Below are 53,999 nucleotides of genomic sequence, written 5' to 3'. Positions count from 1 at the left end.
CATCCTCCAGGACGCCGGGGTACCGCGGCAGCCCCAGTGGGCTCCGTGTGGGGCTCGGGGCGCCACGGGACCCCCGAAAGGGAGATCCTGGGCCTCCCCGCTGCTCCCCCTCCCTCCGGCCAGAGCGCCCCGCCGTCCCCTCCGACGGTGCGGAGCAGCACGGCCCCGCCGCACAAAGCCCCCGGCGACGCGGGCAGGGCGGCCCGTGCCCGGGCTCCTCCCTCGGCCCCTCCCCGGCGGCCGGGCCCGCGCCGAGGGAGCCGGAGCCGGAGCCGGCGCCGCGCAGCCCGCGGGGGGCGATGTGACCCGGGCGGCCGGGGTGCTGTGCGGTGCCGTGCGGGGCGGGCGGGCTCGGAGGGGGGAGAGAGCGGGACTTCGAGCCGGGGGAAGATGTGGCTGAAGCCCGAGGAGGTGCTGCTGAAGAACGCCCTCAAGCTGTGGGTCACGCAGAAGAGCAGCGGCTACTTTATCCTGCAGCGGCGTCGGGGCCACGGAGACGGTGGCGGCCGCTTCACGGGTACCTGGTGGCGCGGGGGTTCGGCGGGGCGCCGGGCCGGGCCGGGCCGGGCCGGGCCGGGCCGGGTCGGGTGGCAGATCCCCCCTGCGTCTGCCCCACGGGAACTTGGCCGCGCCGGGGCACCCGCCGGCGGGTCGGGCTGCGGGAAGCGGGAGCGGCCTCTTTGTTCGGGCCGTGCACGGCTGGCCCGGCTCGGCGGCAGCGCGGGGCGCCGCGGGTCCCCGCCGCGGGCGGTGCGGAGGCAGCCGCCGGCCGGGCGGTGGGGGCCGCCCCGGCTCCCCACGAGTTGCCGGGGGTGCAGCTTCGCGTTTCTGTAGCCTTGAGCACCGCTGAAACCACTTTTATTGTTACTTCCCCGCGCTCCCCTCCCGATGGGTTTCTCAGCGTGACTAAGGGCGGGCGCGGAGCCCCTCAGGAGGCGCGGAGCCGGTGCCCGTGGCCGGAGGATGCAGCTGGGGAGAGCCGCCGGGGGCTGCAGCCCGTGACACTCGGCGGAGGTCCCCGGGGCCGGCGGTGAGAGGTGGAGGGATGCCGGGGGCACCCAGTGGGGTGTGCTACCCGTGTCCCCCCGGAACCGCCCGCGACCTGTGGTTCGCCTCCGCTTTCTATAACGAGAGCTATAGAAGTACGGGACTCCTGGCTTTTGGACGATACACGACGTTGCGGAGCGGGAGTTGTCAATTCAGTGTTGTGGCAAAGTGCATTCTGTCTTATTTTTTGCATTAATTATACTACGGGTTATGGTGGGTGTAGATCCGGCACGTTATATCCATGTGGCACTCCAGATACGTGTAGTGAAGGATATGCACGGAGAAGGATCACACTCTACCCTCGCAACAGTGTGGATCCCTGAATAACTCCGGCGAGAATGATGTGTTAGGCTGCGCTGACGTTGTAGCGTAGGGAATTTGGGCCAAACTTTTGGTTCAAAGACAGCAGCAACTGAATTCAAATAAACAGTGCATTGGAGAATTAATATAGTTTAACAATGCAGTTCTTACTTAAAAGCAAACGAGGCTGTTTTGAATATTAGAAAGTGAGAATTTTTAATGGTAGCGTATATATTTGGAAGAATTGCCAAGTATTTTCAAAATCAGTATTTTCTACAGAGTTTAAGAAGCTGCATTACCATGTTCGGTGTTTATTTTATTACAACCTTTTTTTTTTTCCTGAACTATTGACCTTTGCCATTTGATAATACTGCTTTCTGCATTGCTGCCTTTTTTTTTTTTTTTTTTTAAATGTAAAATCCGAGCTTGTCCTATCTGTCCATAAAGTGCACAATACTGAACTGTGTCTTGGTAGATTGCATGCTATCAATGTATCACTAATGAAATGGAAGTTTTGCCAGCGAGTTAAAATGCTTAACCTCCTATTTTTTTCTGCCCCCCTGTGTGGAAGTCAGGCCGCTCTTTTGTGACAGTAAAGACGATGTGGATTAATTTTCAGAGTTAAAAATAGCCGTTTACAGCTGCTTGGTTTAGGTCCAGGACAATCATGAGGTTCAGTTTCACAAATGTTAATGCCATGTGCCTGAGCTTTTCACTACAGAAATTTGCAAGCTTAAACCAAACAAACTGCTTTTCTCCCTGGTTAAGTTTCAGGTGAATCATTTTGCTGAATCTACAGTGCACAGGCTTGCTCAAATCTCTTTTGGCTGGCAAAGGAAAGCCACTCCTGTCTTGCACATTTTCCAAGGGAACTGTAGGTTCTGACAGCCTCTTAAACCATTTGGAAACATTTGTATTTAAAAGGGCTTAGAAATTTGAGTCCTAAAACCAAAATGCAAGAGTTACGGCGCATTAGATATAGCTGGGGTTAGATAGTGTATTTTTTTTTACAGTTATTACTTGCGGTGAAGGAAAAGGAGATGGGTACTGAGAAACAGCAAGGCTTTGCTGGTAAGTGTTTGCTCTCAGTGCAAAACTTACCTCCTGATTCTTGCTTTACATGACTATAGAGACGCTTATTTAGTACCTGTCTTTTCCAAATTGGCAGAAAGGCAGTAAAGCTCTGTCATATTTCCGATTATGGTCTACCGAGTGGTAAAGCCAAAAGTTAGAAGTTTTTGTTTGTTTTACTGGAGAAGCAAAGCTTAAGTGAGAACAGTATCCAAATCTGTTTTCCCTTTAATACCTCGATCCCTGGCCAGTTGCAGTTACATTTTATGAAAAGGAAGAAGTTTCAAAGATGTGGAGATTCAGTACGTGAGAGCAGGTGCCACAGTAGAAGAGGATCTCACAGCTCCTGCAGGGAGGAGGAGGCTGCATATCCTGAGGCTGTGTTAGACCCATGTAGGATCAGCAGAACAAAACTCTCCGAATATTCGATTTCACACGAGTGTAGAAGGGGCAGCTGACCACCCGTGTCGTAGTTTGCTTTCAGCCGGGTGGAAGGGCGTGGTGCCTGAGTTGCCCTTGTGCATGTTGCCACAGCCTGCTATTTGCACTGAACCTGTGTGAGGACATCTGTTTTATGGCCCAGTTCTCGTCTTTGCCTGCCTTTCTTCTAGGACACTTCTTTGTTCTTACCAGGGCATTTTAACTGTTAGGTAAGAGTAAGTTAGCACAGCTGGAGGGTGTATTTTATGTGGATTTAATGCCTGAAGAATGGACTAAAGATGGTCTCTTGCACAAAAGTGCTTTTTTTTTCCATATCTGTGTTCCTTTGTGTACTGTGTTTTTGTCAGACGCTGAGCAGATGTTTGTAAGTGAGAGACCCTATTTCCTACTGTTATTTAATTTGTGTCCTAGGGCAGTTCCCAAATGCACACTGGGCTTGCAGGCAGAGGGTACAAACAATGATGGGGGTTGTATTTAACTCTTCATTACTTGACCAGTCTCATTCTGGTTTCTGTCTTCCTTAGGGATATGCTTTTTCAAGTAAATGTTTCCCTTGCCACTTTATCTAGATCTTTACTTGACAGCTCTGCTGGATCAGAGGCTCAATAAGGAAATTGAAAATGTTTGGAAATACTTTAAAAATCTGAATGACATTTTTTTAAACTAATAACTAATTTTAAGTTACAGATTTAAAAAATCATTTAGCTCATCAGGCGGTTGATTCTGGGGTTTTCTTTGCCTTAACTGGAGAGCACTGTAGTGATCCCTACAGAAAAGGTTTGTGATGTAGCCACAATTAACAGATCAAAGTTAGCTGGATTTAATACTTGCTGATGTCTTTGGTTCTGAGGTTACATATTAATAAGTTTGGTATGACAGTAGTAAAAAATACTGTCATATGCTTTGTGGTAAATACTGCAAGATGGTTCAGCCTTTAAGTGACTCACTTATTTTTAGGACAGGATGTTGAAACCTTCATGCACCCTCTTCTTTGATTAATTTTCTCCTCTTTGATTAATTTTCTGCATTTTGACAGCAAAACTGCTTGTTCTGGGATGTGTTGGGAAGGATTTCATTATGAGTGCTGGACTGAGAGTGGTCTTTCACTCTTCCCAAGCAGCTAGTGTTGCAGTTTTTGTTTATACAGTACTTCACATTGCACACTCTTAGCATATAAAAACCCATTTAGCAACACTTGTGAATATCTTTCCTTTTATAAATAAGGTTAAATAAGACCTTTAAATGAGCTTTTGTTTCAAGCAGCTTTTTGTATGATCGAGATACAGTGATTTTTTAACTTCTTGATTGAAATAGATCAATGAAAGATTGTTTTGTTCCTGATTTACTCATGTTTTTCATTTCGCTATGATATTTTTCCCTACTCTTCTTCCAGCATCCATTTTCAGCTCAGGGCAATTTCCAAGCTGGATATAGTTATTTGCAATTTGCAGAGGATGAACGTTTAAAAAGGAAATTAATCTATTTTTCAACTCTTACAAAGCTTTACAGTTCACAACTTTAAATATAATAGACTGGCAGAAAGAAGCATTTTCTGTACTTGAATCTAAACCTTATTATTGCTTTAATAAAAATAAATGTGGTGGGCATGGTAAATTCATTTCCAAGTTCCATCTTAGGATTTAATTTTTTCTTTTAAATAAAATCCTTGCAGGGCAATAGCTTTTGAACTCATCTACAAAGTACCTCTTGGCTGTGAATTGAAAATTGACTAGTTTGTGTGATAACACCTTTCTTCCTTGTTTTCCCTTTGCTTGGGTGTTAATTTTTTTTAAGGCATGCCAAGAAATGGTTATTGATAAGCTCTGGAAATTTTTCCTGGAAATTAAAAATTAAAAGATCTTGTGCTGCTCTTTCATACTCTACTGTCCAAACAGTCCTGTAATCATTGTCAATACCTCAGCTTTTAGTGGTGGCCCTGTGCATCTCCCAAGGTCTGAAGTAAATAATTACATAATGGAGTCTATTTCTGGGAAAGGCAACAAGAGGACCACAGTAGATGAAGATTCCTGCAACTCACATGGGGAATTAATTTAGATTGCCCCTCTTCATTACATTGTAGCAAAGGAGCGTCCAAAATACATGAAGACTTGGATTTTTACTAGGAAATGCAAATGAGAATCCCCATAGTATTTTTTACTTTCTGGAGGGGCAAAAGCCAAAACGAGTAGCATATTCATAGAATCATATTAAAAGGTCTATCCCAATGCAGTTTTCAAAAAAGCATTTATTTTTGTTATTAGATATGTTCAGGATACCAAAATAAATTAAGCTCAATCTGAGTGCTAATGAAAAAAAAAACCCACTTTCATTTTAAATTAAGCAGTTTGAGGAGAGGAAGGTGCCACAATACTGATGTTAATAAAGGATACTGGTAATGGTTACTATGAGTATTCATGGTTTTGTTTCCTTAAGGAACAGCTTGCTGAAGCCTTGCACAGGAGGAGAAATATGCATACTTTATTGAAATCTTGGACTCTTGTCAAAACATTATCTAGCCTTGCCCACAACTGGAATTCAGATCGGCAGGTTCTTTTCCCTTTTTTCTCTATTTTACTGTAACATTTTTTTAAGGAGAATGCATACTTACAAGTGCTTTCCCAAGAGAATGGCTTCTCCATTACAGTGTTTGGCCAAGAGGCATGAGCTGGAAGGAAGGAGCAGGGTGCCAGGCTGCTACCTGCAAAGCCAAGCCCCCCAGTTCCTGGCCCCTGAGCCCCTGAGCTGTGTGTGCCACTCTGGCCCCCTCCGCTTGCCTTTCTGGGGTGAGTTTCCTGCTCCTGAGCACTACTGTGGTGCTGAGATGGCTGAGGTGAGATGCAGGTGCTTCTGTTGAAATGTTAGCAGTGTGTTAAGTGCTAAGTGTTAAGGTGAGGAAGTACCAGTGCTTGGATAGGAGGGGCTGGGTTGTGTCTGCATAGGGACTGACCTTGCACCTTGTGCAAGATTAATCCAGTAAACACCTACAGTGGCTTTTTATTTTCATGCTGTGGAGGCCAAATGGCACAGAAAAAGGCAGGAAAATCCTAGAATGATTTGGGCTGGAAGGATCCTAATGACCATCTACTTCCAACCCCCAGCCATGGGCAGAGACTGCTCCCACTAAACCAGGTTGTTCAGAGCCCCATTCAGCCTGGCTATCAACAATTCCAGCATAGGGCATTGACAATTTCTCTGGGCAACCTGTTCTACTGTCACACCACTCTCATAGGAAAAAATGTCTTTCCTATAAAGTAATTGAGCATGTCAGTGGTGGCAGAGTTAATGTAGCACTAGTTTGGTCTATTCAGCATTATTTATAGCATCCACCAAAAAAGAGAGAGACTTTTATATTCCCCCGAGTAGTGGTGCATGTCTGAATAATTTACAGGGCTGCAGCAGCAGCTTGTGTATCCCATCTTCTTGTCCATTTTCAGGTGGAAAACAGTTTCAGGTATTTTTACTTGTAACATGAGAACCGAAGCATTTGGCTCAGCGGCCTTCAGGGCTATAAAAATAGGCTTGGCTTGAACTGGACTGATGGCAGAGGACTGAGATAAGCAGCTGTGAGTGCTTCACCATGGCAGCATGCCCACCTGGGGAAACAGCCCATGGGGAAGTGATGCTGGGGAGAAATAATTGGTGCTCCAGGGTGGGGATGCCATTTCCATCATTCCAGGAGAGACAGTGCATAATTCATCTCACTTCTTCCTCCTGTGTGGTGTCTCCTCCTGCATGTGCTGGTCTGACACAAGCACTCAGCATCACATCCAGGGATATGGGAGTCATGGGGACTATGGGACACCAATTCCCACAGTGAAATGCCCCACATTTCTCCTGTCTACCTTCCCCCCAGAGCACTGGGACCTAGACATCATGATTAAGTAATTTGTTACAATTTGTTTCTACATAACAGATTGAAAAAAGTCCCAATTCAACAGAAACCGATTTGCCCAGTGGCAGTGTTTGATCTGGCAAGGTCTGTGCTACAAGTAAGTAAGGGCTTGGATGCTGGGTGTTTTCCTGGGTGAGTGAATACTTGAAGCATTAGGTCTTCACGTTGAAATCTAATGTTGTCTGTGCTTATCTTTCAGTGTGGTGAGCACTTATCATTTCAAAGGAAACAGAGCCTTCCTCCAACCGTTGGAGGAGTCCTCCTTCATCCTTTTTTTTTATGTACTTACCCAAATAAGTTTTGAAACTCTTTTTTTTTCTGGTGGTAGAAGTGTAATAAATACTTTTGAATGGGTACTGTATTGTATCAAAACCTGTTTATATAATTTTGCAAAATTCAGCAGACAGTGTGGTTGCATTAAGCCGTTGTTTTTAGCAGCTTTGCATCACTGATGGTGTTATTATCCATCAAAAACATGGATTTTAGGATGGCCCAAGTGAAATCAGCAACCTGCTAAACATCTGAGTTCTGAACTTTTAGAGAAATCAATCAAGATGCTATGAAAGATCTAGAGATGTCTCCAAACATTTATGTTGGGGGCCACCACTGACCAACAGCTTCATGGCCACAGCCCTGGGCTGTATCCTACCTTGGTGCAGCTCAAAAACTTCCACCTTAGCCTGTAATGCCCAGGGCCTGGCAGTCTCTAGGTGGGCTGTAAGAGGTGAGGATCGAGGCTGCAGTGGTTGGTCCTCATTACATCTCATCCCTGGGTCTTGCCTTGGGCCACCCATGGGCTTGTGGTCACAAGTTAGGGCTCCTGCATGGTGGGGTGGTTGAGGCCTGATGAGAAGCAGCTTCCCAGTCCCCTCATCCCTCTCTCAGCAAGGACAATGGCCCTAGGGAGAGCTTCTGAGATGCCTTGCAGAGCCAAGCAAGCAATCTGTGCTATTTGGTGCCTGTCCCAGGAATGCCCTTGTGTCAGGCTGAGCTTATCCCAGTTAGTGTGAAAATCAGCTTTCTGTTCCAGCTGGAGCACAGGGAAGGCAGGGGGTAGGGAACAGGTACATCCACGTGTCCCTCCCTGTGTTCTCCCTGGTGTGGGCTGTTCCTTCAGCCAGTTTGCTTGCCTCCTCTAGCATGGCTAATTGCTGCCCGCCATGGCTCTTCTGAGACTCTAATTGTTTGCTAATCATTGCTGGATGGAGTAAGCTATGTGGAGAAGTGTAATTAGGATTCAGGGTATGAAGTGCTTTTCTGCCTCAAAGAGCCAAAATTAATTCTGCTTTATTGAAGCTGTTAGTTCAATTTCACTGTCCTTAAAAAATCATCTTTATTTTTATGATCATCTGAATTGTTTGATTTGTTCTTTTCTCCCAATTCACATGCCTAAACAGCTTAGAGTGATTCTAGCAGCTATTAACTCTCCTTGTAAAACTGCAGCCACTGGGAAGCAACCTGTACTGTCAGCTCCTTCCACTTCCTGGCAGAGCTTTCTCCTTTCCAGTAAAAGTACAGCTTTTTTCAGACAACTGGGCTTATTTTTCTTTCTGCCCCCAGCTTTCTCTGGTGGAGGCAGATGTAGTAAGCAGCAGTGAGCTCTCAAGGCTGAATTCGCAGGCATGCTTTTCACTTCATGGTTTTGCCCTGGAGCAATGCTGGGCATTGTAACTGTGACTGTCATTGTAAATACCCCAATTTGGTGGTTTTGTCTCACAAAAATAACCTAGTCTGACAAAAAAAGGGTGTGAGTACTTAAAACATGGCTTTGGCGTGATATGAGTGAGTGTAGCCACCAAGTGCTCTTTTTTCCATGTCCCTGCAGATCAGCCACTGCAGTCCCTAGAGACTGTGTGGTGCCATAATTTTCTTGACTTTGAAGGTGCTGGGTGTCTGCAGCGGAGCCAAACCTCAGCTTTGGAGTCACTGAGCATCTTGGCAGTCTGCTTTGGGTCCTTGTATGGTGGTGGTCCTGTGCCTGTTTTTTTGGCTAGATTTGGTGGGTGCTCTTAAGTCAGGCATTGTTGCACATCTGTCCAGCTGAGCTGGTCCCAGGTGCATTGGAAATCTCAAGTGGTTTTTTTTTTTTTTTTTTTTTTTTCAAAGTAGACTTAGGAGAAGTGGAACGACAGTTTTGTCTCTGCTTCAGATTTCTGTAGCAGTCGGTTTGTTTGTACAGTGACTAAAGGAGTTCCCTAGGATGCTGGAGACACAGGCTGGGGTCTGTCTTCTCTGTCACCCCTTTGACTTTGGTAGAGAGGGTGTAAATACTTGATTTGGAAAGTTCAGGGCTGTGTGGGAACAGGGGTCTCTGTGCATCTGACATGGTGTTCCCCAGATTTTAAAAGTGCCATCAGAATTTCTTACTGACCAATTGCAGGTACCGCATGTAATTGCCGCTTTGGACTACACTGGCTGTCATTCCCCACTTTGTAGTGGATGGATGAGTTCATGTTAGTCAAAAGATCCTGGCTGTGGTGACTGAATGTGTTACTTAAAAACCAAGTCGAACTGAAAGGGTAGCAACACTGAGTGCTGTGACACCACAGGCTTCCTTGTCACTTAGATTTAAATCTTTCTTTTCTTCTCCCCTCCCCTCTTCCCCCTGTGCTCCCCTCCCTCAAAAAAAAAAAAAAAAAAAGAAACAACCAACAAACCCCTTCCCCCCCCCAAAAAAAACCCAACCAAAAAACAGTGGCAGCTTTGGCCTTTTCACTTTTTGTTTTACTTTTTGGGAGACAAGAAGTTGGTGAAGTGGTTCATTAAAGGGGAAGAGCTACTCTGAATTTTAAGTTCCTCCCAAAAATCTTGTCTCATATAGGGTAAAAAGAAAAAAAAAAAAAAGGGAGTTTTGGGAAGAAAACCAGGGTAGCAGTTCTCTTTTCCTCTTCTGCTTCTCTTACCTTTTCATTTTTTGCTGTCCTGAAGTATAAGTTGTTTCACTGTTGTGTGTGATGTGGAAGAGGTCTGCATCACCCTGACTGAAAGCAAGATGATGCATCAATATGTGAGCCAGAGGCTCCTAATGTAATTTATCTTGCTAGCCAGATACCTGTCTGCTTTTTAAACAGATTCTGTTTTATAAGAGACCCTTCCCTGGAACCAACTGTTTGGACATGTTATGAGAAAGGTGTTTGCTCACAAGCTGGGTATTTTTCAAAGCAGGTTTCAGAATCAGTGTACTGATGTTTGTTTCTTCACTCAGGGAGCTTTAGGTTGGTTGTTTTTCAACGTTATGATGCAAAAGTTACCCCAAAGAATTATGAGGCAACTTACACTGGAAAATTTTTGCCTCTAGTTTTTGTAATTTTCTTATTTGCTTTTGTAATTTTCTTGCTACCACAGTTTCAACTAAATTATCATATTGGCCAGGGTGTATATATTAGTGTTGAATCCTTTTCATGCTTCTGCAAATGCACTCTTACTAATCTCTTTTCCCTGTTCTGTACCTCTCTAAGTTTCTCATCCAAAAAATAAAGGAGCCCCAAACGTGGGGATGGGACCCACTCTTTGTGCTTGCTCAACTTTAGCAGTACTTGCTCTTATTTTCCTTTGCTGCCCTTATGTCCCCCGTGCAGCAACCTCACTGCAGCCTCTCCTAGCAGAGGTGGGACAGGACAGGACAGGACTCCCTCTCAGCCGCAGTGGTGGCTCAGAGTGATTTATGTGTGGGGTTGCTATTCCCTTGCAAAGCCCTTGTAGAGGGGCCAGGCCACCTGGACTTTATTCTGGCAGGTATCCTGATGGCCACATGCTTTTTCTTCTCTTTTCATCTAAGTTCTGGCTCCTCTTTGACATCCTGAGTTAACATTTTAGCTATGGGTAGCTTCGAAAAGGGAGGTGATTATTTCTTTGTACAGTTGAAGGAGGAATGGGTTTCTTTTTAATAGTTTGTAAGCAAAATGGAAATTGTAAGCAGAAGTCAACAGTGAGAAGAGGAATTGGGTTTTCTGGTCTGTTGTTCAGGAAGAGAAAAAGGAATTAATTTTGAACAGGCTAAGAATTAGTAAAGCAAAACTTTGAAACTACTTCTGTGCTTTCCCAGGTTTTTTCATGGTTTCTGAAAGGAAAAAAAAAAAAGGTATTTCACAAATCAGATGTTCATTAAGCATTCTCTAGGGATTTTGGTAGCACTTGCTGTTAGTTGACTTTTTTCTATGATTTTGGTGAAACGAAAAATAATTCTTTCTCCTAGGCCTATCATCAGGGGAAAACATGCACAGCACAGAAATTTCTTATTTTTCTTTTGTGTGGTGTCTCAATTCTTCCAAAATTTGAAAGTTAAACTCTATTTTTGTTCTCTGCATTGTTTGATGCTCTCTTACTGGCTTTAATCCAACTGTTTTGAAGACTGCACACTAAAGTTTTCTACACAGTTTTCTGTGAGCACAGTTAATTTGCTACCTTTTATACTAGGATGAGTTTTTATGCTTTGTTCTTGTAGTTACAGGAGAGCATGTAGCGATTTCAGATCTTATACATGTCATCAGTCTGCAAATTCAGATCTCCATTTTAAATAGATGGGTGTAATATCTGGTCACATATTTAAGTGAGAAACTAACTGCTGTTGAAGAATGTTTCGCTGTACAGTTTTAAGATACATTGTGTCCAACTTCTGCTTGGCTTTGAAAGCATCCTCGATGTTGTCTGCATATGCAAGGAGGAAGTATTTAATGTAATTTTCTTTCCTCTCAGGTTATTACGGCTCTTCCATGTGAGCTTCTTAGAGCTTCTAGACCAGAAAGTGATTGAAATGCTGTTTGGTTGTGTTATACTCAAATTAATTAGCTGTCATTTGCTATCCAAGTGAGAAGGCAATTAGGACTTTGTAGGTCTCCACTATTTCCATTAATCACTTGGGTGATGGACTGGAGAATGCCATATTTAAAACAGCATGTGGTGCCAAAGGCTGGCAAACATTTTGGAGATGGAGATTAGTTCCTTTTGTGTTGGGTTAATGGTGAAGAAAAAAAAATACAACAGGTTGAAAAAGTTACATGTGCAAAGCAAAAAAGAAGTATTGCAGAAAACTTCCTCAATGCTCTAGGGATAAAACAAGCATGGTAAAGCTGTTCCTCACTTTCTGCCATCCCTCTTCTTAGGAGATTGTGTCTCTGCAGGATGCACAGGAAAATTGAGTATAAAGCTGCCCTGAATTGCTGTTTGTAAGCACCATAAACCAATTCTGAATTACTTTAATATGCCAGCTTGAATATGCAAATCATGGCATTGAGATAACTTTTTCATGGATAGCTTGGTTTTGCCTGCTCAGGGGAATGGGTAGCAAGAAACTCCAGGAACTCCAGGTGTCCTCCAGACTGGAAGGTCCTTCTTGGGGTCAGCAATTGCTGCAGCTCTTCAAAATAAGTTTGTTGAAATCAAGTGCTGATTTACAGTGGGATACTGCTGCAAGCTTTCTTGGATACAGTGGTTGGTACATATCCAAGATCCAGGAGGTGATCTTCCATTCTGCTCGTGGCTGAGACTTCAGTAGCTGTGAGCATCAGGTCCAGTTGAGAGTGTCATGCTTAAAGATAAGCTGGAGAGATTCCACTGTAAGTTCGAGAACAGTGAGCTGTTTGAAAAACATGACCCATAAGGAAGAGATGAGGTGATTTGAGTTTCTTTAGAAAAAGGGAAATCATTAAAGGCTGAGAAACCACGATGTTACTTTTTCATTATGTTGAACATTATTATCAGAAGTGCAGGTGGCCAATTACTCTGCATGTTCCAGGGAGCAAGATTAATTTCCAGCAAAAAAGTTTAAGATTGTGGTAACTGACTTGTTTGTTTGGGGTTAGGTTTTTTGTTTGGGTTTTTGTTTGGTTTTGTTTTGTGTTTTGGTTGGTCGGTTTTTGTTTGGCTTTTTGCTGGTTTGGTTTGTTTTTTGGTTTTTTTGGGGGGTGGGGTTGGTTTTTTGCTTTTTTTTGTGAGAATATTTAATGAAAATAGTGGAAAAAGCTACCTGGGGAAGTTGTTATATCTTGATTGTTGCAGGTTTTGAAGAACAGGTTAGACAAACACCACTTACAGCACAGGTTTATTTATCCAACTCCAGAGCAGGGCTGGAACAGTAACTTCTTAAGATGCCCTCAGGTCTTTCCACTTCAGTTCTGTGGTTATATACATATATATGAGGCAAAACCAGAAATGCAGAGAATTCTGTATGCTTTTGATCTTCTAATCTGGTTTGCCTTTTGCATTCTGAGCACCTGTAAATCACAGCATAAAACTGGCAAATAATCGTTATCGGTATATTCTGTATTTTAATTTTATGGCTTTAAATGTGAAACAACTTGCAGGCTACAGTAGTGAAAACTGGCATTAATCCTCTTTTCCCCCTTTGTTCTTTGCAGGTCGCTTGGTTGGTGCCCTGGATGCCGTGTTAGACTCTAATGCACGCGTTGCTCCTTTTCGAATTTTACTCCAAGTTCCAGGCTCACAGGTTTACTCTGCCATTGCATGTGGTGAGTTATTGAATGGATCAGAAGTTTACTGGGCCATAGCTATTGGTGAGTCACAGACAGAAAATCCCAAACCATTTCTGAGCATGGTCAGTGTCTGCATGTCCAGGAAGCTCAAGGTAACCCCAGCTAGTTGTGTGCGTGTGAAAAGCTTGTTTAACAACCAAATTAACCTCTGGTTAAAATCACTGAAAAAGTGTTACCTAGGAACATTAAGTTTCAATGCAAAACTTGTTTAGCTGAGGGTGGTTTGCTGTATTAATTTTCTCTGTTGCAAAGTAGTGTGGTTCTGTTCCTATGCATATCTTTTCTTACAGTAGTAGTAGTCCCTTACAGCAAGAAGCACCTTAGTCTAGGCTTTCACCATCCTAGTCTTTCACTTGCTTACTGTGAAGTGTCTTCACACACTTTGCTATAATTAAGTATAACTGGAACATTTGGAAGATTTAGGCGGTAAAGTTGTTGGGGAGGGATGGAATGTCAAAATCCTGATCTGTTGCACCAATCCCTTTTGCATTGTTTCTGCAAGTTCTGAAAGTCAAGCTCATCTTCAGGAACATGATATTGACGTGAATTGCACCAACCTTGCCATGACCCAGTAAAAGCCATCTGAAGTTCCATTCATCCCACTGTTGCTTGGCCAGTGTGTAGGGCTGTTCTTATCCCTTCTGCTCCCATCTAAAAACATCCTAGCATTGAAATTTACAGCAGTTTTTTCTTTAGGTATGGTTCAAAGCTGTGACTGGGGAGCATTAGCACTCTTTAATGACAGGGTGGCCAAATCCTGGAACAGGATTCCTTCTGAGAGGTGGTTGATGTCCCACCAAACCTGCCAGTGTTTAGAAGGCATTTGGGCAATGTACTTAATAACTTCAGCTTTTGGTCAGTCCTGAAGTGGTCAGGCAGTTGGACTAGATGATTCCCAGGATTTGAAGGAAAACAAGGACAGCTTCTTGAAATGCATCAATAACAAAAGGTGAACAAAGAATAATGTGGGCTTGTTACTAAATGAACAGATTGCCCAGAGAGTTGTGGAGTCTCCCTTACTGGGGACTTTCAAGAACCATCAACAGTCCTGTGCAATGTGTTCTGGGATCACCTTGCTTGACTAGGGAGTTTGAACCTGATGACCCATTGTGGCTCCTTCCAACCTTTCCCATTCTGTGACTGTTGTAGATCCCTTCCAGCTGAAAATATGCTATCCTATTCTATTCTTTCTTATACAGATCAAGTCATGAAATAGTTAGGTAATGTAAATGTTGACATGTCATTGATAGTGTTTGACATAGTAGTCCTTTAAATGGAAGAGTCAGTTTATATATTCATCCTAACCCTTTTCTCTGTACATGCTCATCCAGCAATTTTTCCTTGGTTCAGCAGAGATCCCTCTGCATGTTCCCCATTAATAGTGGGAATTTTTCCCTGGGCCAGATGCGTGTGTGAAGAAGCTTGCGTAAAGTCCCTTTGGGCTATTTTTGTTTTGGCTAGTTTTTCTTTGTTTTGCAATTGCTCTGTGCTTTCTATACTTCCTCCCTTCCTTTTTATATTTAAGTAATGCCATCTCATGGAGAAATTTAAGAGCTTCATGCTGTTAACGTCCTGTGATGAAATCAGGTAGCTTTCATTGGAAAAGCATTGCTTTCAAGGCTTCTTGCTGGGTTGGGATGGCTGAGGATTTTGCTGAGACAAACTTACATGATTAATGTTTTCTAAAATTCTCTTTGACTGTTCTGAATGGATGCTCATCCCTGAGAAAATGAGATTTAAACTAATAGAGCGGAAAGCAGAGGGGTCTGTTTTGTGTGCTGCATGGGTGGAACATACACAGTTGCCAGGGCTGCACAGAACTAAAGAACCATGGCAGCAGAAGCTGTTTTTGGGTAGTGTTGCTGCTGTGAAACCCTGCCTTGAGTGTCCAGGTGAGAGTTGGCAATAGGAGTCAGAGGAGCATCACCCTGACCCCTTCTTGGGAAGCTGGAGAAGGACATTCCCCACACAGAAGTGGCCATTGCTGCTCACCCAGCTCTGCCCTGTCTGAGTGAGGCATTCCATGCATGCAGACATGGTGTTAGGAGTTTCTTACTGGCTTTGGAAGGAGGAGGGAGTCAAATTAAAGTTCCTGCTGCTGTACAGCGAGGGCAAGGAGCAGCTCCAGCAACTCCTTCCAGTCTCCCAGTGTAACTTCATTGTGGATAGCCATCATGTCATTAGGCAGTTAATTAAAATGACATTTTGCGCTGTGTGTCGGCAGTCCTGTGTCCCCGGAGCTGTAGACTTAAATGATAATATATGCATAAGGGTCAGGTCTGTTACAGACATTTGCAAATCTCAGAGGAGGTCTAGGAAATCTGATCCCTGCGTGGCTGTTCTGGCAGAGATGTTTTAATCCAGGTGGTTAATCATGTTATACCAGTGCAGGAAAAAAAAGTCTAACCTCACCCCTTGTGTAGAGCCACTTGAAATTTTCCTTTCAGAAAGCTCATGGGCAGAACAGAAACTCAATTCCCAGTCAAGCAAAATAGGTTTTAGGAGAGGGAGAGCAAAGGATTTGGTGAGAAGTGGGTTTAAAGAAAAGATTCTGAGGAATGAGAATTGGCACACTTGGCATGAGCAGATGAAGAAGGTGGGTAAAAGGTGGAATAAAATGCTGCGCAGAACTTCAGCACAGGAAGAGGAATGAGGAATGGAAATAAGAGATTGGCAATGCTTGGGTCAAATCACAGGACAACTTTAAACTACAAAATAGAAATTAGAAATAAAGAAGGGACTCAAAAAGTTGAATTGGCTTGACCAAATGAAAGGGCCAAAATGATTTTTTGGTATTTGAACAGAAACCCTGGAGGCAGGCAGGAGAGATTGCCTGTGGGATATAGCTGCTGCCTAGGCTCAGAGGAGTCCCAGCAGTGTGGATGCTACTATGAAAGGGATCTTGCTCACAGCTTACTTCACAAAAGGCAGCCCGACAGCTTGCCCATATACTTGGTATCTTTTAGATTGCTCAGAAATAAAAATTCAACTCGGTATTTGCTTCGTGCAGCCATTTCAGTATAAAATTACTGTATTTCTGGTGTTCTTAAACATTTATATAGTTTGTTTTCTTTACCTAAAGAGCCTCTAAGTGTCTCTATTTTTATGAATTTTTTAAATTTAAATTTAACCTTAATTAATCATATTTAAAAAGTTCCATTACAAGACCTTCCTGTCAGGGAAGTTAAAGCTTGGAAGGTTTCTCTGCCAGTTGGCATTCTGCATGGAAAACAGAGCAGAGGGAAATGGAAAATCCTTACCTAAATTTATCATTTTTTGTTGTGAGGCAACATGATGCATCACTAATGTACAAAACAAAATCTTGAGATAATGGGTCTTCTATTTGAGATTAATTTTATTTTTATATTCATGTGTGATTTGTATCTTATACAGCTGTTTCTCTTCTTTCTTTCATGAGCAAGGCACTGGGAGGAGCAGCTATTACTGCCTTTACTTTATTTACCTGTAGTGTCTAATTACTGACCAGTAAGATCTGGAGGGGTCAGATTTTCCCTTGATGGCCCTGTATAGTGCCCATCTTGCTATGACTTCTCTGTCATCGTGTCATGCAGAGACAATTCAGTTTCAAGGAGAAAGAGCCAAAGCAAATCAGTAATGAGTGAAATATTATTTCTGGAGTTAAACACATTACATATAAGGAACCAGCAAACCCCTCAAATCTTTAGAGAAAGAAGTTTTAAAGATTTGAAAAGCTGTATTAGTCAAAGATTTTTGTTCACTTTATTTCTTCCCCAAACTATAGAAATGTGCTCTTGCAGAACCTTTAGGTGTTGCTGAACCAAACTCTTTTTTAGGAACTTTATTTGTTATAGAGGGCTTTGTATTCCTCTCAAAGGATGTTGCATGTGTTTGTGCCTGGGGTGTGTGTGCATGTATTGAGGGAGGGAGAGAGGAAGATCAGGGACTTTTGGGAACAGGGCATAAATCAAAGGTTTCCAGTCAATGACAGAACGTTGTGTCAGAATAAGCTGCAGTCCAGCAGCTCAGGATGAAGTTTTGCCGTTTTTTCTGCTTTGACTTTTAATGCAGCATTTGCTGGCTGAGAGCATTTGAGAAGATAAAACTAAAAGTACTAAAACTAATTCTCTAAAACAATGAGGTTTTTGTTTTTCTCTAACTATGCTGCTATGAACGAGACCTTTTTGACCTGTTTGGTACTAAGAATTCTGAGGTTGAAAGTTCAATTTCTCATACTGAATTTATGAAATAGTGCATTTTATTACTTTTTTCCTCTTACTTTTAATTTTAATTTGCAGGATTTGTTTCAATATACTGTTTTTTTTGCTTTTCTAGGTGCCACTGCAGAGGAAATAAACCAGCACTGGGAATGGCTGGAACAAAACTTGCTCCATACTTTGTCTGTGTTTGACAATAAAGAAGATATTGTTAGTTTTGTCAAAGGGAAAGTGAAGGTAAAGAAACTGTCTCACTTTCACCCTCCCATGCCCAATTATATATGGTTTATTAGAAGAATGTCATGAAGTTGTTGTCACTCATCCTAGGTTTTGACCATATAAACATTTCTTGTTTTCTGTGTGGCTCTTGCATCTGATGTGGCCAGCACATGAAGCTGCTGGCTCACCACAGGGTTGGAGAAATGAGCATCCTTTTAGAAGATTAAAGAATTTTAAAAGTAAAGACCATAAATCAAATTTAAAATCACAATGGCATGTGGGGATTAACGCAGAAAACCTGGTGTCCTGAGCTCTGCTTTTAGTAAAATACATACTCTAAGAGGAGCTTGGTGATGGCAGGTGGGGGTGTGGATTCAGTGGTGGCTGCTGTACCTCAGGTCCTGCTACAGGCTTTTCCTTGCCAAGAGTTTTAGTGGGATGCTCTTCCCCCCATAGCCTCTTTTCCAGTTTGGAAATTTTGTAAGAACATAATGCTTTTGGTGAATTTCAGCCTTGCTGCTGTAAGCTCTGTGAGCTCTGAATCTGGAGAAGAAGAGGACAAAACCAAAACATCACTGTACAAATCCTAGTTTTTATCCTGCTTTCTTTAAAAAAAGGCATATTGTCTTAAGTGCACTGAAATACCAAATACAATTAATCTCTCTTGATAACACAGTGACAGCCTGTTAGCTTGCACAGTACATATTTAGAATTCTTCAGGTTTCATTAGTTAATGTTAAATCCAGGTTTTGGACCCTCGCACCTGCTGTAGACTTTTAGCTTGTTAGGACTGCTTGGTAATTGCAAACTATACCAGGTGCTGTTACAAATGGCTTATTTGTCTGCATGGTGCAATGCATACTTAACTCCTTTGTTGTAATACCACTATTAACAATCTGAAGTCTTAATTATATTTATGTAGATGTTCTTGAAACCATGTTTGTAATGGTTCCAAGCATGTCTCAAGTTACTGACACATCTGACTGCTTTGCTTCTTCATAGGTAAATACTACTGCTTAGTAGCCACAACTGTTACTCTGCTTTTCCTCTGTATATGCAACATAAGAGAAATCATAAGCCATAGTGAAAGTGCAGACTCAAAGAAAAAAATATATATAAGGAAAAGAAGGCCCCCAAAGTCTTGCTTTGGGAGCATTCAAAATGTATGAGAGACGCGAGCACCAGAGAAATTTCTTCATTTGTGAAAATTGCAAATTGACTGGAATTCCTTTGTAAGAAAGTGTTGCACTATTAAATTTGAATGTGTAGCTTGTAGCAACTTGCCTGACTGTGAGTGCCATAGCTTTATGCTGATAGATGGTCTTGTTCCGGACTCAGGCACTGATTGCAGAGGAAACAAGCAGCAAGCTCGCTGAGCAGGAGGAAGACCCCGAGAAGTTCCGAGAAGCCCTGGTGAAATTTGAATCCAGATTTAATTTTCCTGAAGCAGAGAAGTTGATCACCTATTATTCCTGTTGCTGCTGGAAAGGAAAAGTTCCTCGGCAAGGCTGGCTTTATTTGAGCATCAATCATCTCTGTTTTTATTCCTTCTTCCTGGGCAAAGAATGTAAGTGTAAATGCATAAGAAATCATAGGCTGGGGAGAGATATAAATGTAACTACATTTAAAAACAAGAATACCCAGAGTTCTTATGAAATGCCTAGTTCACCTCTGAAGTTTAGTTTCTGAGTTTTTAGTTGTTCAGGTGACAAGTCCTGTTTAATTTAGTTTTCACTTCAGCCTTTGTGCTTTAATATGAATCCAGCAATAAAAATGACACTGCAAGAGCACACAGACAGAGTTGCTATCTGTTTTTTCTTTTTGGCATGGTGAAGCAACCGTAAGATGTAGCAGACCTCCTACAAATTCTAAAATTAGGAATTTTAGTGCTGAAAATGGTGAGTAAGGATGGGTCCCTCCCACAGGCAGGGAGGCAGAGTCACCACATCCCTGCAGGGTGGTGGGGCCAGGGATGCCTGAGTCAAGCTGCATGCCTGAAGACAGCCCAGGAAGCATAAAAGGAATGTGCCCTGGAGAACCAGGTGAAAATTCAGAGCTTTTAAGGAAAAACAACAGGGATTTAGGGATTTGTTTGTGTTTCTGAATAGCAGTGCAGTAAGGTCACAAGAAGTGTGTCCTGGGGCTTTTTAGACTTTCAGATGGTTCCGCAAGTTTAAGGATTTGGTTGTGGTGTTCCTCTACAGAGACAGAATTGTGTGAATGAAAAACCTCTCAGAATAGATACTAGAAGATAAAATGGAAAATAACAGACGTAAGATGGTGAAAATAAATTAAGCCATTTAAACTCTATAGCATTTCTCTGTTTAGTAAAATTGTGCATGAGTCTCTAGCCTTTTAAGGCCTGTTTATCCTGCTGGAACTTAAACAAAGTTAGCAATAGAAACTTATACTGCTGTAAATATAGCAATGTTTGTCAGTTATATCAATTAGGAAAACTTTGCCATATTGCATCTGGATTTAATATTGAGATATAGCTGTAGGTTTAAAAATGAAGTTCATCTTAAGAAAGACAGTAGTTCGTAATTTCTAAGACTGAAAACATACAAAGACATACTTAGAGTTGGAAGTCTTTTCTTGCCTTGTATTATTTCAAGCCAATTATTTTGTCATATCAGCAAAAGGTGGAAGAGTTATATTTGAAATGCAGCTAAGTTTGTTATTCACTATAAAAACAAAAGTTGAGTTTTGCTGGGAAGAGTAGAATGGAATTTCTTGATATATACTAGATATGTGAGTTCTTGTTTAAACTCCTTGTTCTCTGGTTAGTATTAAATAGTATCCTTTGTCAATCATTTCTTCTTATTATCATTGCAGGTTTTCTCTCATTAAATCTGAGATAGCCAGTCTGTCAAAGCACATGAAGAAAAAATATTTATTAATGATAGATAACAGTGGGAGGAGGAGGGAGAGTGAAAAGCCCTTTATATGGTTCCAAAACTTTTGTTTATGCAATACCACAGATTATTAAAAGATAATGAAAATACAATATCATGCTGTTTTGTTGAAGAAGAGATTTCTTCTCATATCTTTAATAATATTCATTATGAAAATCTGCTAAAAAAAACCAAACCACCCAACAAACAATTACATGTTTGCAACTTTTTATTTTGATTATGGAAAATGCACTGTTCAGTCACCAGTGCAGTCAGTTGTGTTGTCTTTGTGTTCCCATACACTTGCATGGAAATGTGAGAAAAACCCCTGAATTTTCTTTTGATTACACAAACTTCCCTAGCTCAGTGGAAAGCAGCATAAATGCTGAAATTATTCCCACTTCCTTGATTGTGATAAAGCAGATTACTTCTGTTTCTAGGCTAGTGTTTTGTCATGTTTATGGAATATTTGTGTTACACGGAATAATCCAGATTTAATACAGTTTGGGTTGTTACTATTTGAGAAGCTGATGCTGATTACATGCAGAACAAGTGATTCATTGCCTTTGTTTTTTTCAGGTAATAATCACAAATGAAATCTGGTTAAATCTGGTCTTGAAAATATTGCTAAAAAATCACATTTATTGCGTTTTTCAATACCACACAGAGAAAAACCCCAGTATATGAGTTGGAATAAAATTAGTTCTCAGTTGTGTTTTACCTTTATAAAAATCCCTCCAAATTGTAGACTGAAATCTCTTTATAGGCAAAGTGTTAAGTCTTCTACTTCTGGCAAGCCTTTTCCCTTCTTCTTGTTTAATTTTGTGTTGAAGTGACCTGGAATGCAATATTAGAACCTGTTTTCAACTTCTCATAAATTTAATTTACGGCTTATGTGAATATAAACTCCATGGAAAATTTTTTCAAGGACAAGTCCCCTTTTAGCTAAGCCTCCAAGTATTTGTAGGCTTTCAGAGGCTTAGATCGTCAGATAGCTTGAAGGGGTGTGCCAAGGTTTCTTCGCATTTTAAATTAAATTTGTGTTTTTCTGAAACTTTGAAGACTTTGTACCTTTTATCAGTGGCTTGGGTCCCATACAGGCTGTTGTGCTTTTTCTGTAACCAACACTGTAGAGTCTGTGTGGCTCTGACCTGCCTGAACAGCAGTGCTGTTGCTACGGCATTATTTAATCTTTCTTCCCTTGGCTGGGCTGGTACAAATGATTTTATGACCATTTGCAACAGTCTGTGCATGTTGATGCAGCTGTGCTTTATTTAAGTAAGAAAAAATGTAATCTGCAAATAATCTTGACAGCTGTGGTTCACGTAGTACAGAAAACTTGCTGAGGGTAGCTCCTTAGGTAATTAATGATCCTGGGTAAGTGTCGGATATATATGACAATGTTTGTTATTACTGCCTTTTTATTGCTTTATTGGCATCAGGAGACCAGCTAGGGATGTTAGGGGTGTAGTCTTGATGTTACTGGCACAGAGAAGTCTGGGAAGCTTCCAACAGTTGTTAAGAAATTGAATCTATTTTAAAGATCTTTGCAGCCTAGTTTCTACCCAGAGGTTCATGTGAGAGGCAAGTAACATCCTGCAGTAGTTATCTAAAGTAAGCTGATTCTGTTTGCCACTTGTATTTATATGATTCAGTAGCTTTCAGTATAGAGAACAGTGTTGTACACTTCTTGTTCTCTATAAACAAGTCTGACTATAGTTAATGTTTAGGGCAAGATGTGCCTGTGCATCTTTACAGCAAAAAGTAACCAAAATGGGAAGATCCCAATGCCTAGGCAGCTATTTTAGTGTTTTTGTTATAGTAGTAATTACACTTTATAGCAGTCTCCAAAGGAGCTTTCTTTTGGATGGGAGTTAGCTTTATTTTAAAAGCTAAAGTAGCTGTGCATGCAATTGGTTTTCCACCTGCCTACAGTTTTGTTTCTAAGAGATTACAAAGCCTTTCTCTCTTATCTTTATATTCTGGAGATGAACTGTTTCTTCTGGTGGCAAGGAAGCAGGCTGCAGAAATGACTTGTAAAGGAGTTGGGAGCACAGCATGTGGCAGATGTTCTGCAAAGGCATCATGCCCCAGTCTAGCATTTCTTGTAAAGATAGTTAAAATTCTGAGGGAGAGATTCTGAAAAATACATCTCTTTTGGAGTGGGTGAGATAGAATGCGGAGTCATAACAGACATTTCAGCATATGCTTGGTCTTGCCCATGAAAAGTTCTCTCTCTCCTCTTTGGTTTTAATTTCATTCTGAATTTGATTGTTTCCCAAATCTGAAAGATGTAAGCAAAGTTTCCAACCCATTTTTGCTCTTCTCTTGGATTGCAGTGAAACTTATCATTCCTTGGGTTGAAGTCCAGAAACTGGAAAGAACCTCCAATGTCTTCATGACGGACACAGTCCGTGTCACTACAGGGAATAAAGAGCGCGACTTCTCCACGTTCCTCAATATTGCTGAGGCTTTCAGAATCATGGAGCAGCTGGCAGATGTGACACTCCGAAGGCTACTGGATAATGAAATCTTTGAACTGGATCCAGGTCTGCAGGATCCTACTCAGATTACCAAGAGGTAATAAAAAGCTAAACTATTGTTTGAGCAGAGGTTCAATAGTGGGCTTCATGATTTGGTGTGTTAGCTGGGTAAGATTTCAAAGCTTTATTTGGTTGGATGCAAAAGAGACTTCATAATGTGTTATGGTGTATCCAAAAGGTCCATTTTGACTTGTATGCAAGATACATTTTTCGACTTTATATTCTTCCCTTAAACAACACAAAGTTTCAAAAGTACTGATCCCATAGAAGGGAAGATTGCAGCAAGGGATATTTTCCATCTTCCCTGAAGAGCAGCATTATTTTGCTTGAAATTTTGGTAATGTTTAGGCTTTCCTTGTGCCTTCAGTGCTCTGGAATTACTGCTTTTGATCATATCTGAAGCATGGCATTCCCACTAGTGTGATTGCCGTAGCCAATTTAGCAAGCAGTTACAGGACTTAAAAAATACACAGTTGTGGTATTGCTATTGTCAGCTCTACCCTTTGCATCCCTGAAATGCATCTCTGCATTCCTCTCCCACTACAGAAATGCATTTGGCTCTCAGGGGAAGATTGGTGGCTATTTCTCTGCTGGTAGCACAACACAAAACTCTGTGTTTTATTTGCTGCTTCGAGAAAGGGGGAGGGAAGCTGCCCTGAGGAATTTTAGGTGGGCAGGATGGAATAGCCCAAACTGGAATTTGCCTGGGGCATCAAGGTTAAGGTGCTGATTTAAAATACTTCTTTTCTGAATGGGATGTGAGTGGAGGTTATCTCCTCTTGAATCATGCCCTTTCCTGCTCTTCCTTCCTCTCCCTCTGCCTGGGTTATGAAGGGAATCACCCAGGTGTTGCTTCCTGACTAAAACATAAGGAATGCATGGTATCATTTCCCAAAAAAGAGAGACCAGTAGCCATTTTATTGTTTCTGAGGGACATTTTTACAGTGGTGGGCCTATATCTCAGCTAAATACTTCTGCAAAGTTTCATAATGGAGTTTAAAACAATAAAATGGACTTCCTCTGCAATTTCATATGTATACACAGTAAGGAAAATCTGTGATGTTATTGAAGAATTCACTTGAGGGGACAGTGCTAAGCAACCATAAACATCTTTGCAGGCTTTTTTTTTAATAGTCAGAGTTCCTTGGAATACAAGAGCTACCATTGTTTTTACGCTATGTGTGTAACTTGGTTTTTTTAACATTGTAGGCTTTTGGCTCAAGAGATGCAGGCATATGTACTTTAGTTAATGTAGAATATGGCTGTGATAGGTTCTATCTCAGCCCCTTTCCATGCTTTACCATTTTACCATCCTCCTGCTTTTGGGCTGAAAAGTTAGATGCAAGAAGAGAAATCCAGAGGAGGTGTAACAGAAACCTGGGGGGAGATATTTTTCAGCATTACCAATTTTTGTCATTGTCACTTCTCAAAATAGTCTTTGAATCAGGGGTACTAACTGAATGGAAAGAAAGTAAAATTACAGTTGTAAAGAAAAGTATAAGCTTAATAATATGCTATAAAAAGGGGCTCTCAGGGAATCAACTTGTAAGTACCTTGTGGCATTTTTGAAAAGTAGTGTGTCTATTAGCAGTCAAGCAAGAGAAACCATCCCACACACTTATTCAAACATGTTCTCTCTCTCTTTTCCTCCAACTAAAGAAGAAAAAAGAAAGTTAAAGAAACAGAGGGAGAAGGAAGGAAAAAAATACATTTACTGGCGATTTCCTGGTCAAGGTGTTCTCTAACCTGTGCTTGACTTGGGATGGCAGAAAAGGAAACATGGAAGATACCAAAATCCCATTTCCTCTGCATGAATTCGGTAGTGGTTGGATAAGTTACTGTTTCTGGTGCCCTTTGTCCCACCTAGCAACCACTTTGATGTAAGGTGATTAAGCAAGACTGTAGTTTGTATAGTGGATAAACTGGTTTTTAGTGTTAACATGTTTTGGGGGGATGTTTATGATACTTTTTTTGGTGTATGAAGTTTTGGTTGCTGCTTTTTTTCTGAAAGCCATTGTAGTACAATGAGAACAACTATGAGAACAATTACATTCCTCTCAACACGTTCCCTGAATAATTGTCATTGTTAATTCATGTACATTATTTGGAAGCAAATAATAATCTATGGAGATGAAAGCAGACACACACATCATTGGAACTATTCCAGCACTGAGAAATCAGTGAAGTTGCTGTAGATGGCTTTAATTTGTTAGGTTTTCTTCTGTAAGAGGCTTGTTTCAATATCTTTATTTTTTAAAAAAATCCACTTTCAGTGCTATCATGATCTGTATATTCTACAGTCTGAAAACCATAAACCTTTGCCATTCCTGAGGCTCTTGGGGTCATCTTGCTGAGCAGTGGAGGGATGGGAATCAGAGAGGCCGTGGGATTAGGCCCATAGCACAAATTATATCATGGCCAGAGTCAAACAAGTCAGTATGCAATTTTTTGTGCTGTTTAATGGAATGATAAGGCACAGAACAATGGATCATGAAGGGATTAATGGCAATTGAGGTAATTGCTATGAAAAGCAAAGTAAAGCTGATGTGTTTGGTACCTACAAATGCCATTTTTTGCAGACATATGTATGTGCCGCACAATTTTACTGGAACACATATGGTAACTATTTTTTCTTTTTTAAAAAGAAGGCTGCAACAGTCTCTGGTATAGGTTTCTTGTACTTCTAATTTCCATCTCATTCATGATGCAAAGATACCCATTGCATTTCTCAAGTGTAGTGAGAAATTCTCCAGAGCAGAACCCACAATTTAAAAGCTTTAGTGCTGGTGTTGGTAAGGTTTCAACAGTGTGATATGTTTTCCCAAGCTCTAACCACATCAGTTTCTTTTCTTCATGTTTAACTGTGAATTACCAATGAGAACGACTGCTTCACGTGAAGGCAAAGAAGGTTGTTAACACTGATCTAAGATCAGTGGAAACTGTTTGAAGTATCCTGAGTCATTTCACATTTTTTGTCACTTCAGTCTGAATTTATTCCTTCAGAGAAGGAATCTGAGAATGCTTTTAACCTTGAGCAACAAAGAGAATGTGACTAGAAAGGACCTCCTTTTATTGCATCTCTGTAGCAAAAGGTAGGGTTTGGGCTATCTCTTTGTGATTGCCTAATGTGTTTTTAAGGATTTGCAGTAATGGGCATATCAGGATCCATACCAGTACTTCACTGTTCTGTCACTTAGAAGTCTGAAGTCTAACTTGAATCTTCTGCACTTTTTGAGTCTGTGACTTTTTGTTCTACCCAGTACTATTGAAGAGATCAGAAGTGCTCATTTTCTTTAGAGCAATCATTTGTGTATTTGGAGGTTGGTGTGCATCTTCTCTCGTTTTCTTGAAGCTGCACTGCCCTACTTCTACCAGGGTTTTCTTATCAGTGTAGATTTTAGCCATTCTGGTCACTTTTCTCTGGACATTCATCACTGATGCTGTGTGGGGGCAGGCACATGGTGGTGGGATATAGGATTGCCCCAGAAACCCTGCCAGTTCTGGGACTGCCATGCTGCATCTTGGTGGCCATGCACTTCTGCAGCCCAGCCAGTGTTCCTCTTCCTCTTGTGAGCGCAAGGCTGTTGGCTCTTGTTCAGCTTGCGATCCTGTGTAACCCCAAGGGATGGAACCCCTGGTGGAGTTCGTCTTCATGATGCATTTGTGAAGCTCATGATGTACAGCTGAAAATATTTGTAATGCTTTTTTTTCCACAACATCCCTTAGATTTATGAATATAAATCTGAACCTGATCCTGTTGTTATGTTAATTAGCCTCTACCAGCCTTGCATCATGTGCAAGTTTAGTAACAAGTTCTTGATCCATCATACAGGTTGCTGATGAAGACATTGAACAGAAGCTAATCTAGGACAGATTCCCAAGGGGGTCCTCTTGATACAACCTTCTAATTTATTAGGGAGCCCTGAAGGGTTATGTTTTTAGGTACTCTTTTGCAACTGTTTAGGTACAACAGTTTGTCACTTCTATTTTTATTAGTTCCATGAGAGGATATATCAAGACTTTCATAAATTTTGGCTAAAACATTCATTTCAACTACTTCATCTACAAGTCTAGTGTTCCCGCTGTGTAAGCGAATGATGCTCAATTTACATATGTCCTGACAAGTCCAGGTTGGCTCTTCTCAGATAACATCTCCTGGCTTGCTTATAAGAAGCCTTTCCTCCCAAATGGACTTAACAGTTCTTCTAATAAACAAGACATATATTGTTGAATGTGTTATTTCCAAAGTTTCTGACTTTCTGGAGTCTCAATAGCAAGAAGAATCTAGTAATCTGTCCCTTAAAGCAAGAGGTCAACAAGTCTGTTTAGATTTTAGATAGGCAACAAGTGACTCAGCAGAGCTAAAATCTTGCCAAGTTGGCTTCTGCTGGATTTAAACCACAGAAAAACATTTGACAGTGAGGACAGCATTTTAAGCGTCCTAATGCTTTTAGGCATTTTATTAGCCTTGTGTGTGTTATTTCCTTTAATTTAAAACTCTTGGAAGGTAACATGAGGGTCATGCACAAGGAGTTATTGCAGTTCAGGCTTGCTGCTCACTTTGAAGTGCTGGAGTTGGAGGCAGTCCATGATCCCATAACATGCAAGTTGGGAGTTGCACTCAGAAAGAATTGCTGAGTTTTTTGAAAAGTGGGGAACAAGGCAGTTGCATCTTGTTGCCTTTTATTCTTCTGCTTTTGTAAATACTCAATAAACATTATTTTTGCATGAGAGCTTTCTTTTTTTTTAGTTAGTACCACTCAGTATGGGGCATTTGCTTAAAAACCAAGCCAACTTGGACATTGTTAAGTGAGAGTAGAAATTTTCAAACAGGTAGGGGTGCAAGTAGAAAGGTTGCATTTCTGTTTGGTGTTGGAGGTCTTGTGAAACTCTAAATGGAAGCTGTGGGACTTGGTGACGTGGACCATCTTTGTTGTATCATATTTAAACAATTGCCTGTCTTGTTTTAGGAGCTAAATTTGTTAATTGGTATTTTAGAGTTGTAGGGTTGGGCGTTTCTTTAACCAACTCTAATTTTGTTTGGCTGTGTTTATGAAGGGAAGCCTTTAAGCCCTAGAATTTACTTTCTTAACAGGAAATATATTTATGGTATTCAATTTAGAATAAAACCTCTTGTTTGAGCCCACAGTGGTAGGTGCTGACAGCACCTCATCCCTCTTCTCCCATTTTTCATTCTGGGATCCCTCCTCCAAGCAGGCTGGCCCATTTTAGCACTTGTTTTGGGGGCAGCCCTGGCTGTGGTGTGGTCTCTGTGGTGTCCCTGTGCGAGCCTGTGTGTGAGTCGTGGGGGGACACGCAGTTCCAGGGATGTTGGGGTTGGCAGCCTTCCACGGGTACAGGGTGAGTGGGGGTGGATACAGTGCTGGTGAATTTACTTACTTTCAGATGTGATTAATGTCATTCTTCTTCAGCTTAAAATCCTGTGGTTTGTTGTCCGAAAGGCCCTGCACGTGGAGCCCACAGCCCCAATAAATGCAGCAAAATCCTGAAAACTCAGAAGCTTCAGATTTTGGAGCATAGGAAACAGTCAGCTCTTAAATAACAGACACATATGTGCCTCAGTAGAGGTCCCACTCTTCTGTATAAAGCCTCTTTTCACATCAAGGTTGAGAAATCTTCACAACCTAGTAGGTGCAGGGAGGCTCTTACCTTTCAGCACAATAGCAGGAGACCACAGGCCTACCAGACCTGACTGCAGATCCTATCAGCAGCATTCATCTGTGCTGTGCAGAAATGGAAAATATTTTAGTGGTGAGTTAACTAGGAGGCATATCCTGATCCAGCTTTGTCACAATAGCAGATCGCTGCAGGCACTTATCAGAGTTGCTTTTGCTGTGGAATTTTAGTTCAGGAGCAACCTTTTTGTCTTTCTTCACAAAGAGGGTTTCTCTTTGTTCTCTGTGAAAAAACAGGAGACTATTTGTCTGCTTTCTTTGGATAATATTATTGAGGAAGATAATGCTTGAGATGGAAACAGAAGCTGAACGCTGGCTGAGTGCATTCTTTTTTTTCTGTTGCTTGCAGATACAGATCCTCCCTTCTCAGGTCTCAGTTTGTTCTGGATTGTCTTCCTCCTTGTTTCACATGGCTATGCCTTTTTCTATGGATTAAATTAAACCAAAAACCCCCTCTGAAACCCAAACAAACAATTGATTTACTTATTGAGGCAGTGGCTTCATTTGTCTCAACTTATATTTTAACAGCAGGGCTGGGGTAGAGGGGAAGTGTCTGCAGAAGAGCGGGGTGAAGGAAGGAGTAGAGAGGGGATTCACAGCACCAAGGTACCACTCCCTCTTATGCTTCAGCCCACGCTTTAAATTCTTTCAGTGGCACAAAATCAAGCTTTTTTTTTTTTTCTTTTATTTTCTTTTTTTTTTTTTTTTTCCCCTAAGATGAATCATGCTTGGAAAAAATTACTTGCAGTAAAGAAAATTACAGAATTTAAGCCCTAATGTTTCTGGAGCTGCTGTTGGTGAGCTAATAGCCATGGCCTGTTTATAATGTAATTGCATAGTTCTCTAAATTACTGCAGGCTTCTTCATTAAGAAAGGAGAAGAAAAATAACTCCCCAAAGCCAAGTCTGTATAACCATGACTCAGTAATGAAAGTTTCATTTACTTAAACTTTTCTCTCCACATAAATGTGGATGGGTGGCTGGAAGGAGGCCAAGTTCAAACAGTGTGGTTGGTGCTATTATTCCAAGCTGAGTCTGTAAGTGACATGAAAATGTTTTGCATTTTGAAACTGTTCTGAGGGCTCTCTGAGGCTGATACTGAGCAAGTTAAGGATTCCATCATATAAATGCCACCAGCATTAACACTTCTATTACTGACCACTTTGGAAGTACTCATTGAGTAAATGCATTACTTTTGGGTGCAGTCCCTGGCGTGATGTTGGTAATGCTTATTGTGAAGGGAAACAAGGAACATCAAGCTAATCTCCCTTGCTCAATATATGTTCATCAGATGAAAGATTTAGTTGTCTTCTGGGCACTGAAATTTGTAACTCTTGGAGTCTGTAAAGTCATGCATGGTTAAAAAATAATTTAAAAAAACCCCCAAACCAGCAAAACAGCTGATTCAAATTAATGTCCTTTTCCTTCCTAGTTACTACACTAGTTGCTTTTGACCTTATTGTTAAACAAGCAGTTATTGATAATGTTTTTCTTTTAACATATTTTGAAGTTGATTATATAGTGCTCTGTTCACGTAGGCACTGAAGATTGCTGTGCATAGTGTTTTTATTCTGTATTTCTTGCTCTTGGTGAGGCCAACAAGAAAAGGTAACCTCACACTCTATGTCCTGCCTTTTAGGATCGTGTGATTTGTTCTTTCTGCTTTTTCTTAAGGGATCTTGAAGCCAGAGCACAGAATGAATTCTTTCGGGCCTTCTTCCGATTGCCCAGGAAGGAGAAGCTGCACGAAGTTGTGGACTGTTCTCTCTGGACGCCGTTCAGTCGCTGTCACACAGCGGGGAGGATGTATGCTTCAGACACTTATATCTGTTTTGCCAGCAAAGAAAATGGCTGCTGCACTGTTATCATCCCACTTCGAGAGGTAGAGTTTTTTGTTTGTTTCATTTTCTGTCTCTATCTGCCTTTTTCTGCCCTAAGCCTCCGCTGCCACTTGACTTCTCTGCAAAGTATTGTTTGATGAAAAAGAGTAGGATGTTTGTGTGTATCAGGATTGCTTCACAGCCTGTTCTGGGGCTCATTAGAGCTTGAGCTCCTAAAAATACGGGTGATTCAAAACTATCCTCAGAGTGAAGTATGGACAGCAGCAGGACAGAACACTGCAAAAACAGAGTCTGCTTGGCCCAAGACTTGGACAGGGCTCCCCTCCAAGCTCCACAAACACGTACATCCAGCTTGATGTTGATGGAGACTGACTTCGAGCCATTCCAGCAATGCAAAAGCCCCCTTGCATGGGATCAACGCAGATGTTGAGCTCTCCCTCCATAGACAACCTTTACAAAACCTGTCAGTACTTTGCCAAGCTGTAGGGCAGAGAGAAGGAGGGGATGTCATGGATGCAGTGATGGGCTGACAAATTTCCATGAAATCAAGAGACAAGTTTAAATGGAGGGAGAGCACGAGGGAAGGTGGTGGAAGTAGAACAGGAGAAGGAAGCTGTCAGCTAACACCTGTCTGATCTGCTGTGAATGCAAGGCTGTTGTGATCTCTTAATTAAAGCTTTCCTTTCATCCTCGACTAATAGTAGAATAACATCCAAATCATATCATAACTGTAGCAACTTACCTTCCACTGTTGCAGAAACAGAAAACAATATGAGAACAGTGTTGTATACGTAATCAAAATTACCAAAACAACTGTTTTTCCCCATCTTCAAAGGTGGGAAAGTAAATTTCCTCCTCCACCCCCAGAATTTGATCAAGTTGATCCTTTTATAAATAATTTTTTTAATTATACACCCCTTTCTTATCTTTTCCCTCCGTCTACTGTTTAGAAGTGGAATCCAAAATAATTTAGGAAAAAAAAAAAAAGGCATCTGAGATACTTTTTGGCATCTGCTTTGAGCTTCTATAGAGACCATGAACTTCAGGCAGTAGGATGTGTTTGATCAAGGAAAGCCAATATGAATAACCACATTTAAAATATGCATATGAAGTGCTAATGCATGTTGTGGTACCCTTAGAATATTTGAATATGTTTTTGTGCACGTGGTGCCTAATGTGTTTTCTGTAATGTTTATGGAAAAGGTCATCAGCATAGAGAAGATGGAGGACACAAGCCTTCTCCCTAATCCCATCATTGTTAGCATAAGGAGTAAGACAGCCTTTCAGTTCATTGAGCTAAAGGACCGTGATACTTTGGTGGAGAACCTGCTCCAGAGGTTAAAAGAGGTGAACTCCAGCAACCCATTGCACTGCAACAACTTGCAAAATAACAATCAGGTAGTGAACTTTTATTTTATTATTAATCCAAAATGTTTATCCATCATTCCACTGTCCTGCCTTCTTTAGGAGGCCCCCAAATTGATCTTCAACCAATGCTTATCTGATGCCACCTTTAAAGACTGGCTGGTGGGATAAAGGACACTCACAGCATAGTTGTGATTGAAATGCTGGGGAGAGCAGGGACTATGGTGGGCAGCTGGGCTGCCCTTCACAGAGACCTCAACAGTCTGGAGGAATGGGCTGAAAAAGACCTCACAACGTTCAACAAAAGCAAATGTGAGACCTGGCAAAATAAGCCCATGTGACAGGAGAGGCTGGGGACAGGCTGGTTGGAGGACAGCTATGTGGAAAAGGTGGAGGAGTCATGAACAAGTCGAGCCTGTAAGTCAACAGTGTGCCCTTACAATGCAGAGGCACAACCACATATCAGGTTGTACCAGCAGGATTGTTACCAACAGGTCATGGAATGTTTTTTTGCCTTTTGTTCAGCACTTAGGAAGCTGATCAGGAGAACTGTGTCCAGTTTTGATTCTGGTCGATTACACATGAAAAGCACTGATAATGTGGAGTAAGTCCAGTGGAGGGCTATGACATGGTCAGGGGCTGGAGCACATGCTTTATAAGGAGAGGTGGAGGGAACAGGGCTTCCTCAGCCAGTCTTCTGCCGAATAGTGGGGAGTTGGAAGAAAAAGGCAAACTCTTCTTCGGTATGCCAGTTGAAAGACAAGCAGCCATAGCTTCAATATTTAGCAAGGAAAAATCCAAATAGATAAAAGGAGAGATTTCCCCTCATGGTTAGGCAGAACTGGGCCAGGCTGCCCAGAGCAGCAGTGCACTCTGCTTTCTTAGAGCTACTCAACTTGACCAGGCACAGATCCCAGCAACCAGGGCTGAGGGCTCCTGCTTTGAGCAGGGGATTTTAAACGATAGTCCTCTCCAACCTAAATTGTTCTGTCATTTTGTTTTTCAAATCATAACAGTAGAAGACTGTTTGGTAGCTTGTCATCAAGGACACTTAGAATTGACTAACAACTTTTGTTTTAAAGTAACAACCCTTTTCCTGACATGCAAATGAATGATAATTTGTATAAAGTCTTGAGTAAGACCTTTCCTCCTGAAAGGTGTTAAAGGTTTTGATGCTAAAGGCAAAGGGCAACCCAGCTTTGTGACTTGAGGACAGTTGAGGATGTAATTCTTAGTCCTTTCAGTCATTACCACTTTGATTCTGTCTTGCAGAACAGCCTTGCCTTTGGATCCATGTGCACGCTGGGGGATGGTGAGCCTGCATGTCTGGGAACAGAGGCTTCACAAGGGAAAGAGAGAAGTGAGTGTGAAAAGGAGAACAATTACTTGCTCAATGCAGAAGCACTAAGGTCAGACTTTCATCAGTCAGGAATGTCAGGCCTTGATTTCGGAAAGGTATGTAACATTTGGGGGAAGCTGTAGGAGTTTTAGGTTTTGTTTTGTTTTTAAAAAAGCTGGGGTTACATTCAGACAGATAGGCATTTTTAGTAAAATGCACTCTGTATTGGTTGGAGAAGTTAGATATGGGATAACAGCTTTTCTATTTGCTTGGATTTTTTTCCTCTCCCTGCCCCCATTTCATTCTGGTGAATATTTAAAATTTTTATGCCTGTGTGGTGAATTAGATATGCAAAGTGGGGAAAAGTTGAAGTCCCTAGAACAGGCTTCCCATTTCCATTGGTAATGGAATACCTTGTAGAATTTCTAATATGTGAAATACTTTTGTTTATGAGTTCTCACATGCACATGATTGGTTTTTTAAAATATATCTTCTTGTTCCCAGTCTAGGGAGCAAATCAAAGAGAGCCTGTGGGATGACCATTTTGTAGAGTATGGCAGAACCGTGTGCATGTTTCGCACAGAGAAAATCAGAAAACTTGTTGCAATGGGAATTCCTGAATCCTTAAGAGGCAAACTCTGGCTCCTTTTCTCAGGTGGGCATGCTTAGAAATGTTGGCTGTAGGCATCGTCTGATTCTGGACATGGCAAAACATTTAGGCAAGAAATCTCTCAAAGGCAGTTAAATGTCCTTTACATGGAACATGTGATACTACTTAAGGAAAAGACATGATCTGAACTGAACTTATATATGCAAGGAAGTACCCAGGTAGATCTGTGAAAGTTTTATCTCAGGATGATATCATATGATGTACAGAAGAATCAAAATAACATCTCTGTAATCTATGTAATTTAAAATTAGCATCATGTTTTCATAAAACAATGTTCATCTTCAAGCAGCAATTACATTGTAGCGTAAATACTTAGTTAGCCCTAGACAAATCAGATTATTGCAAAATAATGACAATCTCAAAGTTGGCAGACCTTGTTCCTGCTTCTTGTTGAATGTTGGCAGGGCTTACAGAAACTGGAGATGGAAAAAACAACTCATTTCATTGACAGATAAGGCAGAGCCAGAATGTGCCTACAGTATGATCTCAAAGTTTAGTCCTTAATCCAATATATGGCATATTCAGACATTTGTAAATGTGGTGCTTTTCCTGCTTGAAGGGTGTGAACAGTGCTGAGTACATTTCTCCCAGTAATATGTGTGGGTGGTGAGACACTTGGAAGGGGTTGCCCAGAGAAGCCGTGGATGGCCCATCCGTGCAAGTGTTCAAGGCCAGGCTGGATGAGGCTTTGAGCAACCTGGTCTTGTGAAAGGTGTCCCTGCCCACAGCAGGTGGGTTGGAAGGAGATGATCTTTAACCAGTACTTTCAACCCAAACCAATACTTTCTGCTGGAGACGTCTTTTGCTCAATCAAGGTGTTTTGAATGATGTTGTGTCATGTAAGCTTTGCTAATACTTAGTTTTCAAGACGTGTGTTCTGCTAGGACTTTGTCTTTTAGGTCTGGATATTCAAAGACCTTGGGGAAAACCATCTTGCCCTTTTGAGCAGTAATTCCTACAAAGCTTAGGTTTAGCATCGTCCTTATCCGCTCCCATCTTCCTCTTTCTCCCTCCCTGCTGCCTTCAGACGCCGAGACGGATCTCGCCTCTCACCCTGGGTATTACGTGCATTTGGTGGAGGCATCCATGGGCAAGTGCTGCATGGCAACGGAGGAGATCGAGCGTGACCTGCACCGCTCGCTGCCCGAGCACCCGGCCTTCCAGAGCGAGACAGGGATTGCTGCCCTCAGGAGGGTGCTCACCGCCTACGCGCACAGGAACCCCAAAATAGGATACTGCCAGGTGAGACATTCCCAGAGAGATAATGCTCCCTGCTCATTCTTCCCCTTCTTCCCACTCTCTAGTTGTTCTCTTGAGTGGGCTTTTAATGGTGCTTTTGATAAATAATGCCCTTTTGGTTAGAAAAGTACATAGTTTTAGATATTAAATGTCATTTTTCCTTGGAAAACAAGTACATAGGCTCACCAAAATGCTCTGACCTACCAAAGATATTCCTTCAGCATTTTGCAAACTGCATTTATAGTTACAAGAGGGGAAAAAATTGTTTCTGATGCTTCTGTTTGTTGTTTCTGAAAGTGCATTTCTTGGACAATGCTTGGAAGCAGTGCAGGGCGAATTGGTCAGCACAGATGGGATTTATGTACTGCACTGGGGCAGAGGCTTAATGAACTTTCTGCCACTTTCTTCCAAAACTGATGATAAGTGATGAAAGTACTTTGTCTAGCTGGCCAGCTCCCTGAATTCTGATTGACATCAGAGTGGGCCTGATACTGGAATAGGGGGCAGTGAAAGGAAAGCAGCCCCAAAACATCTTGCAGTATCAGTTACCTGCTTTGTATCTTGGCAACTTTAGTACTGTGCTCTTCTCCATTGTTTTCTATTGCTCTTATGAAAAGCAGTATACATAAGCTTGGAAAACTTGCTATGCCTACGAGTTGCAATTGTGTATTTGCTGTCTATTCTCTTTTTCTTGCTGTTTTTTTTTTTCTTAGTTGTTAGGCTACTTTTCCTTGTTAGCCTGCATCCTGTTAGGCTACTTTTCCTTGTATTAAAAAAAGACACAGTTGAGCTTTTGTCAGTAGGATTTGCTGTCACTAACAAATCCCATTTTCTTCTTTTCCCTTTTAAGTCTATGAATATTTTGACCTCAGTGCTGCTGCTGTATGCCAAAGAGGAAGAAGCCTTTTGGCTGCTGGTTGCTGTGTGTGAGAGGATGCTGCCGGATTACTTCAACCACCGGGTGATAGGTGAGCTCCTGTTCGTTGTCTCACAGGCTGGGAAGAGGCAGCCATATGGCACAGGGGTGGGGAAAATGCTCAGGGCCAGCTGGGGTCCAGACCCCACGGATGAGATGCTCCATCTGCTTGTGTGGTGTGCAGGGACAGCAGCAGTGGCTCCTCAGATTCCGGCCAGGATTCGTTTTGGTCTGAAGGGTATGAACTGCAAGATCTGTAAATACATGCTCAACTTTACAGTTTGTTTGTTGGTTTTTTTTTTTTTTTCCTGCTGGTCAGAAGATGGTGACACTTTTGCCTGTTACATAAATGGAAGAGCTTGTGGGTCTTGGCTAGCAGTGTGCAGTGTTAAAGACCTGAGCCGTTTAGGATGAACCTAGGAAAGATCTGCTTTGTGATCTGAACTGTCTGAATTGCCTGGCTGGTGGAGCAGTGCAGGCTTGCATGTACACTAGCCCTTTGTAATGAGAGCTGATACAAGTCCTTCTGCCACACTGTGCTGTGTCTCCTGTATAGTGCCATTATTTTTAAGATTGTTGTGCAGACTGCCTAATGCACACAAAGAGAGGGGTTGAGCAGTATTTGTTCTTTCCAGTCACTTCCTTCCCTTACAGAAGTTTGATAGCTTTTCCCTTTTTAATGCTAACCTTAGTCCATAGCTGCAGCATCTGATGTTACACCCTTGCTATGGCAAAGGGAGGGACCAGGGTCATGTGTGAGGACGTGAGGATAGGAGCAAATCCCTGGCAGTAGTGGTTCTGGGAGCTAGGAATGGTCTGGGCACTCTTTTGCTGCCTGTGGAGTGGAAGGAGACATTTGAGAAGATTTCCAGTCTTTTCTTTGAAGGATGGGGTTGTCGTACCTCCCTCCAGACACTGTGTCACTGCTCAGTTTCTGTCTTGTCACTGAACTGGCAAGAAGTTAAGGTAAAGCTCAGCTATTCCAAAGTTCAGCCAGAAGTTTAGCATGTTTTGTGGTGCTTTGAATGCTGCTGGTATTTTCTGCCAGTGGACTGGGCATTGTAACTGTCCCACTTGTCAGAATTTTTCTTCTTGTCTTCAAACATGACTTTAAACTGTTATTTTGATTACTGACTTCCATGTTTGTCTGTCTCCTTCCTTGATTAAAGTAGAAACACAGCTTTATCGGTACTCAAGCATTTCTAGATATCAACAGTGTGCTTTGGATTACTCGTAACTTTGATGCTTGCTGGGTTATTGCCCTTCAGTAGCTTTTTCTGCCCAGCCTAGTGAGTTGTCTCACCTGGCTGGCCATATCCCTGCCTTGAGTTGTTCTTAATTTGTGCTTTGTATCTTGCCTGTCACTTGCCATGGCTACAGCCTACATTGTTTAAATGCTGCAAGTTTTGGTTGTCCTGTCTCTCTGTTTTCTGGCCCTCTTTACCCCAAGGAAGGAATACTGTGTCTGTCTTCTACGGCTCACCACAGTGTGAAGAGCCAGGAGTTCAACTTGGAAGTTGCCCTGCTCTCCCTGGCTGAGTGGCACTGGTGCAGTTTTGCAGCATGGTTGCTTCACTGAGCACTTATTCTGCAGCTCTGCTTTACCCTAGAACTTAATGTGCCCAAACTGGTGCGGCTGATCTTCTCCACCCCAACCTCCTCTGGTTCCTGTTGCTTGAGTTAGTGTTCTTGGCTCCACATTTCAGTCGACCTTCTTTTTTGATTTGCAACCAGCTCTTGTCTAAACTTTGTATTGTTTCTTCCTGCATAACACTTCCAAGACCCAACTTTTCCTCTTTGTGTGCCCTGCCAATACTGTTGTCCAAATTTTGATCTCAGTAACTTTGGCAATCTCTGACCTTGCTACTCGTCACTGTGCTTTTCCTCTTCAGTGTCAGGCAGTAATCTCTAGGGTCCGAACAGCTACCAAATTAATGACCTTGCTTATAACAGGCCTTCTTAGCTTCCTTTTGTCTCAGACCTGTTCTTTATGACTTTTAAAATCTTCTATTTATTTATGTGTGTGTTTGTTTTATTAGTTAGAATTTTCCTTTCAAAACGTAGGCAATTCAGTCCACTCAACCTTTTTACTTTCATCTCCCTCCTGCAGCCTTGCCAGCTCTGACCCCTTTCAGAAGTGTTTTCATTATTTCACTGCTTGCAAATGGGAAAAGCCTGCAGGCAAGGCTCCTCCCTAAGGAAATCCCTCTGTCCTTCTTCTCTCTGCAATGCATAGAGTAAATTATAGGCAGATAGGTGCAAGATAGAAACAAGTTGTATATGGGTCAAGAGTGGTGGCAAGGGTCAGGCTTATCCTATTCTCAGTTACCATGACTTTTCCATCCCCTGCATAAACCAGCAGGGTATCTTACTTCACTTTCCTTGTTGGACTGTCATCAACTTGACACTGTAATTCTTGAAACACTGAAAACCTTATTTCCTTTCTCTGATTTGCCTTTTTAGTCCTGAAGATGTCATTTATCTTGCATCTAAGCTCATCATTTTTCAAATGGATGCCCTGGTTTTTCCTACCTCATTATGGTCTCGTGCTGTAATATAGATTCATTTGCTCGGATTTCATGTTTTCTGGGAACCTAATGAAAAAATGGACAGAAAAGTTCATTTTAATACATCTGCTTCACTTTCATCTACAGTGGCAACACTTATTATAAGAAGATCTGTGAAAGATCTGGGCAGTGTTGCATGTTCCTTTTAAAGCTCTGTTTTTGCCAGTGCTGTCTCTGAGTCTGGAATGATCTATTTACATATGTCTTGCCTATATGTCACTGGCTTCCTTCAGATACCTCAAAATCCAGCTCTGGTTTTTGGGTCTGTGTTAACTATGGCTATTAAATTGTTTGCATTAAGCTTATTAAAAAAACCCAAACAAAAATTGCCCTCTGTTGAGTAACTCCAGTCTGTTTTTCTCCTTTTCTTCAATCTTATGGGAGGCTTTTACTTCAAAGCACCATGCTTGATGGGTTTCTCAAAAGCTTTTTGGATGTCCACGGGCTTTTATTTTTGATTTATGGTGCTGTAATGTTTGTTCAGTCACCAGCAGAACGTCTTTGTGGTCTGATGTGAAAGGTTCTAAGACAGAGAAATGTCATAGCTATTTTTTCCCTGTGATTTGGATGCAAAGCCAAAAGATGCTGGCTCTCTACCACAAATTGTCCAGGTTATATTCTGCTTTTGAACAACAGAAGTTTTCAGTGCTAGGGATATATATGTGTCAGCAATTAAAATTGCATCCTAATTTTAGCAGAATATGGCCTGTAAGAAAGAAATTAAATAACTTGAAAAGAAAGACCAAAAATTGAAAAGCTAACTGCATTTGGTATTCAGGAATATTTTTAGCTTACAGTGTCTTTGGTCAAAACCCTGTGGTGGCAGATTTGGTTTGTAGGTACAGTCCACTTCATTGAGAAAAAACTATTTTGATTCTATAACAGCTGATGACAAAGCAGAACTGAGCTAGTAGCTAAAACAGAGCCCAGATCTGCTCCTTTTGGAAAGACTGGTTGGGACAGTTAGGAAATGTTTTATCTGGGCATTGCAGAAATCTTTTGTTCTTTATGTGTAAATATGTATGCTTGTAAGTATATATTTGTATCTGTGCATGTACTTTCATGTAAATATTATTCTTCCTGCTTGGTGTGTGTAGCCATATCTAAACTTCCATCCTATATTTTCTCACCTAGAGCGAAACCTTTGTTGCCCACTTGCTTGAGTACATACATCTGAGAGGAATGTGTACGGTCTTATTTTTACAACCCAAGTGGAGCAATAAACTGCTTTAAGATTGCTTTTGCTAGCACTTAATTATTACGTGCTCTTGTAGCCAAGACCAACAGCTGCTGCTATTGCTATTTCATTGCACCCTAAAGGCACTTAGAAGAATTAACACACTTCTTGCAGAAAGTGTATAGTAAGGATTACGTACACAAGGTTGGGCTGAGATCACAGCAGGAGGACAATGGCATTTTCCATTGTAGATGCATGTGTATCTTGCTGATTTAAATTTTAAGAAAGTCTTGCAATTAATAGTTGACAGCAGTGATTAACTTAAAAAAATTACTTTCCTGTGGCAGTCCTGGCTAATGCTGTTCCTTTATGATTTGTAGGTGCTCAGGTAGACCAATCGGTGTTCGAAGAGCTTATAAAAGAGCAACTCCCAGAGCTGGCTGAACATATGAAGGATCTGACTGCCCTAGCTTCCATCTCTCTTTCCTGGTTCCTTACCCTTTTCCTCAGCATCATGCCCCTGGAAAGTGCTGTGAATGTTGTGGACTGCTTCTTCTATGATGGCATCAAAGCCATTTTCCAGCTGGGCTTGGCCATATTGGAAGCCAACGCTGTGGATCTGTGTAACAGCAAGGATGATGGGCAGGCCCTGATGATCCTGAGCAGGTATGGCCACACAGGAGTGCTCCTTCCACCACAGGCTGTTCTGCCCTAAAACAAAGGCGTTCCGCAGTAGACACCGGGGCCCCTCTGTGTCACCCTGCTGCTGCTGTCGCAGTGTCTGCCTTGAACAATGGCTTTGTACATCGAACGAGATGTCCTGTGAAATTTCCTGGCACTGCCGAGACATGCATCGCCTGCGTCAGTGTGCAATATTTACTGCTGCTCTTCGTGCCTTCCCTACACTGACGGGCTTCCTGCTCCAGGCTTCAAGGAGACAGAAGTTTTCTTCCTTGGGCAGCATTTAGTCATTTGGCTGGCTTGCTGTTCCTCGGATGAATAACCACAAAGGCATTTTTGAAAAGTCTAGCTTGCCCAAAACTCAATTTATTTCCAAGTCTGAGCCATAAGACTTATTTGCTTATTTGAATTGAGAAGAGCATAGTGCATTGTGATCTGTGTTCTTACATATTTCCTCCCTTCAGGTTTTTAGAGCATGTCAAAAATGAGGAAAGCCCTCTGCCACCTATTGGTAACCACCATGCATTCTTCAGTGACGATCAGGAACCCTCTCCAGTGACTGAAATAGCAAACCTGATTCATGACTCTTATGAGGTAAAATAATTCTTGGTATTTACTAGTCAGTTAAGTTAGAATTTTAAAGAAGAAGGTTAAATTCAGCTTGGATACTTTGCAAGTTAATACATGTTTACAGATTCCTTGACTAAAGTGCTCTCATGCACAAGATTGGGTGTAGTATGTGTACCTAGATTAATTAGAGACTGGGTATGCTTTTTCTTCAAGGTCTCACAGCACTTTAAAAGCTGTATTTCCAATTAATACGAGTGTCATGAAATACAACACAGATAATAAACTTCTGTTCCTCTCTTACAGAAATTTGGAGACCACTCTGTGGAACAGATAGAGCACATGCGCTACAAACACCGGATCCGTGTCCTGCAGAGCCACGAAGATACAACCAAGCAGAACGTGGTGAGCAGGGTATTACTTTGACTGAGGTAGCTCAGCAGTGCCTCTGGAGGCACACGGGTTTAGTTTTTAAAAGGTGCCACCAGGTCTTGAAAAACCATTGCTGACTATGCAAAGAGCTCTTTCCTGGGATGCTGATGGTTTTTCTTTGGCAGCCGTGTGCATTATTATAGTTTAGGGTGGCTTTGAAGTTCTGAACAACTGCAGGACTGTCCAGCCCAGCACCTTATCTGTGACTGTGGCCAGCCCTCGACAGATGCCTGGGGAAGAGCGTGAGGAGAGACAGCACCATGCGATGCGTCCCCGGCCTCTGTAGCTTAGGGACTTCCTGTCTTTGTTTCTAACAGCCCTTGAGGGATTTCTCTTTTCGTGAATCTGTCCAACTGGTGAACATCAAAAAGGGGGAAACAGCACAAAGATTTTTTAATAGTGCTTTTCAGCTGTTCCACCTAAGTACACTTCAAGAGTCTGCCCATGTCAGTGATGTCGCTAACACGATTTTCTTTCTTTTTAAGCTCCGAGTTGTCATCCCAGATGTTTCAATTCTTCCTGAAGATTTAGAGGAATTGTATGACTTGTTCAAGGTTGGTCTCCCTGAAAAGCAGGCGATGCACCTCATTCAGGCTTCTTTGGGCATAACTTCCAGCTGTTGCTTGGCAGTGCAGCACTGAACTCCTGTCCTCTGCCTGGACCATGCTCCCTGGGTGGGATCTTGCCATTTTGTCCTTTCTGTGATTGCACAGTTGTTAAAGAGGAATAATGATTTACTGATTCTTCAGAGAACTGCTCCAGAGTTTCTTGCTAACTTTCTGCTTGGAAATGGTCCCTGACATGTTAGGTTCTGTTAACTTTCACATGCAGAATAAATTAAATATTATGTAGCTCTGCTCACTGGGAGCTTGGCAGTGCTTTTAAATCCTGTTCTCTAAATGCTCTTTAAAGGCAGACTCTCTTTTCCATGGGGAAAAAACTCAAACCTTACAACCTTGTGTCCTTGCCATTTATTCAAAATTTTCTAATAAGTTTTGTTTGTTTGTTTGTTTTAACTAAAAGCAGTTTCAGTTCCTTTCTGTCAAGCTGATATTTGATAAAACCTAAAGTTGGAGACAGGGACATCTAAGCTTATACAACTATACTTGATTTAGAGGTCCAAGCTGTAATTATTTCCCTTAATGGACCATTTCTTCTGTGTATTTTTCACAGCCATAAATACTGAGAATATGACTGTGGTGTGTTGTTAATGTTACACAGCTTTGCTCCCAAGAGCAGCTGTATCCTGCCTCCATTAGTGGTTGTAAGACAATGCTGCTGAGGCTTGTTCTTCAGTGCTTCCCTCCTGCTCATCACTGCTGGTTTTTTATCTTTGACTAGCTCACACTCCCCTACTTCCATTTTGTTATTTCCCTTGCTCTCCCAGGGACAGCATGCTTTCTTGGGACTCTTTGTTTTGCCTGTCCCTAAAAGAAGACTAATGGTATAGTATCCAAAAGGAGAGGCCTGAGAAAGAATAAATGAGCAGGTCAAGCCTACGTTTACTCCGTATTTTTCGTGACCCTCTTTGGCTGCTAAGGGACATCCTGGGTCAGATGTGGTTAAACAGAGTTTCAGTAGCCCACAGTGAATTTTCTTCAAGAATCTGCCCAGTCTCCCTTCATATTTATTAATTATCCATTGGAAATTGTGAGAGCAGTTGGCTGCTCTGATGAAAGATTTGCTTTTTCACACAGGGATGGTCTTGGTCTCACTATGACACCTTGCACAGAGGAATTCTGAGCATGTTACAGCACAGTTTGATGTGAATGCCTTTTTCTGCTGCTGGTGCTCTCTGCTGCTGCGCCCCGCACCAACCGCTCTTGTGTCTCCCGATTTCTCCTAGAGGGAACATTTAATCAGGTGCTACTGGGAGAGCAGGAGCGCGGCGTCGGAGCGCCACGACCCCAGCCGGCCGTACGCCGAGCAGTACCGCATCGATGCCCAGCAGTTCACCAGCCTCTACCGCCTGCTCTCGCCCTGGACCTGCGGGGAGCACACCGAGCTCCTCGCCCACAGGACCTTCCGCCTCCTGGACGAGAACAGGGACTGCCTCGTTGAGTTCAAGGGGCTCGCCAGCTGCCTGGGTATGGGCTCACGGCGGGCTGGGCGGCGGGGCAGGGCAGGGAGTGGCACGTGGGGAAGACAGGAGGATTAAAATGCCACATGACTGGCAGAGAGGATGGTGTCCAGGGCTTGTAATGACCCGTATCATCACCTTATACTCATTTTTTTGTGTTCTGATCACCTGAAGTCAATTTGATTTAAAAGACAGCCTAAGGACATGAATGAATGTTATATTATAATATTTGATTTCTCAGACAATTTTCTCAGATTTTGTTGAAAATCTTGTATGAATTAAGAATTACAATTGGGTCTACACAAAATGCTAGGAAATCTCTCTACCCAGTTGTTGTTCGCTCTGAGTACACTTCTGAAATCTCAGTGTACCTCTTTGAAACTGCTTCTTGAGGACTTAACCGTACACAGCTGACTGCTGCCAGCCTTGCATGTTGACAGTAAGCAGAACAAAAAAAAAATCAGGCCAGCAGTAACTGAGGGCTGTGCTAGGGTTGGTCTTGAGGCCACCAGCTGTCCCGATAGATGAGACTGCCTGTCCAAAATCTGGCTGAAGAGAAAGTGGGAGATCTCAACCAGTGTCTGACCTCAAGTGGAAAAAACTGAAATTCAAAGCTTCAGTAAAAGTCAGTGATTTTATATTCTTTCCACTTAGGATTTTTAGAATTTTTAATGTGAACACTAAGGTACCCTGTATTCTCTTTTTATTTGATTCTTAGATGGATACAACTTTTAAAGTTCTCCACAGTATTTGAGTGCATTTGAAAATTTAGAATCTAATTTTTACTGGTTATTGAAAATGTGAATTATATTACATGTGAAATAGTTACATCCTTTGGGCTTACTCTGTAGAACAGCAGTAAGAGCTGAAGAGGAAAAATACTAAGACTATGATGTCCCCAACATTATCTTTCTCTCCCCTTTCACATACCTGTAAATCTGTAGCAGCAAGCAGCCTTTACTAGAGTACCTGCCATCCTCCTCAATATTTTTAAATGATGTTGAAGCTCCGTAGGGTTAGGTGCTCCCAGTGTATTTCACAGGAACAAAGACCAAAACAGATGGCTGTCACCTGCTGTTCCCCATTGACAGGCACAACCTGAAGTTACACACTGGCTGCATGTTTATTGTCCATGTAAACAATTATCCTTTGTGCACAGAGAGATGTCTGATTTATTTTAAACTGTGGAAGTAAATGCTCTGGTTCACTTCCTTCTTGCTCTTTATTTTCCTTGCAGATGTTATGTATAATGGAGAAATGAATGAAAAGATAAAGTTACTATATAAGCTGCATATCCCACCAGGTAAGAAATCTGAAAGGAAATTATTACCTCAGTTTCCCAAAAAAATCTCTTGCTTTTTTGGGAAAAGCCTAATGAAGAACCCCATCTTGCTTCCTTCCAACTGGGAGCATACAGGATGATACACTCACTGCATTTTACAAATCACTCCATTAATTACAAATGGAACCTTTTGGGATGAAATGTATAGATTACAATGTCAAAGCTCACACATCTCTTGCGTTCAGATTTCTTTTGCAGCCGATTATGTGGTTACTTCCAGACAAAATACAAACTGAATAACGTTTTTGAATGGCTTGTACTCCATGTACAGTAGAGATCTCCTTGTATATCTTGATCCAGTTTTGATTAGGTGACAAAATCCTCTGGTAGTTCCTCTGTGCAAAGTTTTTAATTAAATGTGTAGTTCTTGGCAAGCTTCCAACTATAGCATGGGTCTTACAGGAACATAATTTTACAGTATGATTTAATGAAATACCCAAAAGCATTTACAGAACATCTTTGCACAATTACTTTGCTTTCTTCAGGTAGGTAAATTTTAGAAAAATAAATAATCATCGTGCTGAATTCAAAGGATTAAATTTGTCACATTTTTTTGGTTAGCTCTCACAGAAAATGAACGAGACAGTCAGTCACCGTTACAGAATCCTTTGCTGTCAACATCAAGACCACTGGTCATTGGAAAATCTAATGGTATGTCCAGAATGGCTCTCTAATGTGAATGCATGGGATAACCAACTTTCCACTTGGGATCCCTACCATGTTATCTCTGCTCTCTGGGGTTTATATTGAAATGTAAATTTACTCCAGTGACTTGAAAATTAATTCTCCTTTTTATGTCTGCTCCGAAAAAGGTGATGCAGTGGATTACCAAAAGCAATTGAAGCAGATGCTGAAAGATCTAGCCAAAGAAAAGGATACTAAAACTGAAAAGGAACTGCCAAAAATGAGCCAGGTATGTACCTTAGAGGCTGTATTCTGTTTTTAAAGAAGCATACTCAAAATGTTATTATTGAATTGAGCAGTTTGTCTCTCTCTCATGAAGTATAACCTCAGCCTGAACTTGTATTCAGTGCTTCAGGCATGAGGATTGGGCTCCTCTGATCCGGGGCTCAGGTATTAAAAACTACCATCCTAGCAGATGGACATCCTACCTGCTCAGACTGGCTGGTGAATCAAATTTCAGCTTCACCCCTACTTGCAGCAGAACATGCAAGCAAAGAGGCATATGCACGCTGCAAAAAGGCCTCCTTCTCCTAAGAATTCCCAAGAATGCACATTTTTGTTCTGTCTTCCCATACCTCCTCTGCACCAAACCAGTAACTTCTTAGTCCACCACACCTGGAACTTGCCCTGTCTTAGCCAAACACTGACTAGAACAGCAGGAAAAACAGTTGAACGTTGTCACGTTCTTACCATCTGTTTCCTAATGCCAGTAGCTTTGTGTTGTTGGCATAAGTAAAGCTACAGGAGGGAAAAGGGCCCCATATTAATATAATAACAAAAGTACAGGCATAGAAAGAAATATGGGATTGCCCCCAGAATCCCTTCTGTGCTTGTGTTGCTAAATGAAGTTTTAAATGGCTAGCATGCACCTAGCCTGTCAGCTCTGCAAGGACTGATGATCTCATAAAGGCATCAATTCACTGAGGGTCACAACTTTCCTAACAGGATATATGGAGACATCCTCTCTAGCCTGATAACCACCTGTGATAGGTGAGCAACGGAGACACAGAAAGGAGCTGTGCAGGGAAGATCTCAAATTGTTTCAGAAGAGCTGGGAAGAGGGGAGAGAAACAGCAGAAGGGAAGTTTGCCTGCAGGCCTGTGGATGGACACTTTGGTTGTAAACTCACTGTGTAGCAGCCACCAATAAGGGATTATCCCTGGCCTTGTATCTCACTTGCCCTTACATCATCTGGCAGGTCCCGATTCCCTTCATCAGGGCATCAAAATACTTCACTGCCCTCTTTCCTTTTTGATTTCAGCACAAGGTTTCCTAGCACCACTGGGGGTTGAAATTCCTTCACTAACATTTTTTTTTTAAAGCAGGTAGAAGTTATAAAAGAACATTTAAATAACCGTACACAGCATTCCGCATGCCTTTGCACTACTGTGCCCCACCTGACTCCTGCAGTGATCCTTATCGTGGCTGTTCAGGGCTTTGATGCTAGTTTTTCATCCTTTACAGAGGGAGTTCATTCAGTTCTGCAAAACGTTGTATAGCATGTTTCATGAAGATCCAGAGGAGAACGATTTGTATCAAGCCATTGCCACTGTGACCACACTGTTACTTCAGATTGGAGAAGTAGGACAAAGGAGCATCAGCCTGGGGAGTGGATCAGATGAGTTCACCGAGGATTTGCAGCCCGAGGCCTCTGCTTCAGACCAGGATGCTGTTTTTACTGACACTGTGAAGACCCCTCACAAAGACTCTCAACCTTCACCTCTGACTGAAGGGGACTGGACTGTCTCTTTTGAACATATTTTAGCCTCCCTCTTGACTGAACAATCGTTAGTTAACTTTTTTGAAAAACCCTTAGAACTGAAACCAAAGCTTGAGAATGCAAAGCTAAATCAATACAGTCTCAGAACAAATGGAATGAGCTGCCAGTCACGGAGTGAACATGCAAAACCAAGCACACAGTAGCAGCCAACATGTCAAAAATGAAATGCACTGAAATTATGCCAAAGGACATACTGTAAAAGCCTTTTCAGTTAGCAGTGGACTTCTGGTTCACAATTTGTTGGTCTGTGGTTTTCAGTTTAAGAGCTTTAAAAGCTAAAAGGGGGTGTAGGTTTGCTCTGTGCCATTGACTTATTATGTTCTTGTTTTGAATGTAAAAGGAAACATCTGTCTACAGTGTGAAGACTGAAGCCCTCTTCCGCACTGGGAGAGCAGAGGCTGGCTCCAGTTGTCTTTTTTTTTTTTTTTAAGCAGGGGAAAACACTTCTCATCTGCTGCCCAGTTTGTTTTGGTTGCCTTTTTTTGCACTAATATTGAAAATTGTTTCAATGCTGGTAATTGAAACTATTTTAATATATTTGATTGTATTCCAATTTTTATGTCTTGCTGAAATGTTAAGTGTACATGGACATGCTTCTGATGTTGGTCTGTGAAAACATGCACTTTTCAATAAACCCTTTTTGTACAAGACTGGCAGGGACAGTATTTACTGGTTTAGGAAAGCTAAGTGCCTTTAGTCCCTGCTGCTTTAAACAAATGCCCTGAGATAGCATGGTCACAATTATTTCACTAATCAAACCCCTGTTTCTGTGTTGCACACTGAGCTGCTTTGGGAGAAGCAGCCTGCCTAAGAGGCCAGTGGGGCACATCATTCACGTGAGACTACATACATGAAATACTGATTATCAGTTTTGGTTGAGTTTTTCTTGTTTTGTTTTTAAACAAACTTGACCTTAACTTAAAATACCTGTATAAAGGCTCTTTAATACCCAGAACAAAACAAACCCACCAAAACTCTGCCATCCACAAAGAACATTTGCATCTGCTCCTTATTCCATTCACTTGTAATGTGAGTCTAATGTATCTTTAATTAAGAAAATCACACCATTATGTTCAAATTCAAAGAAAGCAAGATACTTTAAAAAGCCTGTTCAACTCAATGATTTATAGTTGAGAGCCTGAAGAGACTGGACAATAAAAAAACAACTTAAGAATGTATTTTATCTTTTTATTGTAATGAAAATTTGTTTAATTTTCATCCACATTGACTGTCTGTAGACCTGCAAAACAAGACATTTTATTACCACCTGTTAGATATATGGAAGTCTTCCCAAGAAAGTACACCTACAGTTTCAAGGCTAGTCTGCTGATCTACTTCTGGAAGATCAAACTATATAGACAAGTATTTCTCCAAGTGTTAAAACAAAAACTTAGTTGTATTTACAGAATTAATTTTTCTCAGACGACAAGTACAGAGAGCTTAACCTGCCTGAGCATTTGACATCAGAGGATGGGCTTTATATTGGAAAACAAACCTTACCACTACCCTAGCAACTACAGCCCGTGTTTTCCAATCTCTCAAAATTTACATGATCATTTCACTTCCTTTTAACGTGGATCAGGAGCCCTGTTCTCTGCAGCAGAGCTAGGTTAAGCCAGTGGTTTGACTCTTGCAGCATGCTTTTCATCTGAATTTTGCTCCACAAAAGGAGCTGTCCTTTCCTTTTTGTTTTAGAAAAAGGGCATGGGAGATGCGTAAACCTTCCTTACCTTTGAATGTTGTGACTGGTACGTAGGTAACCAGAGTGTACAGCTTGTTGGGTGAATCCTCATCCTCATTGCGCTTTCTGGACAAACGCACACGGATACGGTAAGGAACATTCCTAAAATGAAGATGGCAGATTAATTTGCAGTGAAGTATGTATCAAAACCCATGAATTCAGAGGAAAGTTCTTTCTCAGCATCATACCAGGAGCAAAACCTTACAAGACTCCTATTGTTTGCCTTAGAGGAGCTTTTTAAAAATTTGTTTTGTATGGTTTTATTAAAGTTAACAGGTAAGATTTAACTGAGCTGTGAATAAGATGAATTCATAACCCAGCAGAAGCATAAAGTCAGACGTCCACCATCAGTCCACTAGTGAGGAAATACACCATGAAGATGATCACCCAGTGAACATGATCAACAAGCAGCTGTTACTGACAAGCATTTCTTACTACAATATAAAATAGTGAGGAAAAACCCCAACAATCTACCCTGAAAGCCTAAGGCCTCTGTCAAAAGTCAGAGAATTGCCTACCTTTAAGCCAGGAGTCATGGAAATTCAGGCATCAAGCCTCAACCAAGGTCTTACTTATGGCCACAAAACTGATCATCATTTCTTCCTCACAAAACCCATGGGAACATAACTAAATTGTTTAACGATTTTGTTTGTAATAGGCAAATCACAGCTTAGTGTCCTCACCTAATAATGCCCAAAATATGCGGTTGAGGGGAGGCACAAATTTTTTTCTCCACACCGTTTTTCACATAACCTGCCACCTCAAACTCAAGATTTTAGGAAACTCCTGCTCAAAGCACTTTGCTCCACAGAATATGTGAAGGAACCTCCTCCTCCCTGCAGCAAGAACAGCCTTTTCAAGAACATACTTATTACATCAGGCAAACACAGCAATTAGACCCAGGAACTGGCTTTGCATTACTCTCTTCCTGTCAAAGTCAAAAGCATTTTTCACTGTTTTATGTAGATCACTGAATATCATACCAGCAAACATGGTGATGTTTCCAGAGGAAGATACTTTACTATGCATACATTAGGTATTCTAACTAGTAAAAACTGCAGACTCACACTGCAAAGACAGATGTGGCAACTCCTTGCTCCACAGACTGCACTTGCATCAGTTAACACGAGGAAGTCTTGGTCTGCAGCCTCACTACAAAGCTCTGGAGTTATGTATGCTGTCTCCTGGTTCCACTGCTACTTCTTCCCTCACTATGAACTGGGCAGTTTAACAGGGAAGATAAAGAACCCCTGCCTGCAAGACCCAGTAACTCAGTCTCATCCTCCCACTCTGCTTTTGAAGGAAGGGTTGGCCACACGATGCCAGGCAAAGCATTCTACGTACGTCATAGACCAGACTTAGGGATCTAATTCCCAGAAGACATGGTTTAAACCCATGTGCATCTCTCAAAGCATCAATCCAGATCAGGTAATCTTTTATTACAGTTCAAGAGGTCCCACTCCCCACAGGTGTTCTTTTGGACCACCTTTACGCATGTCATATCAGCTGCCTTTGCAGCAATGGTTCTTAACAGAAGTCGTTGGTTTTGGACCCCAAACTACTCATTTATTTGTACTTTCAAGAAAAGGTTAATGGCCCTGTTGGAAACATGCCTCCTTTTGTGCAGCATTTGTTCAGCATGCTACGGAACCTAATCCTGTTGAGACACACTACACAAATCCCACTTAGCCTGGGATTGTATGTATCACTTAAAGGTCAGGTTTATAAAAACTGTGTGCTGCAACAGGGAGCAAGGTACGACAGTATTACAATACCCCAATCCTTTCTCTTTGCTGCCCTCCGCCCCCAAACCTGCATTCCTTCTTTCCTTTGCTTTATTCTTATTAAAAGTAGAAGGAAATTCTTTCAATCCTAGAGTTTATCAAAGCTTTATTACAAACATGCCAGGACAGCTGACCAGAACACAGAGGTGACAGAAAGATCAGGTTGGCGTGTACGCCACAAGAAGAAAGCATTCGCAAAGAAAACCCAAATACTGCAAGAAGTTTACAATTTTTTTCCTAATCCTTCATGTCCTTCCTCACCCAGTAAAGAAAACTGCAAAAACCCACCTTATTCCTTTAGCCCAGACTGCTTTGTTCAGTCTGGTATCAATGCGAACGTCAGGAGTACCCATCTCCTTCATCGCAAATTTTCGGATTTCCTTGAGAGCACGTGGTGCTCGCTTCTTGAAGCCTCTGGGACAAACACAAGAGCCATTTCTTTAACTTCAGGACACTGTCAGCACTAGACACTTGTTGCAAACACACTTGTGTTCTCCCAACACACAACCCCCCAAAGCACTGTGCTTAACAGCAAACAGCTGCACCAGCCTGACCAGACCTTTAGCCTGCCAGGCAGATGCAAGCTTTAATAGAAACCACTTAGGTAGAACAATTTCAGTAAAATTTTGCAACCACAAGATCTCCTGGATCTTAAGCTTTTTTTTTTTTTTTTTTTTTGTGTCAACAAGTTTTAATACCTCTGATCTCTTCAGTGTTACTGAAGAGATCAGAGGTATCACAGAAACTCTGAATAGAAGTCCTTTGACCAAAGCAGTGCAACAACAGTAACATAAAAATGGCAGAGCTGCACCAGTATTGAAATGAACAGCAGAAGAACAAAACTGATGTTACTCTGAGTATCAGCTTTTGCTGAGCAGTACTTGATGGTTACTTTCTTTCATGCCATCAGGACTGCACCAATACCAGCATCAGAACTGTGTTTACGCCAGTACAGCCTGTCTCATGCCCATTATGGCCAGATCCTGCAGGACTGGGCATCCACAGCCAGGAGCAAAAGCTGCACCATGAGTGTTTAGCCATATATATTATACCCACACTGTGACACAGGGCTGTGCCAGTGGTGTCTGAGGTCCCACAGTGGCTTATGTTTAGTGATATTATCTGGACACTGCTGTTGATACTTTGTGCTAGAAATGGGAAATGGATACTCGATCCCAAGCGAGAAAAGAACTAAATAAAAAGCATTTAACTCTAGCATATCATGCCGAAAAAGAAAGGTGGACAGCAGCATGATCAGCATTAGAACAGAATGAAGTGCCAATCAACAGGCAAGGCCACAACATGTTATTGCTATTTAAAGAGTACCACTGCCTCCCATTCTCAGCCAGTTCTGCAATGCTCCACTGCCTCATTTCTCTCCTATTCCATGTTAACTTCAGACACCAATTGTTTGGATTTGGATGGGTCCTCCATGTGCTTGCAGGCATACACAGAATGCAAGGGCACTGCAGTTTCCTCTGAAGCACTTCTCCACTAGTTTCATGAGGTTCAGCATCCGATCAATTAAAAAGCTACTCTTACCTACACATGACAAATATCCTTTAACCCAAATCATATTCCAGTTTGCACACAATTTCATGATAAATATGTAGCCAATGACTTGATTACAGCAGTATTTAATTTCTGAAACTTTCTCACTGGGCTGAAGTTTAGGCATTTGCTTGGGAAAGAATGACAACCTGTGCATAGAAATAAATCGATCTAACTTTAATTTCAGTCCCAGAACACTCACAATCACAGCAACAGGCTTATTTCTGAAAGCTACAAGCCAAGTCTGGGGTTGCAAAGGTACAGAGCTGCTGCCTTGGGACACAGCTAAGGCAAAAGGGACCACAAATACAATGCTCTAAGGACAGTCCTTCTCTGCTCTTTAAAACCTATCGAACCCACTTCCAAATGCCACCTCACAGAAGGCCAATTTCGCTGACAAAAAAAGACTTACATGCCATGGATCCGCTTGTGAATGTTGATGGTGTATTCCCGAGTTACTACTTCGTTAATGGCAGAGCGCCCCTTCTTCTTCTCGCCGCCTTTCTTTGCGGGAGCCATCTCAGCGACGCTAAAAGGCACCGTGCACACATCAAACGCACATCTCGGACCCTCCCCGTCCCCTCCCTCCCGACGCCCCCAGCCCATTACAGACCGCCCAACTCCCACATTCAGGAACTTAAACCCAAGCTTCATTAACCCCCGGGGTCGCACCAGTCGCCGGCTTGAGGCAGCGACTTTCCAGCACCACAGATGCTTTACTTCCACCTCCCCGACAAGAGCAGACAGCACATCCGAGACTCCTCCACCACCTCGCATTAACATCGGCCTCCAGGCCAGCCCCAGGCCCGCTCCCTCTGCAGGAGAGCAGCTCAGCCCGTCCCGGAATGACCACGACGGGGCCAAACCGGCTCCCCGCAGGGGCAATAGCACGGGCCGTATCCCCGCCCCATGAGTCCCGCAGGCCTCCCCGGGCCTGGGGAGGGCAGGAGAGGGGCCCCATTCCCGCCGAACGCGGACGCGCCGGGAGATCCCAGCCGGTGCCCCCCTTGCCGGGCCGCCCCCCATGCCGGGCCGGGCCGCATTCCCGCCGCGCCGCGGGGTCTGCGGGGCGGATGGAGGCGGATTCTGCGGGACGAGCCCCGGCGCACACTCACCCTGCCCGGGCACCGGCCGGAAAGGAGCGCGCGCGGCACGCTGGGAAACGGGAGCCCTTCCGGGACGAGGCCGGGAAGCGACTGCGCCGGCGGTAGGAGGGGCTGGGCGGGGGCGGCCTCGGGGTGTGCCCGGGCCGGGGCTGTTTGGGGGGGGCCGTGTCGGGGTGTGCTCGTACCGGGGGTGTTCTTTGGGGCGGTGTCAGCGTGTGCCCCTACCGGGGGTGTTCTTTGGGGCGGTGTCAGCGTGTGCCCCTACCGGGGGTGTTCTTTGGGGCGGGGTCAGCGTGTGCCCCCCTACCGGGGTTGTTTGGTGCTCGTTCGCTCGCTTCCTCCGTAGGG

At 42.3% G+C, this 53,999-nt stretch overlaps 2 protein-coding genes across 3 annotated transcripts; one reads left to right on the top strand and one right to left on the bottom strand.

Annotated features, from left to right (window-relative positions):
* The first annotated feature begins 262 nt into the window (after window positions 1-262).
* TBC1D8 (TBC1 domain family member 8) lies at window positions 263-48,119 on the top strand. 2 transcript variants are annotated; one of them, XM_066176593.1, is made up of 20 exons: window positions 263-517; window positions 13,108-13,218; window positions 17,557-17,675; window positions 18,996-19,224; window positions 22,891-23,131; window positions 30,464-30,671; window positions 31,834-32,028; window positions 33,268-33,450; window positions 33,839-33,989; window positions 35,032-35,246; window positions 36,094-36,211; window positions 40,284-40,569; window positions 41,049-41,178; window positions 41,458-41,556; window positions 42,069-42,137; window positions 43,430-43,670; window positions 44,901-44,966; window positions 45,567-45,656; window positions 45,818-45,918; window positions 47,154-48,119. In XM_066176593.1, exons 1-20 carry the CDS (start codon window positions 391-393, stop codon window positions 47,610-47,612), a joined length of 3,438 nt encoding a protein of 1,145 aa, XP_066032690.1. In that variant the 5' UTR covers window positions 263-390; the 3' UTR covers window positions 47,613-48,119. The 2 variants fall into 2 exon arrangements, with proteins under 2 accessions (XP_066032690.1, XP_066032691.1); XM_066176594.1 differs by having other exon boundaries at window positions 46,635-47,242.
* A 524-nt stretch (window positions 48,120-48,643) lies between these two features.
* On the bottom strand, window positions 48,644-53,728 carry RPL31 (ribosomal protein L31). The gene is made up of 5 exons (XM_066176601.1): window positions 53,661-53,728; window positions 52,958-53,074; window positions 51,283-51,408; window positions 49,200-49,312; window positions 48,644-48,709 (listed from the first exon to the last, which is right to left on the bottom strand). The coding sequence occupies exons 2-5, from the start codon at window positions 53,062-53,064 to the stop codon at window positions 48,678-48,680; spliced, it is 378 nt and encodes a 125-aa protein (XP_066032698.1). The 5' UTR covers window positions 53,065-53,074; window positions 53,661-53,728; the 3' UTR covers window positions 48,644-48,677.
* Between the last annotated feature and the right edge of the window lie 271 nt (window positions 53,729-53,999).

The sequence above is a fragment of the Chamaea fasciata genome, unplaced genomic scaffold (genome assembly GCF_029207755.1).
Source record: "Chamaea fasciata isolate MVZ Bird 193981 ecotype frontalis unplaced genomic scaffold, bChaFas1.0.hap1 SCAF_2, whole genome shotgun sequence".
In the NCBI taxonomy this organism is placed as follows: Eukaryota; Metazoa; Chordata; class Aves; order Passeriformes; family Sylviidae; genus Chamaea; species Chamaea fasciata.
This window is presented reverse-complemented; position numbering and strand designations above follow the sequence as displayed.

Excerpts from the sequence above, each read along its gene's own strand:
- TBC1D8 (XM_066176593.1), top strand. The coding sequence starts at position 391 with ATGTGGCTGAAGCCCGAGGAGGTGCTGCTGAAGAACGCCCTCAAGCTG. Across the intron at positions 32,029-33,267 it reads ACTTGCAAAATAACAATCAG|AACAGCCTTGCCTTTGGATC; the intron begins GTAGTGAACTTT and ends TCTGTCTTGCAG. Across the intron at positions 33,990-35,031 it reads ACTCTGGCTCCTTTTCTCAG|ACGCCGAGACGGATCTCGCC; the intron begins GTGGGCATGCTT and ends TGCTGCCTTCAG.
- RPL31 (XM_066176601.1), bottom strand. The coding sequence starts at position 53,064 with ATGGCTCCCGCAAAGAAAGGCGGCGAGAAGAAGAAGGGGCGCTCTGCC. Across the intron at positions 51,409-52,957 it reads CACAAGCGGATCCATGGCAT|AGGCTTCAAGAAGCGAGCAC; the intron begins GTAAGTCTTTTT and ends TGTTTGTCCCAG. Across the intron at positions 48,710-49,199 it reads ACCAGTCACAACATTCAAAG|GTCTACAGACAGTCAATGTG; the intron begins GTAAGGAAGGTT and ends CTTGTTTTGCAG.